The sequence below is a fragment of the Ipomoea triloba genome, chromosome 2, assembly GCF_003576645.1.
Source record: "Ipomoea triloba cultivar NCNSP0323 chromosome 2, ASM357664v1".
In the NCBI taxonomy this organism is placed as follows: Eukaryota; Viridiplantae; Streptophyta; class Magnoliopsida; order Solanales; family Convolvulaceae; genus Ipomoea; species Ipomoea triloba.
This window is the reverse complement of record NC_044917.1, coordinates 18,922,849-18,994,937: the sequence shown is the minus strand read 5'-3', so window position 1 is coordinate 18,994,937 and position 72,089 is coordinate 18,922,849. Positions and strand designations below refer to the sequence as shown.

General features: G+C 35.2%; 2 protein-coding genes and 1 long non-coding RNA gene across 3 annotated transcripts; all 3 read right to left on the bottom strand.

Moving 5' to 3' along the window:
• Positions 1-10,274: 10,274 nt before the first annotated feature.
• Positions 10,275-10,879, bottom strand: LOC116010873. Its single transcript, XM_031250370.1, has 2 exons — positions 10,660-10,879; positions 10,275-10,570 (listed from the first exon to the last, which is right to left on the bottom strand). Exons 1-2 carry the CDS (start codon positions 10,877-10,879, stop codon positions 10,275-10,277), a joined length of 516 nt encoding a protein of 171 aa, XP_031106230.1.
• Positions 10,880-49,189: 38,310 nt separating this feature from the next.
• LOC116010257 lies at positions 49,190-51,537 on the bottom strand. Its single transcript, XR_004096907.1, has 2 exons — positions 50,746-51,537; positions 49,190-50,601 (listed from the first exon to the last, which is right to left on the bottom strand). It is a non-coding gene; the product is annotated as an uncharacterized LOC116010257 (long non-coding RNA).
• Positions 51,538-68,196: 16,659 nt separating this feature from the next.
• Positions 68,197-71,108, bottom strand: LOC116010872. Its single transcript, XM_031250369.1, has 6 exons — positions 71,009-71,108; positions 69,611-70,395; positions 69,397-69,460; positions 68,761-69,355; positions 68,516-68,620; positions 68,197-68,251 (listed from the first exon to the last, which is right to left on the bottom strand). The coding sequence occupies exons 1-6, from the start codon at positions 71,106-71,108 to the stop codon at positions 68,197-68,199; spliced, it is 1,704 nt and encodes a 567-aa protein (XP_031106229.1).
• Positions 71,109-72,089: the final 981 nt, after the last annotated feature.

Genomic DNA, 72,089 nt, shown 5'->3' with positions numbered 1-72,089 from the left:
GAAGTGATACAAAAATTAAAATGTTCTTATGTTTTAATAATAATACTCTGTAATAATAATAATAGTTGGTAAATTTCATTTTTTTCCGACTGCTGAATTCGAATTCATGATGAGGGTTATGAATTCTAATTTCATTTGCAATTCCCTTTTAACTAAACAATGAAATTGGGCATGTCAAAGAATTAATTGTGCATGTCAAAGAATTAGGCTTGAATTATACTTGCAATCTACCAAGCATGCTGTTAGTTGTCAAGACTTTGTCTAGTTGTCCAGGTCGCATGCATGTTGTTAGGTGTCTAGACTTGGTCTGGTTGTCGGTTAGGTCCTGAGCGATGAGGTCGGGACCTTCTGCATGCGATTCAAAAATCAAACTCAATGAGATCTTCTATAGGCTCTTAGTATAGAACAATGAGATTTTCTCTAGGCCCCTGGTATAGAACATGTTGAGGTAAATAAAGCTTGTTAGACTTTTGCATGTGATTCAAAATATGAGATTTTCGCCAAGTCCTTAGTATAGATCATATTCAGGTAAATAAAGCTTGTCGGATGGACAATTGCTCAAGCTTAAGGTAACATTTAAAATTGAGCTTGAGTTATTGTCCTCTATACTAGGGGCCTAGGGAAAATCTCTGCATTCTTCAAGTACGAGTATATTGCTATCTATACTAGTAAATTACCCGTGCGATGCACGGATAAAATGTTTTTATCATATACTTAGATAATAAAATTAAAGATTAAATTATAAACAATTTTAATATTTGAAAGTTTACATTTATTCTATTATATATTTAGATAATAAAATTAAAAATTAAATTATAAACAATTTTAATATTTGAAAGTGTGCATTTATTCTATTAAAATATTAGTGTAAAAGTATCACTCAATTAATTGAAAAATATATTACTCGTTTGTCTGCAATTATTTTTTAAAAAATAAATATGTAATATAATTTATGTAATTATATTATTACTAAAATAAATATGGGAAAAAATAAAAAATAATTTTATTGAAATTATTATAAAAATAAATCCAACTACCCATGTTTAGTTTAATTACCATAAAGACAATTATACTAATATCTGTGCAATTATACTTTCATATCTATATTCTTTTTCACCATATCACATTTACTTATTAACATTTTCAAAAGCATATTCCTCATCATTCATGGGTATACCCTTTTAATAACCCTCAAACCGATCAGTGCTGCATATATCAGTATCAAAATTCAAAAGTCATCACAAAAAGAGAAGCAAGCTGAATTATATTTCATTGAATAGGTGTTTATTGCATATTGTTACCATTTTCTTGGTAAATGTTTTAGTTTTCAAGACTATATGCATACATTTCGTGCATAATTGGCTATTATGCCTTTATTATCATTAATTCATTATTATTATATTGGTATAACATTATGCATGTGTTTCATTATTATATAATGGTAATTGAGATTAACATTTCCTTTAATATTAAAGTTAATTATTAGTAATTGTGGTTAATTAGGAAAGTCCAATTATTTATTTAAGGTCTTTAAATATTAAAGTGAAATGACAATTTTATCTAATGCTGTTAATATGAATAAATTGTCGTTGAGTTTGGGCGGAAAAAATTAGCCAGATACTTCTGTTATTATATATGCGATGCATGAAAACAATTTTTTATTATATATTTAAATAATATAATTAATGATGAAATTATAAACAATTCTAATATTTGAAAGTGTACATTTATTTGAAATTATAAGATTTGTATATTAGTGTTTAATATATTTACTTAAAAATTATATGTTTAATTTTTTATATGGGCATGAAAATTTATAATTTTTTGAGTAAAATATCAATTATATTAAAAAAGATAAGAGCATACAAAGTTCAGAGGATCCTCAGACCTGAAAAATTATAATTAATTCCAGTATAAATAAGGTCGTTTTATTATGGTAATTAAGGAGTATATATTATTTTTAAGTAATATTATGATAATTATGACATCCATGCATGTAACTGAATCTACTATACTAATAAGAGCCAAAGAGAGTTAGACCTAAAATGGGTAGAAAAAATGGCGGTCAAATTATTTAATCAAATGGATGGTTCAGATGAATTATTTAATCAAATAGATGGTTAAAATAATTCAGATTAATATTATTAATAGAAATTACCTAATTTAACCTTACTTTTATGATTATCCGTTAAGTTTTCTGTTAAATATTCTCTTCTCCGTTCACATTCCGTTAACTTTTAACTTAACCATTAATTTCTATAAGAAAGGTCTTAGGTTCGAACCTCATCTCAATCAAATTTGACATAATTAAGTTTCTCACTCTATTTTACTCTTATTAAATTAAATAAATTAGTAGCTACAACAAAAAATGATACATATGTATTTATTTGATTTAGAATTATGTGTCTACTTTAATTGAAAAAATTATTCATTATCAAAAAATTAAATTAAATAAGAGAAATAATTTCATTAATTATATTGTCTTTATTTTCTTTCATGCAAAGATTCTTTACATTCAAATTTATCAATTGATATTCATTACATTGTCCATTATCTTATTTTTACAATATCTTGTAATTAAATATCAAAGTTATAGTACAAAATAATGTCATATATTTAGTTACCAAGTATTTTATTAATACTATGAAATTTTTTTTAAAAATAATTTGAAACTAATTATATTAACTACTTGGGGATTGGTTGACAAAGAGATTACTCAAATAATAACCCAACAAATTAAAGCGGAATCACTCTATTTTACTCTTATTGAATTAAATAAATTAGTAGTTACACCAAAAAATGATACATATTTATTTCTTTAATACCATGAAAAACCAATCATATTAACTACTTGGGGGATTTGTTGACAATGAAAATACTCAAATAATCATTACCCAGCAAATTGAAGCGAGAAACTACCTTTTAATATCTTTGAAATACATAATATTTTATATTTTCAAATTTTTATTAATTTATTTAATCTTTTTTCTTAACCTAGAGATTTCTTTATCCACAATAACTCATTCAACAATAATGGTTGAACCAAATGAACCCCAAGCAGAACACCTAAAGGAAAGTCCATAGCTCCTATATCATAATCTCATTGCATGACGTTGTCATCTATGCTACCAACAATATCTGAATTGCAAATAACACACTACCAAAAAAAAAGGAAAAGAACAAATAGTAAAGATGAAGACAATGACAATGTCACTCAAAAGAGAATTAAGAACCACTTAGAAAATTTAAATTAAAAGTAGTATTTATTTAGATTATCATTTTTAGACCAAATCTTTAGACTATCAATTTTACAAAGTTGCAAACATTTATTTTAGTAATAATTATAATGAATTTTCTATATTATCTTGGATTCATATACATACTTTGAGTTAGATATTTAAATAAAAAAATCCGACATTCAATTACCCATGTATAAACTTCTCCTATATAATCTTGTATTGATATACTTTCAAATATTTATTTAAATATAAACATTGGGCATTAACCCATTCGCGTAATGCGCGTACAAATTAATATGTATATGTTTAATTATGGACATAATATGTGTATGCTTAATTCCCTTTAATTATGTCCATATTAATATGTGTATATATATTTAATTTTTTTTAAATTATGTTCGTAATATGTGTACCATTAATTTCTTTAATTGATTAGATAAAATCTATTATAAAAAAATGTAAATAAAAGTATAATGTGTGAATTAATTTCTTAATTACCATAATTATTAAGATTTTATTCAAAAGTAAACATTAGCATAATTTTATATGTGTAATAATCTGTGACTTTGAATAATTTGCATAATTTTATGGACGTAATAATCTATGAATTGGAATAATTATAATATTTTTAAAATCTTCTTTAATTATGGACTTAATATGTGTATTATCAATTTCGTTAACTGATTATAAAGTTTATATTACAAAAAATTATTAATTCCTTAATTGCCATACTTTTTAAGATTTTATTCAAAAGCAATCAAAAAGAAGTGCACGGGTAATTGATATTATTCGAAGTAAAAAAATATAAAATCATCGGCGGGGGAGGGATTCTCGATGTTTAATTACCATAATAAATTTAGATTTAAATATGGTTGGTAATTAGCATGGGTTATTTAGATGGTAAATAGTATATGATAATTACCTATATATATAGGTTACCATAATAACTGGATTAACATATGAATTATTATTTAAAAAAAGGAAGAAGCCTTTTAGGTAAGATATATTAGGAAAAGTATTAATTAATTAAAATATGATAAGAAAATTATATTAGGAAATTGATTAGCTTGTATTAATCCTGTTAATTTTTCTTAATTCTATATTTATAATTACCTTATAAACGGATTTATTAGGAACTTTATTTTTTGAAAATATTAGGAACTTATATTAGCAGTTTTGAATTATTATTACTATTATATTGTTATTAATATTTGAAAAATTCTATTAAGAGTTTTGGATTATTATTAGGGAAAATGACACTCTTTTACTCCTAGCTGTATACTTATAACAGTTTTTCTCCCTGGGTTATTTATGTAAGTAATTTATCCCCTCAATTATTTTAAAAGTGGCTATTTATTCCCCTCCCCGTTAAATAGATGTTTAAGCTGTTAAAAATAAGAGTAAAAATAGTACTTCATTTTTTTTAGATGTGGATGGAGGAGTACGGTTCACTAGTATTTCACTTCACTTCCTTTCCTTTCCTTAGCCAACACTACGTACCCCATGCTGCCTATTCATTTTTATTCAAAAATTCAAACTGTATTAATGAAAATGTAATCCGATCCATAGTCCATTCTTTCGTACGTCTATTTTTGCATTCCCTTCTGTTAAAAATACAAATTGCACTACCGAACATAGATTTGCAGCACCAATCTTTCGAAAATGATATAGCAGAGTAGCAGACATACAAAGTGCACAATGAAACATAGGTTTGCAGCCCAAATCTTTCGGAAATGATATAGCAGAGTAGCAGACATACAAATTGCACAATGAAACATAGGGTTGCAGCCCAAATCTTTCGAAAATGATATAGCAGAGTAGTAGAGATAAAAATAAACATAAATCTTGTCATGTATATCACAGTAGAAAGCCAGAAAGTTAACCACTCCCCATTCTCCAATCACCCGTGAGCGACACATTTTCTTGTGTAGCACTCTAAATTCTGGAACAATGATAGTAAAGCAGAAAAATGAAGACAGAGAGATCAGAGAAGTCATCGCTTTAAACGGGCAGGAATAACCACCACTCAAAGCTAGATAATTCACATGAGGGGTCTTTCATCGTCAATGATAATGAAACTTCAAAATCAGATTCAGTATATGAAATTGTACTTGGAGTAACCGTAGAAATATTTGAAATAAATCGTAATGCACTCATATCAACAACTTTTGGCCGAAAAGAAGTATTAAGTTTCGAAAATATAGTCATGCAATAACGCATCTAATCCGATCAAACTACCTGGATGCTAAACCTACCGTTAATTTTGATACGCGGCTAAACTATGATCAAGGCTCAAAACCTAGTTTCTCTTCGAGGCTCTTCATCACCGAGTGCCGCAACCTCCAGCATTAAGCATGTATATAATTATTATAAGAATGATTATGATTATAAACAAAAGTTTATATAGAAATTAAGGAAGAGAGGGAGAGAGGTGAAAAAGGTAAGAAATTAAGAGGGGTGGGGATGGGGAGTGGTTTAGGAAATTTGGCTGATTAGTAGGGTGATATATTAATTATATTATTAACAAAATAATAATTATTTTAATTAATTATATTAATTATGTTATTACTAAAACGCCCTCCAGTTTGGGCAGGAAAATTTTGACAATCACTTCTATTATTATATATATATATATAGATGAATAGGAATATAGGAGCGTGTTGATGCAACTTAGTAGATGCTATGAATAAAGATCCAGGATGCATTGATGCAGCTCAATAATAGAGTAATGAAGCAGGGTTCAAGCCCTTTTCTCTTTTTCTAGAAGATGATTATAGATTTATGGCTAAAGAGTCTAAAGTGTCATCCCGCACCATGAACCATTCCTGATTATTCATGCCGCACCTTGATCTTTCAAAACATATATTTTGATCCATAAACCATTATTGTTTTTTCGCATAGAACTTTTTATAGGTTTCTCAGTTTACTTGATGACATGGTGCCAGTTCCCTGCTGATTTGTAGTCCATGTAAGCTTTATTAAAAATAAAACATATGAGATGGAGTGTACATGTAAGATTTATTAATTAATTTTTTTTTGTTTTGTAAAAACAATCTAAGTTCTGTTGCATCAGCTTCACCCACGGTAAAAACTCCACGGCCATCACCTTCGGCCTCTCCAACAACGACTCCCCTTTCACCTTTTCGGAATTTCAGCCATGCCGTCATGTTTGAAGCTTGGACTTTTCGGCCAAATTCCGGTATCAATCATTCCAATGATCACATCTTTCCTAAACTGAGATGCCGGCCAAAGCCCAGTTGTGGGATTCAGAGACAGGAACTCAAAGGTATGAGTGGTATCCATTGCGGTAGATTTATCCTTGTAAGCGTAGACAAATCCTAGAGATTTCTTGAGAGCTTAAGCTCATCCTCGGACAGGACAACACTGAAGCCATGTGATGAAAACAACACTGTATGGTTACAAACTCTTATGCATGTGAATAATATTGAGAGAAAAGGTTACTTTCATTACTGATGAAGTCCATAATATATACAGGAAACTAATGAAGGTAATGCTATACAAAAGGCTATTCAAAAGGAAAGTAAATAAAAGTGAGCTGTACAGGATAATTCTTCAAGGCTCAAGAATCACTGCAATATTCATTTTGATTTATACTGTAATATTCACTTTTGATTTATTTCCATATCATCACGCCTCCCTCAAGTTGGAGCGTGGAGATCAACAACGCCCAACTTGCCAAGCAAGAGATTAAACCTATCTTTTCCAAGCGTCTTGGTGAATAAATCAGCAAGTTGAACCTTTGTATGTATTTTTCGCAGAGTTATTTCATTGGAATGCATTCTCTCACGAACAAAATAGCAATCCATTTCCACATGCTTAGTCTGTTCATGATAAACATGATTTGCCGCAATATGTAATGCTGCTTGGTTGTCACAAAATAGAGGTGTTGCATGTTTTTGTTGAGAACCAAGTTCAGACAATAACCAACGCAACCATAGTAACTCACTTACAGTAACTGCCATCACCCTATACTCTGCTTCTGCTGATGACCGGGATACCACAGATTGTTTCTTTGTTCGCCAAGAAATCGGAGCACCTCTAAGAAAAATGTAATAACCCATGCACGAACGACGTGTAGTAAGACATCATCCCCAATCAGCATCGCAATAAGCTGTGAGAGTCAAACTACCTTCTTTAGGAAGTAATAAATCTTGTCCTGGTGCCCCTTTAAGGTAACGCAGTACTCGGGTGGCAGCATCCATGTGCTCTTGTCGTGGCATAGTAACAAATTGACTAAGAATATTAACAGCATATGTGATATCCGGACGCGTAACTGTGAGATACAAGAGGCGTCCCACCAATCTATGATAATGAGCTGCATCAACCAAGGAACCTGTACTATCTGCCCGTAGCTTATGGTTTTGTTCAATGGGGAAGTCACTGGGGCGGCAACCATGTAAGCCACTCTCACCAAGAATGTCCAACGTGTATTTTCGTTGGCTCAAAACCATACCCTGCGTAGTTCGTGCTACTTCAATCCCAAGAAAGTACTTTAGAGGTCCCAAATCCTTAATGCCAAATCCTGAGTCCTAAAAGGATTTAACCCTGTGAATCTTGTTTGGGTCATTCCCAGCCAAAATGACATCGTCCACATATATCAAGGCAACAACAAATTTTGTACCATCATTGTATAAAAACATTGAATGGTCAGATTTGGAGTGGTGAAAACCAACACTGATGAGTGCCCTAGTGAATTTTTGGTGCCAGTTGCGTGAAGCTTGCCGCAATCCATACAAAGACTTCTTTAATTTGCAGACTCTCATGTCACCAGGCTTTGCAAAACCACCAGGTAATTTCATGTAGATTTCTTCATGTAAGTCACCATGAAGAAATGCATTATTCACGTCAAGTTGATGAATTTCCCAACCTTTTTTAACTGCAACGGTGAGTAGACATCTCAAAGTCACCAGTTTAGCAACGGGGGCAAATGTTTCATGGAAGTCGATCCCTTCTATTTGTGTGAAACCCTTTGCAACAAGCCGCGCTTTGTATCGTTCTACTGTTATATCGGGTTTGAACTTCACTCTATAAACCCATTTGGAATCAATGGCTCTTTTATCTAATGGAAGTTCAACAAGGTCCCACGTTCCATTTGCTTTTAGAGCCTCAATTTCCTTTTGCATTGCATCTCGCCAATGCTTGTAATTGACTGCTTGCTTGAAGGTTTTTGGCTCATCATGGCTAGTGATGGCCGCTAAGAAAGCTTGGTGAGAAGAAGAAAATTTATTATAAGAAACATAATGCGACATAGGATGTACCGTTGAGGACGCTGAAGGAGTGGTAGGTGTCGATGGCGATATGGAGGGTGGCAATGTCGTCTCATAATTTTCCTAGTATTTTGGCATGCGTCTTTCACGTTGACTTTTCCGCTGCACCATTTCATGAACTACTCCAGAAGGTTCAATACTTCCTCGATCCTCAACATTACTCCCATCTACTATAATTTCACTTATCTCACCACAATCCATTTCTACCGCAGGCATACAAGGTTCTGTTCTTCTGTTATTATCAACTTCCTGGGCTTGTACAGTGTTCATTGTGTCTTCAGTTTCATCATCAACTGACTGTGAGTATGGTTTTTGAATTTGTGGCTCTGATTCCAGAACATAGTTTTTATAAGGGAACTTGTCTTCAAAAAAAATCAAGTCCCTCGTAGTGTGAAAACCCTGTTCATTTGGATCATAGACTTGATACCATGGGGATATCCTACAAAAATGCATGGCTTTGCTCTCTCATCAAACTTGTCACCCTTTCGGTTATGTGTACACACCAAGCAACCAAATACCCGTTAGTGATCATAATTTGGCAGTTTTTGCATTAAGATTTCATAAGGTGTTTTGTGCTTGAGAACCTTAGAAAACAATCTGTTAATTATGTAAACTGCAGTTAAGATGCATTCCCCCCAAAATTCGATTGGCAAGCCAGTTTGAAATCGCAATGCTCGTGCTATGTCTAGGACGTGCCTGTGCTTTCTTTCAACAACCCCATTCTGTTGTGGGGTGTCCGCGAAAGATCATTGTAAAAGAATACCATGCTCTTTATAATATTCCATCATATAAGTTGAAAGGAATTCTGCACCATTATCAGCTCGAATTGTCTTAACCCTTTTTCCGAATTGAGTGACAACCATGTTTCAAAAAGAAACCATGTTGCAAAAAGAAACTAAGTAGTGTCTGACTTCAGATTTGTGTTTCATTAAATATACCTAAACACCCCTACTAAAATCATCCACAATAGTGAGAAAATAGTGAGCTCCAGAAAAAGAAGGTGTTTTATAACCACCCCAAATATCACAGTGAATGAGATCAAAACATGATTGACTTTTAATAGTACTAACAGGGAAAGGTAACCTAGTTTGTTTAGCACGTATGCATGAATCACAAAAGAAATTATTCTCACAAGAAGTCACAGAATCTGACTTGATTTTTTGAATGTTCATACTAGAAGCATGACCAAGCCTCCTATGCCAAATGCTTGAAGATTTGCTCTTAACAGACATTGCCATACCCTCACGATATGTCGGCTCCATGTAATAAAGACCACCATGCATCCTACCCACTCCAATCAGTTTCCTCGAAGGTAAGTCCTGCATTATATCAAAGTCCGAAAAGAAAGTCAGATCACAATCAAAGTCTTTTGTCCGAAAAGAAATCAGGTATGTTCAAGACACGGCTTATTTGCATCCCATTAGGGAGTTTAGTTCCCCCTATGCTCCTGACTGCCACTTTGTCTCCATTTGGTATTGTAACAGGGTATTCACCATATTTGCTCTCCACATTATTTAGAAAACTGTCATCACAAACAATGTGGTTTGTGGCTCCAGAATCAATCACCCACAAATTTTTACCATTGATCTTACCAGCCATGTTGCATGATGATTTTTCCATTGCTCTACTGGCCTCAATTTGTCTTCGTCCGTGTTTAGGAGCTGGGCAAGTTTTGTCAATTGAGCTTGAGTGAGACCTTGAAGAAGATGCATGTCTGTATTAACTTGAGTAGCCTTCGGGCTACTTTCTAGTTTACATGTTGCCAACCTTTCTTGCCACGTGGACCTTTTCGCCAATCTGCAGGATAACCTATTATTTCATAGCATTGGTCTTCTGTATGCCCTGTCTTTTGGCAATGACCACATATGGGTATGTCCCTTCTTCCCTTTTGCATTTGAAATGCTGCAGCTTCAACCATTGGTTTGTGTGCTGCCGAAATTTGTCTATGTTGCTCATCTTCAGAAACCATATGATATGCACGACCCAAACTTGGTATTGGTTTTGCACTAAGAATTTGTGACTTAACAGTAGAAAATTCTTCACCTAGTCCATGAGAAAGGCATACAATTGTTCCTTTTCTTTCATATTGACAAGTTGTTTTGATATATTGAAAGTGCATCCACTGCAAACACATCTTGGCAGTGGCGAGATGTCCATCATCTCATCCCAAAGGCTCTTCAATTTTGCATAGTAAGATGATACGGAAGCCTTTTCTTGTTTCAAGAAGACAACTGATCGCCTAATTTCAAAAGCTCTAGGTGCACTCCCTTTTCCAAATCTCTCTTCAAGGTCCTCCCAAATGTCCCTGGCAGTATTGGCATACCTTATGCTGCTTCTCATGTCTTTATCCATGTTACTCTTTAACCAACCTTTGACCATAGCATTACAACGCATCCACAACTGTAAATATGGTGAATTGGGTTTTGGCATGGGTATGGATCCATCAACAAAACCGATCTTATTTTTGGCAAACAAAGCATCTCGCATATCGTTTACCCATTCTCCGTAGTTTCCATCTCGAGTTCGGTAACATAAATCTGCCCCGGAGTGTCCGAAACATGCAAAAGATAAGGTGACATACCATCTAAGTGCCCGGATTGGCCTTCTATGATGCCTCGTGTCACCTTATCTTGATGGGCTCTTTCTATTTCTTCGCTGCTCTCATCCGAAGTCTTTGGCGTAACCTTGTTGGCCTTGTCGTCACAAAACTCTGATGCCATGATGAAAACAACACTGTATGGTTACAAACTCTTATGCATGTGAAGAATATTGGGAGAAAAGGTTACTTTCATTACTGATGAAGTCCATAATATATACAGGAAACTAATGAAGGTAATACTATACAAAAGGCTATTCAAAAGGAAAGTAAATAAAAGTGAGCTGTACAGAATAATTCTCCAAGGCTCAAGAATCACTGCAATATTCATTTTGATTTATACTGCAATATTCACTTTTGATTTATTTCCATATCATCACCATGAACAACATTATCATACGTGATTTCCATATCATCACCATGAACAACATTATCATACGTGTAGCAGACCAGCCTTGCCTACAGCCTGCAGGCTACTGCTGGAAACTACAGAATCAACAATGGAAGAATACCATTGGTGGTGAGTGGAAAACGCTAGTGGCATATGTGACTTGTCCATGTGGACAATGTGGGTAGATTTCTGGGCAGAGATTGAACATGTCTGAAACAAGAACAACATCAACAAGAAGGGAAGAACCACTGTTTCTCGAACATGTCGATGATTCGATGACACTGTCTCGCTTTCTGACGACGGCGATGACCTAAACACCCCACATTTCTTTCTGGGTTTCTCTAGGTTCGTAGCCGGAGGAGGAGGACGTGCTGGAACGCTGTCATGGGGCAGCCTTTACTACTTTTTTACTCTTTCTAGCTTGATAATTCTGTTTCTCCGCCGCTGCCGGCACGTCTAAAGTTTCCTCCTACAACGATCGAAGTTTGAGATTTTCCGATGAGGTGTGGGTTTCTTGCCGTGGGATCAGATGTCGTGGCACTCCTCTTCTTTCTTCCACTAGAATTCCCAAGTAAAAGTATGGTAGATAGGAGACAACATATACAGCCTGGTAATAAAGAAGGAAATCTTTTGAACATAACTAATAAAAGATTGAAGGAGAGCATGTCTGCACTTAAGAGAAGAATGAAGAAACCTAATCCAAGAAGGCTAACATTTAAAATTAAAAGTGAGTTTTCATTGAGGCTTTGAGAGTATAGGTCCAAACCAAAACCACAAGACAAACAGCGCAAATATACTGAGAAATTGAAACTGAATCAAGTATCACCGTTAGCATGCCAATGCCGCCTAGCATCTAGCTCGTTCATCAGAGTGTTAGAAGAAAAAAAATTCCATGTTAGCACTTATTACCTGAAACCTGTAAGTAACCTGTGAAATTTGCTAGATGAAAATAAAATAATGGCTTGTAGATCGAAATATACGTTTTCAAAGATCAAGGTGTGGCATGAACAGTCAGGAATGGTTCATGGGTGCGGGATGAAACTTTAGCCTAGATTTATAGAAAAGGGTAACAAATTCTGGTAGGGTTGAAGAAAATAAAGGCGACTAAAAAAGTAAAATAACAACTTACAAGTTACAACAGACAATGGGATAGCTGTGTAGGATACTAGGATTCAACGGGCAACGACCCAAATTGACAAACAATGGTCGACCCTCGACGAAGATGCGACTAAGATGAATAGAGGATTAATCGAAATTGGGAAAAAAATGGTTAAGGTACTTAGGTGCCGATTCTAAATTATTTGATTAAGCGACGATTCACGGCTTCTTGCAGTTCCACGTCGATTAGGCTTTCATCTATTCTTAATTTTTTATTTTCTATTATAATTATAACACTATTTATTAAAAAAGAATATATATATATATATATATATATATATATAGGGTCATGTTCAGGTGTGGCCGCGCCCTTACGTGCGGTTTACAGCACTCAATGTTAAGAAATGCACCACTCAATGTTACGAAATACACCACTCAATACATTGAGTGGTGTATTTCTTAATTTAAGAAATACACGTAGGATTGAACATTTACACGGAAATAATCCACAAAGGATTAGAAGATACGAGCAAGGTGAACTGTATGGCCTTCGGGGTGGTTGGAAGCACGAGTCGTGTTGTCACTATCGCCTTCGGGGTGGTTGGAAGCACGAGTCGTGTTGTCACTATCCCCTTCGGGGTGGTTGGAAGCACGAGTCGTGTTGTCACTATCCTTTTCGGGGTGGTTGGAAGCACGAGTCGTGTTGTCACTATCCTTAAAAGGGTGGTTGGAAGCACGAGTCGTGTTGTCACTATCCTTAAAACCTTATTTGGAAGCACGAGTCGTGTTGTCACTATCCTTAAAACCTTATTTGTCGCTTCCCGAGGTGCTGGAACGTTGCGGCCTAGGCTTCCCAGGATAAAACGTGCTACGATCTGCCGTTTGAGCACACAAACTTGGACCCGGCGAACTAAACCGTGGGATGAACGCAGATGGCTTGAAGGAAATATGAGCAAATAGTGTATTCGTGTGTTCTTGGTGTGTGTCTATGAAACCTGCTGCTCACAACGAATATATAGTGAAGGATGGGATCATTGCATTAAATCTGGCATTTAATTCCCATTCATAACCTTCACCCACTAGCAACCTATTTACACCCACTACTAATCCATTTAATCAAGAAATAAACTCTGAAATAAACTCTAAAATAATGATTGGAATTAATATAAGAGTCATTTCTGAACAGATCCAGTAGGTGAACGGTCGCAATCGAGAGGTCACCAAAGTCGCTGTTCGAGACATCGTTCATATCTGCGTACCTTCGAGACATAGCCCGTGCTGCGAGACGTCGAGAAGTGCTAGCTTCGAGACATCGCACTGCAACGAGACATCAAATTGGTCCGCGAGACATCGAACGCGCGCGCCGACCCGGGCTGCGCGATATCGCCCTCATACGCGACTTGGTTCGAGATGAGAGGTCAGTTCGTTTGATGTCTCGAACGAGAGATCAGTTCGATCTCATGTGGTCTGAGATGGAAAACTCGCTCGCCAACGACATTCGTGCCCGCAGGTGCCGGCGTACACGAGTTCAAGCCTTTCGAACTCATTTTGGGATTTGATTTGCACCCCCCCTGCGCGCGAGAGAGAGCATCTATGCTATACAAGTTAATTAGTCATAAAAAGACTCTTGTATATATAGTGGTGCAAAGGTTCATTCCAAACCAATGTGGGACAAAGCTACTTAAGCTTTTCCACACTTGAATTCCATCTCAAATGGGTCTACTTTGAGAATCAATTTCTCATTCACCCATTATCCATTTTGAGCGTATAATATATCGATCTCTTCGTCTAAGAACGAAGAACCCGAATCCACTTTGATCCGACCCAAAATCGGAAGTGGACCCACTTATATTTATACCACAAAATGGCCACTTAAAATGCCATTTTAGTGCAATTTTTCCAACACTACTTTCCCCGGCATACGGAAAAAAAAAAATCCAGGATGACGTCTTTCAAAAGACGAGTAAGGGACGGGGAGAGGGAGGCTCTGGGTGGTCGCTTAGCCCACTCGTGCTCAGGACCGGGCCCTGTGTTTATTATCCTAACTTAGAGCGTCCACAACTGTGGATTTTAGGAGGGTTTTTTTAAGAAAAAAAAGAACTTAATTGGTTTTGGGTTTTTTTGACTAATTTAGATTCTTTTTCTCGTACAAATATAACAGTGTTTTGTGGGCCCCGTTGGTGAGAAAAGGTTTGAGAAAAAGTTGTGCAGGTGTGCGTGTTATATTGATATTGATTGATCTCAACGCTACATTATGCTTCCTTCTTAAGGGGTACGCTTAACCACAAAGTCCTTTAGTTATCTGATTGTCATATCTTACTTAAAACCAATTCGTGATAAATAAGTGCACATTAACCATTTAACCACATCCCTTTATGATAAGACATATCGTCACGTCTCGAATCGAGCAATTGTTGAACTCGACTAACCCGATCAACGCCCAACAGATATGTTAATATATATATATATATATATATATATATATATATATATATATATATATATATATATATATATATATATAATTCTTTTTTTCTATCTCTCTATCTTACATGACATGTAAAAAAAGAACTCCGAAAAATTCAATTGTTAGCTCTTAAAAATTTATGAACAGATATTGAAAATATGTAATTGTTGCTAATTAGGGATTGGGTAGGAGAGTTGGCAAAAAAAAAAAAAAAGGATTGGGTAGGAGAGAAGGAATGGGTAGAAGTGCTACCACATCACGTTCACATGTAAAGTGACCACTGACCAGGCTGTAAAGGTTGGCTAGGGTGTGGCCTGGGCATCTCGAGTCGAGAGAGGAGATCCCACCAGATTAGGCATGGCACCATGAAACGAGTTTTGTCAGATATTTGGTACCTTGAAGATTTGTTACGATTAAGAAAATACTGTATGGACTTTTATTTTTTACTCTTAATTTTTACTCATTGGATTAAATTGGCCGACCAACATGTCCTGCCCCACCACACCTCTAATCGGGCTGTTCACAACACCTAGGATTAAGGTTGCGCATTGCACACTGCCCAGTCACATCATTTCGCAATTTGATCGCCTTACATTGGAAACTGCTAAATTTTCCACCACTGGATCAAAATTTAGGACCTGTCTGCTGTGATCTAACTGTAAATATTTTGATCATTTTTATTGGAGTTAGTTTTATCAATTACTTTTGGTAGATAGTTAGAATTAATAACGAAAATTTTTACGAATTTTCAAAAATGGTCAAAAAATTAATTAAAAACTTGATTTTAAACCATAAATCTTTAACATGCCACTTTCAATTGGTGACCGCAAATAACGAAAAGTATATTTTTGAATCCTCAAGTAGTACAAAAGTTCATTGAAAATTAAATTTTTACCACAAACTCTAACATTTCAACCATTCTCTAATATTCAAAAATTATATATTTTCTATTCCTATAACATTGAACCCATCATCCAACAATTGTTATACCATGCATGAAAGGTTCATATTACATTATGAATCTTGGTCCAAAAATTATGTGTCTGCAGTTAACACATTCTGTATTTTTAATTAATCACTTTCGTACATGTAAAACAAATTGAAGGCACATCATGATAATTATAAACACATAACATGATAACTAAAGACACATAAACTATTAACTGCTGGTACAAAATATATTAATTGCAGTCACATAACAAGTTAATAACCAGCATCACATTTTATGTTTCTGTTGTTAACATATTATGTAACAATTTATATGTTTGTAGTTATTATGTTATGTGTCTGTAATTATCATGTTATTTGTCTTCAATTTGTTTATAGGTACATAAATTGTTAACTGTAGGTATAGAAAGTGTTAACTGTAGGCAAAGAATTTGAAGGTTATTTTTGGACCGGGGTCCACAATACAAGGTAGACCCTGGTCCATGGTATAAATTTTCATCATCCAAATAGACATGGGATTCGTATATACGGGTTCATTAACGGGTCAACGCGATAACGACAAGAACACGATAAGACTAAATACGAACAATGAGAGATCATGAGATCGAGCCTCATTAGAGGCGGTATTGACCCTTTGTGTTTCAACAGGTTGAAAAAAGAACAAAAACGTAACAATGGGTTATAATTAAACGAGTTAACACGATAATATTAACGTGTTGAGCGTGTTCTTAATATGTTTAACGGGTTGACCCGTTAAGATACGAAACATAACAGGTCCTTAAAGGATCAACCTTTTATCAATTCGAGACACGTTAAGGCTAAACACTAACCCGTTATTTTCATTCTTGTCCGATTTCGTGTCGTGTCAATATTTGTCAAGTCTACATACAAGGGGTTGGATAATGGTTCCTTGCATCCTCTTAAAAATTTATCATTTTATTCTTTTTATTTTTATTTTTTTATAATTTTTGCTAGGGGTGGACATTTTAGTTTGGGTTATCCGAGTCGAGTCAAAACTGATCTAAGCGGTTCAATTTTGGTTTATTATTATTATTATTATTTTTTCTGATAATAAATTTTTGTTTATTATTAAAAATTGAATGGTTTCGATTCAGTTAAGTTAAAAATTGAACCAAATTGGAAAATTGATCGTTTTTAAAAATATATATGTTAGATAATTTTATATTTTATTTATACCAACTGTTTTTATATGTACAAATTTACCCAAATATATATACTAAATCCCCAATTATCTAAACCAAAAATTTCACAATTATTCTTTGTTCTCAATTTTTCTCTCTGAGTAGTCGAATCTCCGATGTTGCTGTCGGACGTGGGGTGCATATGAAGAGGTTGGTTCTATTTGCATTTATTTTAGATTGAGAAATTTGAAATATAAATTGTTGACTTGTTTATACTTTGAAAATTAAATTATGAATAAAAATAAATAAATAATTGTGTGCAAGAGAATAATGGAATGCTCGTATTCTCAAATCGAACTAAATTAAAAATTGAAATCAAATGGTTTTATTTAAAAAAAAAAAAAACGAACCAAAAAAAGAAAAAAGAAAAAAAAAACCCAAAGTGAAAATCGAAACGCCTACCCCTAATTTTCGCATAAAAAATATTCTTTACCAAATTTTGCTTCTTCCAATTGCATCCAGGGGTGGAGCCAAGAATTATGTTTAGTGGAGACGAGAAATTAAAATTAAAAATAAAAAGTATAGTTACGTTAGCAATATTTGATCATTGAACTTTTTATAACAAAAATCTACTAATTACCAACTAAACTACCCCCATTGCTTTCTCTGGATTCGTCCCGATTGTTTTTTTTTTTTTTTTTGTGAATCCGTCCCTGATTGCATCCATCATATATTTAACATTGAATGTTTTTCCTCCACTCAGTGTTATCTCACTTTAATTTGCACATTATGTTAAATGTACATAATATATTGCATGGATGTATGCGGACCAGTTACAGAATATCATCATAAGGTAATACTTAGGTTAACGGAAGCAAAAATTATAAAAATACAAATACTGAACATCATATTATAGTTGATCGAGTGAAATTAATGTAATAATTAGGACAATTCATCTTTGATATGATCGAAGCCTTATCTTAAATGTCTAGTAGATATAGGGCATAGTTGCTGCGTCTGTAGCCGACACTGTCAATTTTCTTGGACAATCTCCTCTTTTATTTGTCGTCAGGTGTATAAACGCCATTCACAAATTATTTATAAGGAATTTCTATTATGCCGACAATGATGCTTTTTTGTACCATCTACTGTTAGAATATATATATATATTTTTTGAAAACCTCTACTGTTAGACATTTAATTGATGATAAATTTTGAAGATATTTGATCAATGTATTAAAAAAAATTAGAATCTCCAATAATGGGTAATTTTTTTATTTTTTTTTGAAAAAAGATTTGTAAAGACAAAAAAAGGTTAAAATCATGTTAAATTTTGCTAAGACAAAATTAGTAGGCACATACGTGTAAAGGAGTTTGTCAAAACCGACGAGGCATTTTGGAGGACTTGGTTGATAAAAGAGTAGAGTATTTTAACTCAGAAGAGTCATTTTGACTAAAAGTTTGATTGAATGGAAGTGATGTAGAAACAGAAGAAATATGAAGACTTGGCAATGAAAGAAACAAGGAGACTAATTTTAGAAGAGGAGTTGAATCTATGAATTCCTTTTGGAAGAGGTTTCTAATCGGAAGAAATTATTGCAGGAAGCAGTTATAATTTAGAAGATGTTTGTGTTTGGTAGAGTTCTATGTTCAAAAGAAGCTGACAAATAAAAGAGGTGTAATGATAATGTCAACAGAAGATCTTATTTTATACGAGATACTTCACCAAAAGATTTCAACAATTTGAAGAGTCAAGTCAAATAAAAGAGTTAAATAAACGAAAGAGATGTTTTAATAAAATACTTTACAAAACAGAAGAGCTTTCATGTTAGAAAAGTTAAATATTAGAAGAGGTAAATAAGAGGTATTAAGTTCTTTGAAAACCAAAAAGATTATGACAATGTATTACAAAGAAAAAAAAAAGAGACATATCTCATATCTTTTGAAAAAGAGCTAGCGAACACACCACACAAAGAAAATAGATATATCTTTTCAAATGGGAAGCGACTTAATTAGCATTAATAACCACGCTTTTCGATAAAGCCTCAATTTGTGTTGAAAAGTCAGAGGAAAACTTATTTTACAAGTAAATAAGGACAAAGCCTGATGTTGGTTTTTATGACTTTTGGGCACTCAACGGCTGACCAACACAACGGTTAAAATAATGAGTATATATAGAAAAAGTATGGAGAGAATAAATATGTTGTATCGCTGAATATTTCATGTGATTAGTATAAATTACTTGTCCTCTCCCTATGTATGAGAGTCTATTTATACATATTTTGCTCCTATAGCCTACAAGGAATAAGGAAACTAGACTGTCTCATGTTGGGAGTCATTGTTACATTGGAAGTAATAAATCCTAGTCCTACTACATTAGGGATAATGAGTCCAATCCTTATTACATTATAAATACTAAGCCAAATCCTTATTAAACTTTTACATTGCTCCGTACTGTGTATCCTTCTTGGGTTTGCTTGATCCAATTACTTTCTTGGGCCGATCCACGTGGCTCAAGCCCAGTATACCATCCATTATCGAGTCCCCTACTTTCTTGAGATTTCGCGAAGTCAATGTCTCAAGAAAGTAGATTAATCTTCAAATTCATCAAAGATAGAAAATTCCTAATTTAAATTGTCCATTCTATAAGTTCGTGGCTTCGATCCACCCCTTTTGAAAAGAAAAAAAGTATGTCTCCCCCCTTTTTTTTAGGTTGTTGATGACCAGTTCAGTTTGACCGGTCAGTAGCTCGACCGACGGTCAGTCTGCTGGGTTGACCAGGTGGTTGCGTGACCAGCTAGTTACGCTTAGCTTTCCTTTGGTTTTTTTTTTCACTCAACCTGTCTTACCAGTCTGTCTGACTGGTTGCTCAACCTATATGACCAGTCCACCTAATCGGTTGTTCCACCTATATAACAAGTTTACCTAAGCGGTCGCTTAGCCTATATGACCATTCCACATGACTGGTTACTGAATCTAACTAACGTCCCCCTTTTTTATTTTTAAAGAAAATCATGTCCGACATTCCATCCATTTAGTCCGTCTAACCAGTTTGAATAGTCTGCCAGTCCAATCGTCCATAGAGTGGTGGGAAGGTCAGTCGACCATCGAGTTGTGGGATGGTCATTTGACCATCGAGTGGTGGGAAGATCAGTCAACCACTGCATTGGTAAGAAGGTCAGTCGGCCACTAGTGGCGGGAAGATCAATCGACCACTGAGTGGTGGGAAGACCAGTCGATCGCCAAGTGGAGGGAAGGTCAGTCGACCATGGAGTGGTGGGAAGGTCAGTTAACCACTGAGTGGTAGGGAGGTCAATAGAGCACCGAGTGGTGAGAAGACTAGTTGATCGCCAAGTGGTGGGAAGGTCAGTCAACCTTTGCCATTTTACTCATCTCTACAACATCATGCTTAATGCCCAATCTACATTCCATCTGTTTACTTCTTTCCAAAACTCTATTTTTAAATCCTCATCAAATCACCTTTCCATCCGTTTACTCTTTTCCATAACTCAGTTCGATTTTGAGAACGTTTGATTAGCCATCCACTACTTTGTTAACAATCTGGTACTCCAGTAGCCATTCAGCACTCCATTAACCATCATGCACTTCATTAACCATCCAGTACTCCGTTAACCATCCAGTACTTCGTTAGCCATCCACTACTCTGTTAACCATTCGATACTCTATTAGTCATCCAGTACTCCATTAACCATCCAGTACTCCATTAACCATCTAGTACTCCATTACCCATCCGGTACTTCATTAGCCATCCTATACTCCATTAACCATCCAGTACTCCGTTAACTATCCAGTACTCCATTAACCATCCAGTACTCCCATTAACCATCCAGTATTCCATTAACCATTCAATACTCCTCTCTGCCAAAATTTTGAGAACGCTTTGAGTTCTCAAATTAACCATCTAGTATTCCAATTATCCATCCAGTACTTCGCCAAGATGGGATGGGGTGGGGGAGGGGGTCAGTCGACCACCGAGATGGGGTGTCAATTAACCATTGGGATGGGGGATCAGTCAACCACCGAGGGAAGAGGGATCCGTTGAAAGTTGGTTTTAGTGGTGATGAAAAGTAAGAGTATATCGTCCTCAAGGAGTGGCTTTAAGGGTAATCAAGTAGTGAGGGGTTAAGCACGGGCTCATACAGTGTTTGAGAGCTAAGCAATAGGTAGTTGAATATTGCATGTTCTAATACTAAATGTTGTTAAAAAGTAAGTGAATTAAAAGACAATAGAGAAAGGAGAGATTTGAACCAAACATTCTTGCATAGAATCCCTTGTGTGTCTAAAGTGTAAGTTATGTAATACTAGATGATAAACTTGGGGAAATGGTTTAAGTGCCAATGTTACTCTCGTGATCAACTGGACTATTAACTAATCCTAAGTCCATTCTCATGACAATTTAGCTAGATGGGGCAAATCAACAAACTTCCTATTGACTTAACACAGTGCATGTTATACAGGTGGCTAACTACCGGGGGTCGGATAGCTAGCTACCGAGGGCCGAGTGACCAACTGTTGTGGCCGAGAGGCTAGCTGTGGGGGCCAAGTGGCTAACTACCGGGCCGTGTGATCAACCATTTTCCTTCCTTCCTACTTTACTATGCAATTTTCAAGTGTATTTATTTAAAGGGTAGGCGAGATAATTCGAACTAATGGCTTCATTACAATACTAAAATAGTCAAAACTACATGGTAACTAATTATACGAGTTTGTTTTTCTATACTATCAATAGAATTTCTTAGGCCACCTTGAATTCTAGATGCACTCAATTAGGAATGCCAATCGGGCCAGCCCTATCGGTTTCGGGCTAGCCCTGTCGGGTTGTCGGGCTTATCGGATTCGGGTTGTCGGTTAATTATTATTTTAATCTCGGATTCGGGTTAGCCCTAACCCTAACCTTCGGGTTGTCGGGCTTATCGGGCGGGTTAGACTATTTGAACTAAAATCGAAAATGAATACTTACATTCGGTAAAACGGGTCAAGTCGTTAACCGGATCCGAATTCGTTAAAACGGGTAAACCGGATGAGCATTAAGCACGCATTAAAATTTAACAAATGCAATTGTAACGGTTCGATTTCGGTTCGAATTTAATTCGATTCGGTGTTCGGTTCGGTTTAAGACCCTCAAATTTTAACATTTCCTAGGCGACAAGACGGTCAAGGGGTGTCGCGACTCGCGGCTTAACGGGGCGTCGTAATAACTATGCATAAAACATCACATAACTCAAATTCAAAATCTAATATCTAAATATTAAATACCAACATAACAAATTAACAATTTATAGGTGAGTTCATCTTTAATATTTTTATTTATCACTAGGTACATTTTTAAATAAAATTTTAATAAGTATATATTATATATAATTAATAAATAATTAATATATATATATATATATATATATATATATATATATCCAAACTGGAAATTCATTCCAGTGAGGAATTTCCAGTTTGGAGTTATATATATATATATAATTTATAATATATATATTTATTTATTAATTATATGTGATATATATTTATATTTATATATTTATTAAAATTTTATTTAAAAATGTACCTAGTGATAAAAAAAAACATTAAAGATGAATTAACCTATAAATTCCAAGTATGTTATGGTTCACATCACTTCTATAATAAAGAATAGTTTTTAATTGTTCGGGCTATCGGGCTAGCCCATTTAATTTCGGGCTAACCCTATCGGGCCATCGGGCTAATCGGTTTCGGGCTCATCGGGCTAGTTTTTTTATCGGGCTAACCCCTTCGGGTTATAGCTGTAATACCCCGTATTTTATTAACACTATTATTTTATCCTAAGGTATTGACATACATGATTTATGATCTCCCGATACTTCAAAAGGATTTTTATAAGTGAGTATAGTTGTTATTAAGCTGCGAACCTACGTACCGGTCACGAACCGTAAAATTTTTAAGGACGAATTTTCAACTCGGATTTCCTAGGAAATGGATTATTAGGCACCATACTATTAAGCTTGAATTTCCTATTCAATTAAATTAGCCCGTAGCAGTGGAAATTTATTGTGATCGTAGCATCGCTATATTTCGCGGTGTACCGAACCTAGCCCAATTTTGAGGTTTAGTCTGGAATAAATTTTTGGTTTCAAAATTCTTCCTATTTAAATTATTTTCCACCGAAACTTTATCTGTTTGGACCACAACTGATAAGTTGGAAGATTTTTATTTTTGGAACCACAAGATTGTGACAAGTGTCACATTAATGACCATGTGGTAATATATGAGTTGGATAAGTCTTCCAAATGGATAAGCATCCCTATATTTTATTATTATTATTATTATTATTATTATTATTATTATTATTATATATATAGTATTACGTATATGTATATATGTTAAGATAGAAGGGAAGAAAGTTCCATTTCTTCATTTCATCTTCACGCCAATTCCATGAGAGAGAGAGAGAGAGAGAGAGAGAGAGAGTTTCAAGCTCCAATCGCAATTTGTTCGGTAAATTCTATTTTAATCGGTTCAAAAGCTTTGTTTTCCTTCCTAGATCATGAATCTAAGTTAAGATTTCTTAAATTATGTGTTATGTTGTTGGTGGAATCCTAGGGTTTTAAGGTGAAATTGGGGAAATCAACTCCAAGAGTCTTCTACAAGACTAGTAATCCGGTTGAGGTAAGGAATCCCTTAGGTCGGTTTAGTCACTTGAAATTGGATAATTGATTGTTTGGTTGAAATATGATGAGATCTAAGTAAAATTGTTATGTACATGTGGTATGTATAATATATATGTAATTGTATTTTACATAATATATATGTACAAAATGTTGTGTTGGTGAGTTCTCATTAATGGTGTTGTTAAAGTTGTTATGAATATGGATGTTGGCAAATAGATTATGAGATGGTGGTTCTTGGATGATTAATAGCTTATGAGTATATTAACGATGGATTTAAGGGGTACTTAAAGTTTAATGGTGATTTATGGGCAATAATGAATTTTGTTAATTAATGATGGTGGATTAAGGTGATGATTAAGAGTACTTAATGATTAATTATGGTGATTTGGTTCACGTTGAAGCCTAGTGATGAGGATAATGTTGGACTAAGGACTAAAGATTTATGTTAAGTATAGATGGGTAAGTTGTTGAAGGTGAGAAATTGTGGACTAAATATGAGTTATGGGCATCATAAATAAGTAAGGATTACAATATTGATGGGTTAAGACTAATGAGGGTAATTATGCATATGGGTTATGGTTTATTGATTTAAGGTGGAAATCAATTATGAATTATGGTTAAGGGTGGTGATTAGTGATTAAAATGGTGATTAGGAACTATTATTCTTATTAATAAATAAGGAAAGTTATGAAGATTATGAGCTTATAAGGATTATGATTAAAGATTGGATTAATGATGGAATTAAATGAGGATGATGGAATGATGGATAACGTTATTGATGATGGTGATGTCATTATGTTGTTGAGCTAAGATGTTGAATTATAATTATGGTGGTGATATATAATGCTATAATTATGGTACATGAGTTATGAATTGGTGATTATGAATTAATGGTTTAGATTAATGGATAATTATGGATTATGGTTAATAATGGTGTTAATGCTTTCGATGACTTAATAATGATGTTATAATGTTGTTGACTTGTTGTCGATGATGGATTACAAAGTTAGTAGTTACTAATGACAATAATTAATGCTTAAGAGTGATTAAGGTCAATTGTTGGATTATGGGTGACTAAGTATCGATTATGGATGTGCGATATTGGATTATGGGTGACTAAGTATCGATTATGGATGTGCGATATCCTCATATGGGTGACTAAGTATCGATTATGGATGTGCGATATCCTCAAGTTATGATCTAAGTATCGATTATGGATGTGCGATATCCTCAAGTTATGATCTAATGATCGATTATGGATGTGCGATATCCTCAAGTTATGATCTAATGGTGTTGATCGGATGTGCGATATCCTCAAGTTATGATCTAATGGTGTTGATCGTGGTGGAAGTTGTTGATGTCGATAGTGACAAGGATAACTATCTATTATTAGTTAATGGTGGAACCATGATTATGGATTACCGATGATGATTGGATTGTAAGATGGACTGAAGTTCATGATAAGGAATAAGTATTGGGAATGGAGATATGTAGTGTTAGTAGAATATATAAGTATCCGATGAGTGACCAGCTTGTGTTCAGCTGTGTTTTCTTCCAATTTTTGCTCGTACTTGAGCTATGCTTGAAAAGCCTTTGGGCAAGTAAAATGTTTATGAAAACTTACGTTGAAGAACGTATGCTATACAGGTTGTCAAGACCTTATTTTTTTTGAGGGAAAAATACCACTTTTAGTGAGTGGGCACTCTACGTGAGAATGATGAGAAAATGATGTTTGAAAAGCCTGCGGGCACTGAAAGTATTTTGAAAATCCTTTAGGGGTTAATGAGGTAGCCAATTTTAAGTATTGGACTCAATTGTGAAATATGTCCAAAACAAATGATTTAAGAAAGAAAAACTGAAGGAAGGATCATGTTTTCAAACCCTTAGTTTCTGGAATAAGGTGGGGACCTACGGGAAGGCTTAAATGCCACGGCCCGGGGTTGGAATAAGGGTGGACCTACGGGAGGGCTGGAGTGCCATGGCCCGAGGTTGGGATAAGGAGACCTACGGGAAGGTTGGAAATGCCACAGCCCGAGGTTTGTATGATCAATTCATACTGCAGAGCGAAGTCTATTCGCTGAGAAGAGAGGGAGTTATGAAAATACTCCAAAGGTGGGGAATTGAGAAATATTCAAAAAGAAAGCCTCGTGCTTACTCAGGGGAAACTAAGTGAATTTCTGACCATGAAAATTATAGTTACTCTGTAACTATGTCGAAAAGCGAAATGTGATGAATTCCGAGCACTGAAGTGTGCTGCTGAACTCTCTTTGAGACAAAAATGATGAAATTCCTGGAAATGAAAGTTTTGCAAACTTGTCTGAAAGGACATGAAAATGATTTGAGCGGCAGTTATGCCATTGTATTTAACTGAGAAAACTTTACATGATTTAACTTATATACGCTACTATACTATCTGTGAATCATTTGGTTGCAGGTAGGTTTTCAAATCATGGGTAAAAACTTTACGAACTTCCAAATTATTTGTGTTTTCAAACCTTTGTCTACTTTTAAGTGACAATGGATTTCCTTACTTAGCCGTCGCGCTAACTACACTTCAATGTGTTTTCTGTTAACAGATGTTGTCTAGTGTGGGCTCCAGTAGCCCGATGAGCTCTGAACAGGATGGAAGTGGATGTCGATGTTGTAAGTTTAGTCTTAACGTTTGGGTATAGGAGAGATACCTAAGCGTGGCGGTAACACCCAGTTTTTTGCTGGTTAGATGTAAGCTTCCGCGATGTATTATTAGGGATTTTGTAATAAATCCAAGATGTGAAAATTGAGGTGTTACAATTTTGTATCAGAGCTTTAGGTTGTGAGATCCTTGTTATGGGCAATAGAGTTTGGTAAGCTCTGTTACATAGTGGAAATCAGAGCTTAGGATTTGACGTCCTTGTTATCGATAATAGAATTTGGGTATATGCTCTGTTACAAAGTGAAATCAGAGCATAAGGTAATAAGGTCTTGGAAATACGCTTTGTTACAGAGTGAAATCGGAGCTTAAGGTTATAAGTTCTTGGAAACAGAGTTTGGTACGCTCTGTTATAAGTTGGTATTAAGGCGGTTCGAATCTTTGGAGGTTAGATTGGAGCCTAAGCTGTGAAATTTTTGTAAGTTGTGAAACCTTGGATAATAAGAAGGAAGTTTCGAGGACGAAACTCTTTTTAAGGGGGGTAGAGTTTAATACCCCGTATTTTATTAACATTATTATTTTATCCTAAGGTAGTGACATACATGAGTTATGATCTCCCGATACTTCAAAAGGATTTTTATAAGTGAGTATAGTTGTTATTAAGCTGCGAACCTACGTACCGATCACGAACCGTAAAATTTTTAAGGACGAATTTTCAGCTCGGATTTCCTAGGAAATGGATTATTAGGCACCATACTATTAAGCTTGAATTTCCTATTCAATTAAATTAGCCCGTAGCAGTGGAAATTTATTGTGATCGTAGCATCGCTATATTTCGCGGTGTACCGAACCTAGCCCAATTTTGAGGTTTAGTCTGGAATAAATTTTTGGTTTCAAAATTCTTCCTATTTAAATTATTTTCCACCGAAACTTTATCTGTTTGGACCACAACTGATAAGTTGGAAGATTTTTATTTTTGGAACCACAAGATTGTGACAAGTGTCACATTAATGACCATGTGGCATAGTAACTTGTGTCATTTTGTCTTTTAGTAGCAATATTCCTTTAGCCACTATCTTGAGCTTATCTTCCACTTATCTTCATCTGATTTTTTCGGTCTTTCTAAATTTCCCATAACTCATTGTTTTAGGGCACTAATCATGCTTTAGCCCATACTCTTGACCGTTATAGAATTTGATCTGAATTTTTGAATCAGGTCGGGAGGTGGTCTCATCCGAAAGATAACTTGGAAATTAGATTTCTACCTTCCGGAAAGTTACCTTTTGGAACATCCATTTTCCTTCCGTATAGACTTCTTTCTTTTGCCTTTCGGTCAAGTTACTATATATAAACGTAATGCATATAATTACACGGTAATTGTACATCGGGATACATATAAGCACATATATACAGGTCATCACTGTTGGAAATAATTCTCGAAAAACTCAAGAAAATGGACGAAATAGAAAATCCACAAAAAACAAATAATTCCAGGAATTTAAACCTACACAAAGGTTAGATAAACCTGGAATAACACGGGACGGAGATGAACGGACTTTGAGGTAGTTGTAAGCACGAGTCGAGTTGCCTCTGTCCTTAAAACCTTATTTACCGCCTCCCGTGGTGCTGGAGCGTCACGGTCTAGGTTTCCCAGAGGATGCGCTGATGTCTCGACCCTGCTGCCTGCCGACGTACACGAGTCGAGCCTTTCCAGGCTCATTTTAGGATTTGATTTTCATTCCTTGTGCGCGAGATTGAGCCTCTATGCCATACAAGTCAATTAGCCTTAAAAAGCCTCTTGTATTTATAGTCGGTGAAATCTTCCCAAACTAATGTGCGACAAAAGGCTTTACTTAAAGCTTTCCCACACGAATTTCATCTCAAATAAGTCACTTTGAGAACCAATTTTCTCATCACCCATTATCCATTTTGAATGTATAATATATCGATATCTTCGTCTCACTACGAAGAATTCGAATCCACTTTGACACGACCCAAATCGGATGTGGACCCTACATATATTTATACCACAAAATGGCCACTTAAAATGCCATTTATTGTCATTTTTCCAACAATCACAAACTTCAACACTAATTATATATGTATGATTAGTTATATACTCAATTCGAACATGCAGTCTATCCAGTTCAACGTGCAATATATTCCTAATCCACACAGAACATATCTACAATATGCAGACTACAAATCTGAACTTACAATATTTATGCAAATTCGAACATACCATACGTATACAAATATTTTATATATTAAAATCATGAGTGAAATAGCAAATAGTCACAAAGACTATGAAAAAAGATTTTGCACATAAACACTTAGGAAAATGGGTTTTGTTTTTGAGGTAAAGGGAATTTTGGTGAACATAAGCGTTACCAAAATTAATTTGGGGAAAAAGTATTTTTAGTGAACATGAATCTTACGAAAATAAATTTTGATAGTAAAATTAGATTTGTTGATCAGCAAGTTCCATGCCAACAGTGGCGGAACTATCATGGGTTGAATGGGGGCAGCTCCAACCCCCATATATGTGTGTGTGTGTGTTTAGAACAGTTTTAGATATAAATATATGAAAACATATATAAGTAATGAATTGACTAGTTAGTTGAGTTAGTTGGAGCATGTTTTCCCTTAAGGAAGGGTGATGGTTTGAATCCTGAAGGCGGCAGTTCATCCTCCTTCATAGCTTTTTCCTTTTTCGTCTATATCCAACAATGAAGCACAAAGAGTCAAATATCGCTGAGGCTCGAACCCACAACCTCCATATAAAGGAGCAACTTTTGGTGCTACCTCATTTATGTTTCGCCCCCACTAGGACATTTTTTTTGGATCCCCTGCCAAGGTGGCTATGGTGCTATTAAGTGTTGATAGGAATTTTGGCTATCATGAATATCAACGTTTTCCAAATATTGTATTCTATAAATGTTTTACAGAGTAAAATAAACCTTACTTAGCGTAATGCAAATTTGGATGCATTTTGGTTTTGGCTTCAAATGACTTTATAGGTGAACATAAATAGAAATTCAAGTCTGAAAGCGAATCAAGTCTTCCTAGATTAGATTCTTTGGAGGTTTGCTATATTTGAGGAATCTATGGTTGTATATTTATTTTCCACTAAATGTACTAAGTTGAATTTGGGTGATTTATTAGAAGTTGTATTTTAGCCTTAGCTTTTGGGTATAAGTAGATACCTGAACATGGCCGTAACACTCCATTTCGTTATGAGTTAGAGGTTTACGCTTCCGCAAGTTTAAAAAAATGCCTGAAATTTTGGATATGGAAATGGGAGTGTTACAATACACTTAGCTAGACAATGGAGCGACAGTCCTAGTTTCCGCGATTTTGTCTGGTCACACCTTAGACTGGACTTCTGCCCATGCACATGCTGTTTGCTATTGTATTTAAGAGCGACTACATCAGTGCATAATTGGTGGTTATTGGTACAATGGAGGAGGCTGATTTGGAGGAGTGAGAAGCAATGTGAGACAAAAAAAATCACCTGCAACGAAGGGTGATTGGAACAGGAAAAAGTCATTCACAGATTTAGGAGGTCACTTAGTCGTGCGTGCCCAATGGGCGCGCGCACTGCACACGCTCTCAGTCGCGCCTAACGCGCGACTGACATCTTGATTTTTATTTTATTTTATTTTTTCAAATATGATTTGTATTTTTTTTCCTCCTAGCCAATTCTCTTTTTCCTAATCACACTTACAAAAATTCTTCAAAAATCACAAAATAACTCCACTAATAAGGATGCTCTAAGCGCGAAATTAATCTTTTTTGATAGTTTTCATCTTTTGAGATTGCACCTGATTTTCTCTCTCTCGTGATGGGGTTATAGGGCATACAACCCAACTAATTAGCGTAATAACCCAAATAGTAAACCTAAGGAAATTAGGATTGGAGGCTAATTAGTTATAGTCATCCTAACCAAATGGTGGGAGTGACTGATCGGGCGAATAAGCCTATGTTTGACAGTCTGAGGGAGTAATTAGGAACTAGAATTGGCGCATTGTCTGATGGAATGTGAGCACACCATGTCATACCTACTTTGCATAAGCAATCATAGCATTGGTTGAGAGTATAAATAGCACACCTCTATCTAATCATATGATCATCTTTCTGTCACAAGTACTCATTGTAAAACAAAAAAAGATATGTAACTTGTATTCGATTAGATAGCTCTATCCTAGTCTAGAATAACTAATTACCTTATTATTTTTCAATAAATACATTATTCTCATATTCTAATTTCTTATCTCCAATCAATCTAAACTCTAGACCTGACTTTACCATCAGGTCTAATTTATGCTAATATATATATATATATATATATATATATATATATATATGTTTTGTTGGTTTTATCTTCCACAGATCGAATGGTCGAACTGCAGGCCAACACCACCGGAAAAACGACTAACTCTCAATCGGAAATTAGAGTGACTTCCCAATCCTCTTTGTATTATAAATAATTGTCTTTGAGTACAATGAATTGCATATGCCTCTCTCGAGACTTAGAACTCCTATTTATACAAGCTAAGAAAGATCTTTCCCTTAGAAACTTCTAAACTACTTTACAAATTCTTTCGTTATTACATTTAGACACTTTACTAATCTATCCCGACCTTCCTTCTACATTTTCCACCCTCGGCCGCTTGACCCTTTAGGAAACTCTTATAACTGCCTTTCTTACGCCGCATTTCTGGCACCGCCTTTTCTGCCTCGACCCGCCTCTAGGTCGGCCTGGACTGACTCATCTCCCTTCGCTCCTTTAGCTCTGTCCTTTCTCTCAAGGTAATTAGTTGTTTCAATAGCAATGTTCAATCACTCTGAACCTAAAATCTTCAGCTGCCTTGTCACCTTTTCAACGATCCCTCGATTGACCGGCTGATCATCGGCCAACCTACGCCCCATCGTTATGTCTTCCTCCGAGTCTTCTTTCCTTTTTCATCCATCGTCCCTTCTTCCCGCACCGAACTCCTGGTACCGAACCTTAGTCTATCCCATCATATATACATATATATATATATATACATGTATATATGTATATATATGTACATATATACATATATATATATGTATATGTATATATATATATGTATGTATGTATACATATATACATATATACATATATACATATATATATATGTATATGTATATATATATATGTATGTATGTATACATATATACATATATATATATACATATATATATATATATATGTACATATGTATACATATACATATATATATATGTATATATGTATGTACATATATATATATAGGGCCGGTCCAAACATTTTGAAGGCCCTAGGCGAAATAAAAAAAGTGGGCCCCTATATGAAAAACTAAAATTAGCTATACCCTCATTATTTATTACATTATCATCATCACTCAAATTAGCTATACCCTCATTATTTACTACATTATCATCACCACTCAAATTAGCTATACCCTCATTAACATGGTCTTGGTCACTTAAATTTTCTTTAGATTGAAAATTTTATTTATTGCTCCCTTTTGTGATTCTATTAGCTGCTCTACTTGTTTTTTTTTTTCTCTATTGCTTTATTCACTTGCATATAAATGCTTTTTAGCTAACATTATGTAAAGACAAAACAAAGTACAAATATAATAAAACATACATGTTATAGCGGACAATGGGCCCAAACAAAGAACAATCGTTGATCGTCGACGAAGATGCGAGGATGAATTGAATTGGGAAAAATTTTTATTTAAGAAGACAAATGGGTTAGCCGATTAGGGTGTTCATTCTAATAGATAATTAGGTGTCCCCGTGTCAATTCTATTTCTAAATTTATTTAATTAAGCGTCGATTCCAACTTCCTACAGTCCCATCTATTTTTAATTGTTTGTTTTTTAATATAATTATAACACTAATTTTTTGTTTTCTAATATAACTATAACACTAATTATAACACTATAATATAGATATGTATACATATACAAATATGTGGATGGGCCCTTCTAGCATGGGCCATGGGCGGTCGCCCATCTCGCCCGTGCTGAGGAGAGTATTCAGAGCTAGAGTTTTGGGAATGTTAGAATAGGAGAGTATTCATCTTTGTAGTGAGCTTTTTACTTCAAGTGGTTGCAGCAATCATTCACTCTGCACTTCACTATTCCACAATGAAAAACGACGAAGGGTGTGCAGTGTGCTGGTACAATTCTGATCGCGTACTACATACCACTCAACATATCATGATCTGATGATTATTGAAAAAAAAAAAAAAAAAAAACTAATGTCGTCGTTTAGTGTTAGTCAAAGGGTAGGGCAGTAATGATCGAGATGGTGACATGGAACATCATGTATCAGTGTTCAACACGAGTTGTGGTTAGCATGATAATTGAATTGGTACACAGAGAGGTAGAGGCAGAGTTAGAGATGATAAACGTACATCGTCCTTTCAATTCGGGTTGTGTCGTACAAAGTAGAGAAAGGTCCTCCAATTGAGTAGAGCTCTTGGTGCAGACTGGTCGGATAGTGGTCGGCTTCTTTTGGTCCTTTGCTGCTAGACCTAACGCTAGTTTTAATTTCCTGTATCATCGCCAACCCAACACACATAATCAATTAGTATATATTCATTCATTCTGGTTTTTTTCTTTTTTTTTTTTCATTTAAAAGATAAAACAATTTTTAACTTGATTATGATATATATATATATATATAGATTTTTATTCATTTGAGGCCTGTTGCTCTGGGGTGGTCGTGCGGCTTAATCTGCGTCGTCCGATTTCACTAATCTAATTGGAATTCACGTATGTTTAAGTGGGAGTATTATAGTAATTTTAGTATCTATATTATGTGAATTAGAATGGTGCATTTTAGTACATACTGTGGTGCGTTTTATTAATTATGTTGGTGCATTAACTGTGTTGTGGAATGATGTGTTTTAATCTATCCGCTAGTCATTTTCACACGTAGAATGGTGTGTAACTGTGTTGTGGAATGATGTGCTTTAATACGTCCTCGGGTGCATTTTAATAGGTAGAATAGTGTGTATTTTAACACATGTGTTTCTAATAAGTGCGTTGTGGAATAGTGTGTTTTAATCCGTCATCTAGTGCATTTTAATACGTTGAATGATGTGTATTTTAACAAATATTTTCTAATAAGTAGTGCATGTTTATAATCTGGGATGTGGATTTTCAACAAGTGGAATTGTGCATTTTAACACACGTTGTGGTACATTTTAATACGTAGAATGGTGCATATTTTAGCACATGTTTTCTAATATGTGCAAATAGAGTATGCTTATAATATGATGTGAGGCACGTTGTGGTACATTTTAATACGTAATGATGAATTTTATCACGTATATTGATGAATTTTAAGTGAATAGTTGCATTTGGTTATAGTGCGGAATGATGTGTTTTATCGGTTCTCTGGTGCGTTTTAGTACGTAGAATAGTGTGTTTTGTAACATATATATATTGCGCGTTGATTTGATGACTTGATCTGATCTAATGGTTGAAAATAGGTCACACGGTCACACCTAATGACCAGGCCACACCTGATGATGACTATATATATATATATATATATATATATATATATATATGGAAAGGTTCAGGTGCAGGTATATCTTCCAGTGCGGTACTCACCTTAAGCATTAAAACGACGCGCCTTAAGTACACAAACCACGCACCTTAAACACATAACCAAATTAGCACCTTAAGAACACAAATCACACACCTAAAGTTTTTAAATGGTGCACCTTTAGTACACATACGACACACCTTAAGCTCGCAAACAAAGCATCTTAAAAAAACAAACTACGCACCTAAAATTTTTAAATGGTGCACCTTCAGTACACAAACCATGCACCTTAAGCACAGAAACAAAGCATCTTAAGAACATAAACCACACACCTAAAGTTTTAAAATGACGCACCTTAAGTTTCAACGCTAGCGTACCTTAAGCATACAAATCACGCGCCTTAAGAAAGAAAACAACGCAACTTAAGAATGAAAACCATGCACCTAAAGCTTTAGATTGACGCACCTTAAGTTTTAACACTGACGCACCTTAAGTACACAAATCACGCACCTTAAGAAGGAAAACTACGTCCTAAGCAACTGCACAACCGCGTCTGAGAAGGTCAACCGCACGGGAACCCTTTATATATATATATATAATATAATATATGTACAGGGTTGCACTCCCATGCGAACTGTCGCCCAGGTAAGAAATGAAAACGCTCCACAGCCGTCCACGTGTCCAGATCAACGAATCAGATGTAATTTTAAAATAATGACTCGGTAGCATTTTCGTAAATAACTGGAACTTTGGTGCACCTAGTTTCACTTAAAAGTGCACCTAGTTTCACTTACAAGTGCACATATTTTCGCACCTATTTTAACTTACAAGTGCAAGTAATTTACTTAGTTAATATTCATGCACCTATTTTCGCAAATGCTTTCACTTACAAATGCAAGTAATTTACGTTGTTAATATTCATGCACCTGGGTGAAATCTAGGTGCACCTAGTTATAACATTAGGTGCACCTAGTTATAACATTAGGTGCACTTAGTATTGATATTCAATTTAAAATTCACTTGCACCTGTAATACATTTTACTTGCATCTGCAATACATTTTACTTGCACTTGTGCAAGTAATTTACTTTGTTAACATTCATGCACCTGGTTGCAACCTATGTGCACCTAGTTAAAGCATTAGGTGCACCTAGTTATAACATTAGATGCACTTAGTATTGATGCTCATTGTACAATTTACTTGCACTTGTAATACATTTTACATGCACGTGTGCACCTATTTTCACTTGCAGGTGCAAGTAATTTACCTTGTTAACATTTATGCACCTGAGTGCACCTAGTTATAACATGACGTGCACCTAGTTATAACGTAAGGTGCAACTACATTCCCGACACGTGGCGCGCTGTGATTCGTCCGCATTTCTCTCCTGGGCGGCCAGTACCCATTTGAACGCGATCCTATATATACACATACATATATATATATATATATATATATACATATATATGTGTGTGTGTGTGTGTGTGTGTGTGTGTGTGTGTGTGTGTGTATACATACATATACACACACACACACACGCACAATATATATATATATACACACACACACACACACACACACACACACACATACACACACACACACATATATATAGGGTAGGGTTCCAATGAGATCACGTGTTTATGTAAGATCGTGAGATCAGATCTTGTGCATCCATGTAATATTTTTTTAATGGTCTAGATTGATTAACACATACTCCGTTCGCACACATTTAATCACCGTTCGCATACACTTCACCTTGGAATCTTAATCAATCTAGAACATTAAAAAAATTTTGAGATCAAATATTGTACATCAATCTAAAAAACTTTAATGGTCTAGATTGTTTGACACACCCACTCCGTTCGCCCACATTTAATCATTGTTCTCACACACATAATCACCGTCCGCACGCATTTTAGCATCGTTCGCACACACTTCAACTTAGAATCTTAAATCAATCTAGACCATTAAATTATTACATGGATGTACAAGATCTGATCTCACAATCTTACCTAAACAAGTGATCTCATATGATCCTAACTAACTAACTAACTAACTATATGTTTGTATGAAAGAAATAAGTTTGATTTCATTTAGATTTTAATTAAATGTTTTCATAATTATATTTAGTAATTAATCATATCTAAAATTCTTGCTTTAATATATTAATCATACCATAATTATTACTCAAATTATCAACTATACTTTTTTTTTTGATATAATATGAATTCTTCAACTATAATTTTTTTTATAAAAAAATATATACTATTATCTAAACAAACAAACTATTTTAATATAATAATGATTTTAACACTGTAATATTGGAAATATTTTTTGCGCTTCGCGCATATAAAATGATAGTATGTATGCATGTGTGTATGAGTGTGTGTATTTGTATGTGTATATATAGGGGAACAACCTCTCCTATAGAAAGAAAAGGTTGATGTCAACCGTCCATCAAAATTTATCAATGGTTTATGTTTTAGTAAAACAAATTACACATGATCAATTTATTATTGAAACCTTTCAAGTGCACAATATGTATAAAACATATTGTTAGGAACACTTTGTAATTAGATTTTGATGATACCAAACTTATGAGTTTAGACGCTCCCAATTCTTTTGGTAGGTCGAGTTCTCATCTTGGTCGAATCGTTAACTAGAAGAGAATGCAACAAGTACTTGTAGACATGAACTCGTGGTAACCTCATTCAACACGAGTTGATAGCCTTCAACGATTCGTTATCAGGGATGAAGTATAGAAGAACGAAGACTCAAAGACCTGAAGTTTTTAAGACAAATGTCGAAAGGTTGCTAAAGACTGGATTGTGGAAGGTTCTACCTCTTGAGTTTATCAAGGCTGAATGATAAAGAAAGATCACTCGAGGAGTTATGGGATGAATGATAAATTCAATCATTCGTGTTTGAGCAACAAAGGCATGAGTCAATACACAACTCGATTGTACAAGCCTGAAACATTCTCTGAGCGTTTTCTGTCTGAAGCCTTGAGTGTGTAATGATTTGTCATGGACAAACCGAGTCCTAAGAACAGATACCAAAGTCAACTATCATTAAATGCCATGTCCTTTTGTGTATCATTATAGGACAAAAGTTTGCATACTTTAAGGAACAAACGGCTAAATAGTGCTTACACCCACATGTGCTCAAACCCAGCGTTCCTTACTCATTGGTCAATAGAGGTTTTAAATGTTGTGTTTCCCTCCAACGGGATAAAAGTTCACACCTATATATACCCCCTTCACGTTCAGAAGGAGGTGCTGATCATTCTAAGAACTTACAAGTTGTGCGAAAAAGCTTTTAAGCTAACAAGCAACAAGCGACCAGTGATTGAGAAGAGAGTTTAAGCTACAACGTTATTATCTAGATTCTTAGAAATCTTGAGTTGCTTCAACGAGCAAAGATCCAGACTCAAAAAGGCCAAGATTTAAGTTGGAGAAAAGAAGAAAAACAATTCTTCAAACAACATCCTCTACTTAGATAAGTAGAAAGAGGCGGAGTAAACTCTAGGAGTTAAAAAACCTATTGGTGCAAGTTTGTTGTCCGGCCTGGTGATCAAGGAGACAAACTTAGTGGTGATTTTGTACTAAGGAGTGATTAGTTCATACATTCACAAGTTGTGAAGAATAGTGGACTAGGTTTCGTTAACAGCCGAACCACTATAAAAATTTCCCTCTCTTTCTCTTTACTTAGTTGCTTTATTCTTTATTACTTGCATTTCTTTATCAAGACCAAGCCTAAGTATTTTAACTAAGCAAACCAAATGTGCAAAGATCTTCTAGAATATATCAAGCATCATTTTCCACTATGCAATCTAAACTCTGATTGATTCTTTACTCTTACCCATCGGTAAAGAGTGTCGGCACGTGAAGAAATTTTCAAACTACTAGTGAGTCTATTCACCCCCCTAGACTCACTCACCATTCTATTGGGACCAACTCATATTTGTCCATTTTTTGTTTATTTTTCAAAAACCTCAATCGTTGATCTATCCAAATGTACTAATCAGATCAATCCTCAATTGTTTTTTGGGAACCTGTTCTTACCTGAACCATTCCCTATATAATGGCGTCACTCAACACTATGCCAGCCTTTTTGTACAAACTTGTAGCATGGAGACAATATTGACTTTATACTCGATGGTTGAAACAATCGAACAAACTCAAAACTAGCCTTCACCATTCACTTTGAGATGGTACCGAGCATAAGAATCATTTGTGTCGATCTTGAAAACTAAATCCAAAAGTAAACCATCAATAATAAACTCCAAAACGTTAAAAAAATCGTAACCAAACTAAAAAATAAAATTTTAAAAAAAAAAACTAAATCAAAATTCTAAAAGGTGAATCCTAAGTGCAATGAACTTTCACATGAGTAAAATTAATGATATCGTTGGGTACACTTTATACTATTATTTGGTGTACTTTACATTGTTGTTTGGTGCAATTTAAAGCTAATCGATAACTATTAAACTTTAAAACTAACTTCTAAACACAATTTAAAATAAAAAAAAAAACTAAACTGAACTCTAAACCAAACCACAAGAAAATTAAAAATTAAAAAATTAAACTATAAGCTCTCAAAGGTGAATCATTTCATTTCACTTATACATATCACATGATACACTCTATAGTACTGCTAAGTGCGCTACATAGTGTTACTACTTGCACTCAAAGTTTGGGATATGTATAAAAATACCGCCAAATCCTTTTTATTTTTATTTTTATTTTATTTTTTATTGCTCTTTGCTGTAAAGCCATTAGATCATCCATAATTGAATACTCTAGTTTGTTCCTACTTATCTCCTACGCAACAGGTTCTTATTTGATCCAAATTCCATTATATATATATATATATATATATATATATATATATATATATACCCAGGTAAGAAATGAGAACGCTTCACAGCAGTCCACGTGTCCAGATCAACGAATCAGATGCAATTTTTAAAAAATGACGCGGTGGCATTTTCGTAAATAACTGAATCTTTGGTGCACCTAGTTTCACTTACATGTGCATCTATTTTCGTACCTATTTTCGCAAATACTTTCACTCACAAATGCAAGTAATTTACCTTGTTAATATTCATGCACCTGGGTGTAACCTAGGTGCACCTAGTTATAACATTAGGTACACCTAGTTATAACATTGGGTGCACTTAGTATTGATGCTCAGTGTACAATTCACTTGCAACTGTAATACATTTTACTTGCATCTGCAATACATTTTACTTGCATTTGTGCAAGTAATTTACTTTTTAAACATTCATGCACCTGGGTGCAACCTAGGTGCACCTAGTTATAACATTAGGTGCACTTAGTATTGATACTCAATGTACAATTTACTTGCACTTGTAATACATTATACTTGCACGTGTGCACCTATTTTCACTTACAAATGCAAGTAATTTACCTTGTTAACATTTATGCATCTGGGTCCACCTAGATGCATCTAGTTATAACATTACGTGCACCTAGTTATAACGTTAGGTGCAACTACATTCCGGACACGTGGCGCGCTGTGATTCGTCCGCAGTTCTCTCCTGGGTGGCCAGTACGCACCTGAACGTGATCCTATATATATGTGTGTGTGTGTGTGTGTGTGTATGTTTGTATGTATGTATGTATGTATGTATATATGTAGTAATAATCAAATAATACCGCATCTTCCTACACAAAGAATGATATAATTGGTCATTCTAAACAATATTAAAGCAATTCCTATAAAAAATTGACCGGAGATATGCATAATAAATTAGCACAATAGAACACAGATAAAACATTTCCACACTTTAGAACTTGTTTGTCCTCAAGAGAAGTACAACATACAAGAGCTCAAATGACATCACATTCCTCAATAGATCTTCTGAAGGTGGTTATGTACAAGGAATTCATGTTATGTTGTCTTCATCCTTATTACCTTGACTGTGAACCGGCGTATTGACATCTTTCTTAGATTAAAACACAAGGAAATAACCTCGGGATACACTAATCATAGTGCAATATAGCAAGATAATACACAAGTATATGAAAATAAATTTTTGCATTCAGTACTAGCCATAGCTTTTACATGTATATGGAAATAAAGTTGCACATTCGACACTAGCTATTGCTTCAGACACAATAGTAATCTCTTGATGCTAACAATAGTGTTTTGAGGAACCGTTGTGTGCAACATGTCAATAAAATATGATTCTTTTTCACTTTCCAAAGCAACTTTACTTGATTAGGAAAATATCCCCATTGGTCAGCATGCCAACATTTTAAATTAGTAATATAAATTCCTCATATCCTGCTTGTCAGAGAACGTTTTAGTACTTATTGAAAATGAATCTCTGTTTCTTATAATTTTCTGATCTTTTGCTTTATAAGCTCTGATCCTTATCAAACCTCTATTGCTTGGGAATCTGTTGGGCGAAGGCCAATAAAGGGCCAAGTCCAGCAATTAGTGGCTAGGAGGATTGTTGGGTGGAGATCGATGAAAGCTAAGAAGATTTTCGATAATGTGGTGGCGGTATATAAGAAAATAAAGTTGCGCCTTTATTGTAAGTTATAACTTTTAGCATAGTGGTAATCGATTAATTCTTAAAAAATGATATCTGAGTTAGGTTAAAAGTAAGACTACGAAATTCATTAGCCTTTAATTTTATTTGTTCTGTCTTTGAGATTTATGTAGTGAAATAATCTACAAAAAAGATTAACAATATGACTTTCTTTACATAAAAGTAAGACTATGAAATTCATTAGCCTTTAATTTTATTTGTTCTATCTTTGAGATTTATGTAGTGAAATAATCTACGAAAAAGATTATTTCTGAGAATACAAGCACAAGCAAAGAAAAAGGTTTCGGGTGTTAGTATGAGTCGAAAGAGATACTCTCTTCTTAAAATCTTATTTGCTACCTTCCAAAGGTGCTAGAAGCATTGTAAAATAGATTTTCCAGGATAAAACTTACTACGACTCAATATTTGAGCACTCAAACAAATGAGTACGGCGAACTAGAACACGGGATGAACACATGAGGTTTAAGGAGGAGGTTGAGTAGAGTTTCTAGAGCTAAAACGTTGGTTTTATTGTGTAAGAGATGATGAATTAATACTCCGTAGCAATTAACATGACATTCAATACTGGATTAATACCCAGATTGTAACTTTCATAATAGACAACCATTACTTTGAAAATTAATTCTATATTTTAAAATTGGAATTAATTCCGTAACATCAGAATTAAAATGTAGGACCGTACTTGATGCGTACACGGATTGCTTCCCGCAATAAGTGCACACTCAAGGAATCACTCAAGAACCTTTCATGTCCAAAAGAGGATCTTACCTTGTAGACTCTTGGATTTTGAGATCCCAACTCCACAAATGCCTCACCAAACTAACAAATAATACTCTAAACCCTTAGATTATTAAGCAAGGCTAAGAATTTGAGTATTAGGAATCTAGCACTAGAATTAAGATACAAAAATAAAATTAGCTATATAATATGAGTAGTAGTATTCTTTTTGAGTTTTTGGATATGTGTGTTGATAAGCACCTAGAATAGTACATAAAAAGGGTCTAAAATAGGATAGAATATAAAGTTCTGCCATCCGATCATAACAATCTTATGCATTTTTAGCTCGGACGTGATCAAAATCTTCTAACATTGATTCTAGGAAAAGTTTTGAAGTATTTTACAGATCGGAAAGAGATTTGAGGCAAAACAGAGCAAAAGACAAACGAAGCCGCAAAGCAGAATCTTCCCACGCAGCCCAACACGCGTGTGGAGGGGCATGGAATATTTCCAGTAGCCGTCCACGCGTGGTGGCATGCGTGGTCGGGCCACAAGGGCCATTTCGGAAAATTTGTCTTTTTTGTCACCTATATAAACCCCTTTTTCCTAAACCTAAAGGAGGAGAGCCATAGAATAGATTAGATCTGAAATTCCTTAGGGTTTTCTCCCCTCTTGGGGGAAAATTCCTTCCCTTTTAGATTAGATTAGATTCAAGAGCAAGATAGAGGATTGAAATTTCAAGAACAAGATGTAAAGGATCCATTCTTATGGGTGGTAACTCTTATCTTTAATGTCTTAATTTAATGCTTGTTTTCTTTGAGATTTTCATTTCTTCTTCTTGTTTCTTTATTATGCTAGAGTAGATTAGAAAGGGGATTGGTGGCCCCAAAGCTAAACTATGTGGTTGATTTGATATGAAATTGCTTGTAGAAATGTGAGCTCTTTGAATGTTGGATTGTAAACTTTTGTGGTTGATGTTCTTGAAGCTTTGTGCCTAAGTGTGGCCACATTAGGTAGCAAACCTAGAGAAAGTGAGTGTGTGCGCGATAGCGGCCACTCACGAGTCCAACTCACCCACATCTCCGCCCTTAGTCCAAAAGGATGAGGTCCGAGAGGAGTGTTAGACAAGGTGTTCGATGAAATGCCCAACCGAATGAGGATGTGGGAGTCCAAAGTGTGACGCCACTTGGTAAAGTGCCATGAACTCCCTAGTCATATCCACGTCATTTGCTCGCAAAACCATAAGACGGTAGACCACATGGGATAGCCTCAAGCCCCAATCTCCGCATTTCCTTTCCTTTTACACAACCACTTTCAACCTTCTACTTTTTACAAAATGAATCCTACCCTTAGCCATTCCCGTAACTCTTCCCTTTCAACTTCCTAAATGCCAACACACACATTCGTTCCAATTTGTCATCCTTGAGAGACACGACACTCGGGGAGTCTTGACTCTTCGTTTTAACACCTTCCGTACCACATTCACCTCACCCTAGACAAACAACCTTGTCATGTGTGAATATAAAGAACAAGATAAGGGGATAAACTAGCTTCTCACTAGCCTACCAAGATTGAGTGCTTCTCACAAACAACCTAAAACTTCAATGCACTTCTCATGCAAAGAAAAGAGAGAAATTTCACTCAAATTGAATTCTTACAGGGTGTGTTCCAAACCATGGGGTTTATGGGGTATTTATAGGGAAAAATAAGGTATTAAATATTCTAGGTCACTAATCCCACCCAAAATAAAAAATTACAACTTTGTAAAAGTAATTCCCACCCAAAATTAAAAATACAAAATAATTCCGATCCCCACCCAAAATTAAAATACAAAATAATTTCCCACCCAAAATTAAAAATACAACATTTTGCAAAAGTAATTTCCACCCAAAAATAAAAAATACAATTCTTGCAAAGTAGTTTCCCACCTAAAAAAATACACCTTGCAAATAATTTCACACCGGGAAATTTGATTTGATAATGAAGTCTGAATTGTCTTCAAAAGTTTTTACGTGAAGACAATTGAATAGAATTATTTTTCCAAATTGTTCTTCTTCCTCACAAAAAGATGTTGGACTCCAATCTGTTTGCACAAAATTGTTAAAAGCCTCTTGAATCTTCCTTGACTTAGATCTTGTTACCGGACCACTCGAGACTTTTAATGGATCATTTATTTGTTGCATTCCGGTCTCATCAGTACTCCAAAGAGTCGCTCGAATGGTTCAAAACGTGAGCAGTTCGAGAGGTAACTACGCTGAATGGTACTTCCGAGAGATACCTGGACGATTGCGAGAGGAGTTAAAGACTAACATTCGGTCAAGCCCATTTGACCCAATGGTAAGTCCTCCAACCAAGTAGTAGTACATGTTATCACTCAGCTCGGACAGTAGCTAAAAATGTTGGAAAATGTTTTCGAAAAGTTTGCATAACTTATACTTGCAAGTCCAAGCTCATTTTGGGATTCGATTTGCACCCCTATGCGCAAAAAAAAAAAAAAAAAAAAAAAAAAAAAGCATCTATGCTATATTTTTTAATAGGCTTTTAAAAAAGCTCTTGTATATATAGTGGTGCAAATTACTTTGTTTCTTCAATATGGGACAAATGCTACTTTAATGCTTTTCCACCTTCATTTTTCAACTCAAATGGGTCTACTTTGAGAATCAATTTCTCATTTACCCTTTATCCGTTTTGAGCATATAATATATCAATCTTTTTGTCTTACTACAAAGAACTCGAATCAACTTTGACCAGGCCCAAATCGAGAGTGAACCACACATATATTTGTACCACAAAATAGTCATTTTCAATGTCATTTTTATGTTATTTTTCCAACAATTTACATTTATGTGTTTTTTGGTAATATATACATGTTATTAATATTTATACTATTATCATCCAAAACATGTCAATGGTTCATTAGAAACAGCATTTCAAGCATGCCCATAGCTAGTCAAATATAATACACCACAGATTTTTTATCCATTGGGACACACAACAAGCTTGCTTCAGAGTTTAGGGTTATTCCCCAATCTCCATCAAACAGGTACCCACAACAATTCCATTATTCCAACCATATCAATCACTGATAGTCTTTCTGCCTCCCTTCCCTTTCAAATTTAATTTATATCCAATTCGGGTCTCTGTCCAAGCAAGAAAATTCATTTCCCCTTAGCTTTTCGTAAGATGGAATACTGGGTTTGTAAAAAATCAAAAAAAAATAAAAATGTATTTACTGCTTTTGTTTTTAGCAGATCTTTACATAAGATTCTCAGATCAACAACGTAACGATGCTGTCGAGAATAAATGATTACAGATTGTTCATCTCTCCCTTGTCGTCTTTGTTGTCTCGGGAGGCCTGCAGAATTCAAGAATCAATGAACACCACCCTTCACCCTTCGAATGTAAGACATCTGATTTTATTCCATGGCTTCCCTCTTTGAAGTTGTATGTATCTTTCCAATTTTTATTTTCCCTTTGAATTTGATTGACATACATGCATTATATTGTATATAATCTTTGTTGAGGGTAAAACGAGTTACTGTTAATTGTGGGTTGGAGTCAAAATTCTAATCTTGAAAAAGTGGGCATGGTCAAAATTTCCGGCATATATGGAGCTCAGGTTGATTGAAGTCTCTTGTCCAGTTGTCTAGGTCAGTATGGATAAGATAATGGCTCATGATATTTCTTTATTTATTTGGCCCTACTATATGTATATGTTGGATATTTATTTGTTACATAAAATTACTCATCATCTCCTTGGGTCATTCATAGAATTAAGATTACTTTTTAATCATACAATGTAGGTAGTAGAAGTTAAGTAAACTATAAATATAATTAAATTAAAGTTTTTTACCGATCAGAAAATTAATTGTTCGGTCAATTGATTAGCTGTAGGTCATCATTAAAGAGAATGAGATTTTACATCATTTAGTCAGAATCTTTTCGAGAAGACTTGGCCTTTGATCTTTATTGATATTTTTAATGATATTATTGAGACATTTGATAGATTCTTTTAGCTAGTCTTATTATTTCTCTTCTTGTTCTTTTTCTTTTATTTTCTTTTCTTTTGATATGAAAAAAAAATTCCACTACAAGTAACACTAGTAATTAATTATTAAACTATGATTTTTAAGTCAAATAAGAGGAAATTTAAATAATAAAAAAAAGAAGTATGAGATAATTATTTTTTTTTTAAGTGGGACAAGTAATAATCCCTAAATCACCATCATACACAATTGTAGGACCTATACACACTTGCGCATGCAACATATATGGATATGTCACCACGGTTGGATTCATATCTAGCAAATGAATTTTATATAGAAAAATGATAAGTGGATTCTAATGGAGTAAAATTTTCATCATATGTTTTGATTTTAGTGGGGTAAGAAAAAATAAATAAATAAAATTGTGGTCCATATTTTTGTGAATAAATAAAAGTGTGACATGTAAACACGGAGTAGAAAATGATCCCGTGAGAATAGTATCATAGGAGAGAAATAAGATCAATCACAGCCTTACATCTGTCAAAATTCGACGGATCTGATTAGATTTTTAAAAAAATGTGGTGACATTTTAGTAATTATCATCAACTTCACTATGCAAACTTGAACACTTAAATATGCAATTTTTAACAACTAAATATGCAAACTTGGTAAATTTTATAAAATCAACAGAAAAAGCTAAATATTAAATCTAAACCGCAAAATGTTAGACCTTAAGCAGTAAAAAGTGAACTACTAAACCAAATAAAAACAAAAACGAACTCAGTCATACACTCTACAATTGAAACGCTAAGTGTAATGTACTTTCGCACTTTTACAAGTGCAATCTTTTAATACTAAATATGTAAAATGGTAATACTAAATGTGCAAACCTGAAAAAGTATGCGAATTGCATATTTTAGTGTTAAAGTTCGCATAGTAAAGTTGGTGATAATTATGCAAATGTCAACGCATTTTTTTTATAAAAAAAAATTGATCTGATCCTTCTAATTTTTCAGATGTAAGGCATAGATTGGTTCGTATTTATCTCTTAAGGGGTTTGTTCTCATTCGATCCAATACATGTTCTGATCTTTTCAGATGTAAGGCAGCGATTGGTTCTTATTTATCGCCTAAGGATGTGTTCTCATTTGATCTCTCACACACACACAAAAACAAACAAACAAACACACACACACACACACACACACACACACACACACACATATATATATATATATAAACATACACACTCACTAAGAAGCAATAATATTAATATTTCAATTACATATATGATAGCGCCCAATAATTATATTTAATTTCAAATGAATTTCTAAATATATATACAAAGGAGGTTGACTTCCTTCCTATAAACATTGGTTTTAAGCCTATACAATTTTAATCATGTTATGAGATTTTGTCTTTCGTGGTTGTAGTATAGGTTTAATTAGTTTCTAAGTTATTTGCAGAGTAAATGTAGTCTCTAAATTTTTAATTGGAGTATTTGGTTTTTTACTACTGAGGTTTCTTTAAAACCCTAAGAATCAAATCAACTAGTCCACCAAAAACCTAGTACCTAAATATCTATTCCGAATAACCAGTGTTGATTCTAGCCATGTGCGACAAGGGCGATAACACTACAGGGCCTCCAATTTTTTGGGGCCTATTTTTAAATTATATATAAAGTCATTATTTTTATACTTGATAATTATGCTATTAGAATTCATATATTGGTCTTAATTGTAACTTAAAATAAACTTTTAGAAAGAATTGACATTGAAATTTTTAGTGAATAATTTCGTATGTAGTTAAATATGCACGAAAAAGTCACTTTTAAATTAAATTTTGAATTGTATTTTTTTCTTTGTTGAACTTTTATGCATTGTATTTCAACAAAATTCTTTTAACATTTTTAGTTTTGTTAAAAAATACAATAACTTGAAGTCCAAATATATACATTTTTATTTTTGTTATACAATACAATAACTTGAAGTCTAAATATATTTTAACTTAGTTACCTCAGTTATAGAAATCTTCCACACTTTTATAGTTATAGGTCTGGAATTATGCTTCTTGCCTCTATAAATAGACAAGACCCATATTTTTAATTAAACGGCCTTGCAAATAGCTAACATGTTTGATTAATGGAATAGATTTTGAGAGAATATATACATGGGAAATGGATCAGAATAGACCAATAATAGAATAAAAATTATATTCCATTATTTGGTTCATTGAATGGACATATTTCAAAACTTGTACTCAATGTACATATAATAAAATGTAAGCATGTTGGTGTAAAGAATTTATTTTTTTGGTATTACCATAAAAAACTATGATTGAGAAATTCGGAAAGACTAATATCAATGGGCCCCTTAAGAATAACTATTCCTTATGCCATCTAGGAATATAATGTTATATTTTTCTGTGAATAAAAAGCGAAAACAAATAATGAAATAGGTCAAATGTCAAGAATGTTATTCTATTTCTGGAGATTAAATATATAACAAGATTATAATTCAAAGACTAAAAATGTCTCTCCTTAAAAAATGTCATTTTTTCTCACTTTAAAAATGTCATTTTTTCTTAATTATGCCTAGTTAATTCGGGTTATTAAGAGGAGCTAAGTTTGTGGCAATCCCACAAATCTTGATCTAGAACTTACACAACTCTCATTTAAGTTATATATCTATGATAATTAGGATGCATGTGGTTTTTTACTGTGTCAATATTACATAACACAATAGCATATATCATACTTATTATATCATGTATTATGGTATTATGTTGGGGGCAACCCAAGTTACGTTGATTGAGTTGGTTGAACAATTAATTTTTTTTGTAACTATAAGGTTCCAAGTTCAACTCCTCATCGGAATTGTTTATTACCCTTTTTGTTTGAGGCCATTAGTCATGAACAACCTAAATAATTAATTTACATTATTATATATGGTCATTTGTCAATTATGATTACAATGCCATTTTCACCCAAAATGTTAATTATGTATGATATAATTAAATATACTACTGAATATTTTTATCCGAGTACTCATCCGCAGCGTAGAAAATTTATATTATTTATTTATTATTTTGAAAATAATTTACATTTATTTGATTATTAGTTATTGCTACAATGCAATGTATGGAATAATGATGGGGACTGAGCTAGGAACGGTTGACAGGAATATGTCAAATTTGTTCATTGATTTCAGAAAAAAGAGCCAATCATAATTGGAGTACTTGGTACTTTTGAATTTGTACTCACTGCTCAAATTGGATTGGATTGGAGCTGTTGGACATTAAATGACTATATATAGGAGCACATATATAGGTGATACATATTTTATGATGTCGTATACCGTAATTTTATTTAAAACTTCTATAAAATCATTCAATATAACTTTTTCAACTACATAATACCATTATGTACCGTAAAAATTCTTTGATTTAATTATGAGAAAGCTTGTAACAACTTTCTAGGTGAAGTCCACATTTGAACTCTAACCCGTAAAGGATCACAAGGAGGTAAATTTGTCTAAGTTACTTATAGTTGATTGATACAAACTAAAAAGTTTAAAAGTTAATAGACAGCTCAACGGGCAGAGAGTGTTGAATTTCGAACCTTGTGTTACTAGTTAATTGTCCAACAAATTTGGTTGGATTGCCTCATGATAAGCTGATAGCGTACAAATTATCTATATGTATGTATATAAATAACGTTTTGTTCTAAATTTTCTTTTGCCTTTAGAGTGGAAACCAAGCTATTCCACTATCAGAGAATCATTAATCATCGGTACAAGATTATTTGATCATTATCAGCGAATCATTCTGCACTATGAACCCTAAATCCATTTCGACATAATTCTCATTTAATGGAAGTAGTTGAAGGTAGGCCATAATTAATTAAGGTATATACTTAGCGCATACTGGTTGTGTTCCTTAGCACATCAAAATTGAAACAAGAAAATTACATTAAACCATTAAAAAGAAAAAAAAATCCAATTCTGGCATACATTCTAGGCAATTTAATCCTATATGTCCATATATACTTTCATCTTAAATTTGGCGTTTAGGACCAATAAGATGTTGTAAAAAACATATTAATCAAACACTTATATTAGTTGTTTAACCAAGTCAAATAGGCAATAGGGCATTATTAATAATAAAGTGCATTAGTTACACACACACACACAAAAACGCGCACACACATATATATATGTATATATACACACACACACACATATGCTTTAACACTATGCCAGACCAGTATTTGCTATCCACATCTATATATAGGGATTATATTCAACGTAGAATGAACGCACAATAGATTTGAATAGTGTAGTTTAAGGATGCATAAATATGAATTGGAATGCTATTAAGGTTATTCATGAAAACAACATAGTACCTTGCAAACATTATTGATGTATGTATATATACATGCCACTATGCAGATCAAAATGATGCATTTAAGGACTTAAAGGCCAGGTAAGTAACTGTTGTTTTCTTAATATCATGATCCCTATACTATTACATCTTTCAATTATTCTTTATAATATATAAGTTTTGAATTTAATATAATCTCCTCATAGCATAGATTTCATGACATCTGTATTATTCATATTTAAAAATTTCACTTCTAATGATTACTCAGATGACATATATAGTATTATAACAATCAAGAAAGACTTATAAAGTATCCCTGGCCAGTATTTAATTTGAATAAAATATTTTTCTAATAAAGATATATTTTTTTTGGGTACACTTTTCTATTAAAGAGATAATACAGAAATAATTGAAACTGGAAGGGTTTTAACTATATGATAGCTGAGTAGCTGACAATGGATACTAAGAATTGCTGCTAATAGTGTCTTATGATGCTGAAACCTGCCATTGAAACTAATTAACATCTTAGTTGTTTTGTTTGCTTACTAATTTATTTAAAAGTGTTGGTATACATGAAATCAAAGATAAAGGTATCAACAACTCTTGCTGCTTTCTTCTTTCATTCTTCCCAGGAATATGTTCTTCACAAACATCTCAAAATCATAATAATTCCAAAATTTTCTCCATGTATAATTAATTCAATTCATTTCTAGGAGGCATCACACATTAACAGTATATACAAAAAGCTAACAACACATATTTGATAAAAAGAATATATATATATACCTTGAGATTGAGATGTAGTTCATCAATCACCCCAATTCAAGGAGGTTGTCAACATATTGGTCCCAAGTGCATGTAAATGCAAACACTTCAAGTCCTGTAAAACTCAGTCACAAATTAAATTAGATAGTTTTTCGAACAAGCTAAGAGATCTAAATCTGAATAGCACCTGAAAATAAATATCTTTCTTTTTTTGTACGTTTGAAACGAATGGATCGGAGGTTGAACTGAGAGCTCTTACCATTAGATCTTCTTTTAAATACTGTCTACTGAACGAGTGAGCTAAACCCGCGCGGACACCTTTAGATCTTGACACTACAAGTTGCTAAGAATGATCCATAATCGTATTTGTAGGTAGTAATACTGTCATAGTGTGACTTTTCAATCTAAAATCTTCCTTTAATTTGCCCAAGAAAACCTGCAATATTGTTTAAAGGTACTGGAAAAAACAGTAGCACTGCAGCTGTATGTGCTGATACTCAGAGAGGTTCAACCACTCCTTTCCATTTGTGGAAATACCCAAAACAGAAAGAAAATCTCAAAATCCCCAAAGCAAAACAGGCTAAAAATATATTAATTAAAATGTGGCAGAACGAAAATCAAGAGATAAGACACTGACACAAAGGGAAATTAAGAAACCCAAGAATATATAGTTATAACTATATATATTTATAAAAAAAAAAATATAGTTTTAATTTCCAATAAAAGAAGTGATGAAAGATAAGAGAGGAGGAGTGGGTGTGAAGGTGATGACAGAAGCATAGAGAGCACAAATGGAGTGAGATGCTTTTCAATTTTGGCAGCAATATTTTCAGTTTAGCATTTCATCATCTGTGCTCTCTATCTTCTGTCAACAATACCACAATTGCCCCTCTCACTCTCTCTCCTCATTTCTGCTAGATCTATACTCCTTACCCTATAAACTGTACCAAATCTTGCTGCAACCACCTCTTCTTTCCAGGCCAAAATTAAAGAAAAACCAGTTTAGAATGCAGATGGGTGTATAGAGTTTAGAAAGAGAGAGAGAGAGATCTTGGGGGATGGGGGCATCAGGGCAGATATGGCCTCTATTTATAGGATGAAAAGTTAAGAGTCATAGGCCCTGTTTGGTAAATGGCTGTTAGCTGATTGGGTTGGCTGTTTAGGTTAGAAGGTATGATTTGTTGATAACATTGGTTAATTGTAGAAAGTTGTTTGATAAATTAGTTGTTAGATGATAGCTGTTTTGTATAATTTCTTTTTTCAAAAAGCTAATTGAAAAGGCTGCTTTGAGTAACCTTTTGAAGTTACAAAAATAAACAAAAATTGGCTGATAGGCTGATTATTTACCAAAATTGGCTGATAGGCATAGGCTGATAGTCTTAAAATTGATAGATAGATATTCACATTCTTTGTACAAAAAAAAAAAAAAAAAAAAAAAAAGTGCAATGACTACCAAAAATCTTGTAGTCAAGCAATCTAATTGTGCCTCTTCCCTAAATGGAAGGTTATAAGTTCGAATCGCAGTGAGACATAACTGAAAACACTAGTGCCACTACCTGTTCCAACTGTTCCAATTCAATTACTGTTACTACATTCACCATGCATGCTGCATACTCAATTCACTCTGCTTTCTTTATGCTCGGGTGAATTAAGTTTTAACATGTATTATTACGCAAGTTGCGGTTTACGGGCATCGCATGAATATATATTTTATTAAGATAATATCAAATGTAAAGGGTCGGACCAATAATATACAGTGAATATGTCAGTGTCATGACTTGACTTTTGGCATAGGAATTGAAATAATAATTGTTATTATTATTATATGCATATATGTTGTGACCAGCTAAGCTAGAAACCGAATTACCGTGATGTGTAGGGTGGAATAATACAAGAAAAATGAAATGAAGAAGATGAAAGTGACTAGTAACTGCACAGACTTACCATTATTAGAAGGGATTTCCCTTTTGGGGTGAAAGACGAACGCCCAGAGTCTTCACCCTGTGAGCCATATGATCACATGAGGGGGAGGGGAGGGCAGAGGGGATATATTATCATGTCATTCTGATCTTCAGGATACGATCTTGGGTGGTTGTGATTCTGATTGTGATCTGATCCTCAAGGAAAAACACACTGCTTTCATGTACTGGATTAATTGGAATTCAAACCATTCACTACAATATAATTAGATTTCACCGCCCACTGCACACTTGTTTTAATTTATTTTCTCCTCCTTCAAAACATCCTATTATTGTTTGTTGCAGCTTTATTTGATTTGTACTTCTCAGACTGCATCATCGTATCCTCATACCTCCTAAATTAATCTTCTTTTTTGGGTGTACCCATGGCCAATGTGTTTACATATAATATATAAACCTAAATGTACAATCTAACTATCCGCTTAGACTTTTAGTTGAGAATGAAACATGCTTAAATTTAGTATCAGAGTCAACCGCATGCCATAGGTCATAGGTTCGAAGTTCCGCCACACCAGATAAAAAAGAGACTATGGTTCATGTGTTGCTTGAACCCCATCAAAACCAAATATCGAACTTTGACCTTTGGTTAAGGATGGATGAGCCCTTTACAATCAACTACACCCCCGGTCAAGTTCTCATAAATTAATCTTGTTCGAGTCTTATGAGCAAAGTAATAACCATCATATCTATAGAGTTTTTCATATTGAGCTTCATTTTTATTTATTGAATGTTGAGTATCGCCTTAAAAAATTAAGTCCAATATTTTTTTTTTGAAAATTAAGTCCAATATTAATTAAACGAGTTAATAACCAATATAGTCCTCGACTATAGCGGTTTTACTCAATTTAGTCCTAAATGACTTTTTGTGCTCAATTTAGTGCTCAACTTTTATGGTTTTACCCAATTTAGTCATTTGTTAAAAATTCTGTTAGTGGACGATTAGAAATAGGGTTCTAATGGCAATTTATCATCCTTCATCCAATTTGGGATTATTCCTTCTTCTTTCCCTTTTTCCCTTATTAAGATTCACACAGAAATGTAAATCTTCGGAATCAAATATTTATTTACTCTGTATTTATTTATTTAGGGATGAACTTGATTTGGTACGAAAATTTGCATTTCTGCGTGAATCTTAATAAGGGGAAGAAGATGGAATCATCCCAAATGGGATGAAGGATGAGAAATTACCATTAGAACTATATTTTTAACAGTAAACTAACAGAATTTTTAACAAAGGACTAAAATGTGTAAAACCATCAAAGTCGAGGATTAAATTGAGCACAAAAAGTCATTTAAAACTAAATTGAGCAAAACCACTATAAACGAGGACTATATTGAATATTAACTCTTAATTAAACATGTATAAAGAAATAAAGTTGGATATGAAAACTTGACCACGAAAGAACATTTCTAAGGGTAGTTGAGGCATGAAGCTGAAATGATATCTAGAACATGTGGACTCAGTCATCCATGCCAACATAGTGTTGTCTGAGTGAGTCTAACCTAGTAATCTTTTGTGTTGCGCATCTTAAGTTAAGAAAAAGAATACAACAAAAGAAACTAAAGCTCAAATATCAACTATTTTATCTAGGGTTTAAATATAAAATATTATTATTTGTATTATATTTTGCACGGTCTTTCACATGACTTTATTTGTTAACTCTATATATTGAAGTCATTCACCTATAACCTAGCAATCATTTCTTTTTTTGATGCAATGAATAGAGACGTCAAGAAAAAGGTTTAATTGATGCAAAGAAAAAGGTTTAATTTAAATGAAACAACCTTCTAAATCTTTATAAGAATAATCAATGTGTGTTGTGTGTGTCTATATATATATATATGTATGTATCAAACTCAAATTTTAAAGTGAAATTTTTATACTCTACAGTTCACCTACACATTGCACTTATGCATATGATGGGCGCATACTATGGTGTTGTTAGTTGCACTAAGTAATATTATTTTTTTTTTGAAAATTCACTAAGTAATATTATTAATTGCACTTCAAATTTTAAGTTATTTATGAAAATATCATCACATTAGATATTTTCAAATTGACAATTTTGGATCTCTTAATTTTTTTTTAAGTGGTAGTATTTTACTAATTTGATCCGAGACACACACACACACACATATATATATAGACAGAGAGAGATATGTTCAAATGAGAATAACAAATCAATTAAAAAGTGATAAATGATTTTAGCAGCCCATCAAAGTTTTATCAATGGTCGAGCGATTTAGTAATAAAAAAAACGGATTGATTTTATAATTATTGAAACTTTAAAATTTGTAATATTTATAAACTAGCACAATTCTTTTTTTTTTTCTTTACTTTTTTTTTTAGCAACCCTCAACTGTGGATATATCCAAATAGATAAATCATATCAGTCCTCATTTATATGTATATATAGTGTCAAGTTTCCGTGCGAACAAGGCTTCCCGTGCGGTCACTCACTATTAGGTGTGCATAAATGTACCAAAAAGTGTTCGAGGTGCATTTTGTGGTGCATTTGTATTTTATTCTGGTGCATTTCCAAACACTGTGTGGTACATTTATGCATACCTAATGATGCAATCCACACCGACCATCCAGGAAGCCTTGTCCGCATTTGATCTAGTACACACACACACACATATATATACATATACTGATATACATATATGTATACATATATATATACATATACATACATATATGTATATGTGTGTGTATATATATATATATATGTATATATATATATATGTATATATATATATATATATATATATATATTATGTGTGGGGGAGGGGGACGAGCAAAGGCTATGGTTCCAATTAGTACCATGCCCTCCTTTTGAAAACTTAAAATAAAAAAGTTTTGAACACAAGGTTGATATTGTACATATATAGAAAAATTTTACAGTGTGAATTGACATTGCATCTTGCTTCTTATATCCGATGTAAAGTTTCAGAGTTTTGAAAAGATATTAAGTTTCTACCAAATATTATAAGGATAGTACTTAAAATAAATACAATATCTTTAAGATTCATTTAGAGTGATATCATATAAAGAATTACTCTATAGATGAACATATTAAAATATTTCCCACACATATATAACATTTACAAACATTTAACTCTATCACACTATATTCTTATAATTGCCTTTAATCCTTTAATATAACACTCTTTCGCCAAAATAAGAATCCAACCAGGCAGGCTAAGAAGATCATGAAATTGAGCAAATCAAGAAATTAAAGTTTCAAGAAAAAGCATTATCTTATTCTATAAATTAAATAATGGTGAAAAATAAAATAAATTTAAATTTCGATAAGCAAATAAAAGATGAAGGTAATGTGAGTAGTATTATCCCTGTGGGCTGTATTCTGACAATTTGTGCAATTTTTATTCTTCTCTGGGAGATGATTGGCTGGCATTCAGCCACAAAGTTAAATACTGCAACTATAAAGCAACAGACTTGATAAGGTAGTAGTCTATGCATGTGGAAATTAATAAAAAGCATATCTTCTTGGTAATGTTACGTTAAAACAACTTTATTAACATTTCTGACAAAATGTCGTCACTTCGAATTTGTGAGCTTTCACATTCTTACATTAATTCTTAAATGATTTCAACCCTGGTTAATAAAATAAAATATTGTCCAAAATAGCTCAGTAAATTTTTAAATGATAAATTATAAACGATGAGGATTGTATTAATCAACTAATAATGAAGCAATACAAAGATAATATAAAGTAGCTAGAAGTGAGAGACCTAGTGTGATACAACAACTAGAGTCCTAACACTCCCCCTCAAGCTCAGGGGTGACCAAGCACCCTGAGCTTGGAACGTAAGAAAGTAAAGCGAGAAGACGAAAGAGGCTTGGTGAAAATGTCAGCCAACTGATCTTTCGTAGAGATGAAGTGAACATGAAGCTCCTTCTTAGCCACCTTATCCCGCACGAAATGGTAGTCAATCTCCACATGTTTCGTGCGTGCATGGAATACCGGGTTCGCACACAGATACGTGGCCCCCAAGTTATCACACCATAACCGAGGAGGAGACTGAACAGGCATACCGATTTCTTTCAGGAGAGACACTAGCCAAGTCACCTCCGCAGTAACATCCGCTAAAGCCTTGTATTCAGCTTCCGTGGATGACCGAGCTACCGTGCGTTGCTTCCGGCACGACCAAGAGACAAGATTATTCCCAAAGAACACCGCAAAACCACTTGTTGACTTCCGATCATCAGGATTACCAGCCCAATCCGAATCCGAAAAGGCATGAATTTCAGTAGACGAAGATTTCGTAATATGAAGACCATAATGCAAAGTACCCTTGACATATCGAATGACCCGCTTAAGCATGCTCTAGTGAGCTGTAGTTGGCGCATGCATACGCTGACACAATAAGTTAACGGCATGAGACAAATCCGGGCGAGTCACCGTAAGATACTGAAGTGCACCTGCCAGACTACTGTACTGTGTAGGATCAGCATAGGGAACCTCCGTGTCATCCGAGTGCACAAGAGACACAGGCGTGGACACCGGCTTACAATCAACCATGCTAGAACGTTTGAGAATGTCATCTATATATCGGCGCTGTGAGAGAAACATGCCATCCGATAACGAAATCGTCTCGATGCCAAGGAAAAAGGTCGGAGCACCCATGTCACGAACTTTGAACTCCAAAGCCAACTTGTCAACCAGACCAGCAACCCGAGTCGAATCAGATCCCATGATCAAGATGTCGTCAACATACACCAGAAAATATAACTGAACAGCTCCGTGAGAGTAAACAAACAGAGAAACATTTGTCTTGGATGGCACAAAACCAACAGAGACCAGATAACCATGCAACCGGTCAAACCACGCTCGTGGGGCCTGCTTGAGCCCATATAAGGACCGTTGAAGTAAGCAGACATGTTGCGGAGCAGCCTTGTCTTCATAACCGGGAGGTTGTCGCATATAAACCGTCTCAGCCAGATTTCCATTCAGAAAAGCATTATGGATATCTAACTGACGTATAGACCAACCTCTAGACACAGCCAAGGAGAGCAGAAGACGAACCGTCGTCGGCTTGACCACCAGACTGAAAGTCTCAAAGAAGTCCTGACCAACTATTTGATTGAAACCCTTGGCCACAAGACGAGCCTTGTGTCGTTCGACTATGCCATTTGCCTTCCGCTTGGTGCGGAAGACCCACTTGCATCCAACAACATTCATACCCGGAGTAGAAGGAACCAAGCGCCACGTGTTATTCTGAATTAACGCGTTGAACTCCGAGTTCATAGCCTCACGCCATTCTGGGTGACGGACAGCCTGAGAATAGCAAGTGGGCTCCGGTGAGATCACAGCAGACAAAGCAACATGCTGAGTCAGACCCTGACTCCGAGTCGCCATAACATGAGACCGAGGAGGAGGAGGCTGCCTAGGCCGCCGACCCCTTCTAGGGCGAGACGGTTGCACCTCAGCCGTAACAGTGCGGTCATCAGAACTAGCCGGCACAGAAGCATCCACCGATCCAACAGGAACAGATGCAGATTCTAATCCAGCAGGTAGAGTAGCTACGCCCCATGGCGGAGCGGGAGACTGAATAAGTGCCTGCACAGAATTAGAAACTGCAAAGGGAAAAACAGATTCGTCAAACCGCACATGGCGACAGGTAAAAACCTTATTAGTGCTAATATCTAAACAACGATAGCCTCGGGACGAGTCAGGATAACCTAAAAACACACAAGGAGAGGACATGTACTGAAGTTTGTGACGATTATAGGGACGAAGTAATGGAAAGCAAAGACAGCTAAACACCCGAAGAAACGAGTACGAGGGTGGAGACCTATCTAAACAGAAGTGAGGAGACTGATTATTCAAGACACGAGTAGGCATTTTGTTAATAAGATAGACAGCCGTTTCAAAGGCATAATCCCAAAAACGTGAGGGAACCGAAGCCTGAGCCATTAAAGCAAGCCCAGTTTCTACGATATGCCTATGCCTACGTTCGACCCTACCATTCTGTTCATGCGTATATGCACAGGACTGCCTGTGACGTATGCCAAGAGAAGCAAAAGTAGAATGAAGCTTTTTATACTCTCCCCCTAAATCCGATTTAACAGAAATAATTTTAGTGGAGAAAGATCGTTCAACTACTGACCGAAACTGCGCAAATATAGTGTATAAATCGGTTTTTGCATGCATGGGATAGTACCAAATATAACGCGTAAAATCGTCAACAAACAGAACAAAATATTTGAAACCATTCGCAGAAAGTAATGGCGCAGGGCCCCAAATATCAGTATAGACCAATTCTAAAACACAAGAAGTAGAAGTAAGAACACGCGGTAAAGAAAAACGGGAAGATTTCCCTAACTGACAAGCAGAACAAATACTAGACAAATCACTAGAATTAAATGAACGAACAGAAGACTGCAAAATCTGACGCAAAACCTGTAAATGTGGGTGACCAAGCCGCATGTGCCAAGTGGAGGGAGATGCACGAGCAGCAACAAACGCAGTAGGAACAGACTCCGAAATCGAACTCGGCCATGTATAAAGACCCCCCGACGCACCTCCTCTAAAAAATATCTTCTTGGTGATAGAATCCTTCACAAAGAAACAGGAGGCATGAAATTCAAAAAAGACAGCATTATCTTTGGCAAATTTCTGAACAGACATTAACGAAGATGACAAACCGGGGACATGTAACACATCATTTAATTTAAATAAACGAGAGGAAGAGGCTAACGAAGCAGAACCAACACTAATTATAGGCAAACCTATCCCATTACCGACGCGGAGAGTATCCGGTCCATCATAACTGCCAGTAGAGGACATCACAGAGGCGTCGGGTGTTGCGTGATTAGTAGCCCCCGTGTCAGGAAACCACTAATGAGAGACAGCAGTGCTAGCACCATTAGACGAAACAGCCATATGAGCCTGCGGCCCCGGAGACTCGGCATAGCGGCGGTAGCACGTAACCGCGGAATGACCAGACCCATTCCAAATCTGGCAGAAAATAGCGCGAGATCTACCTCCACGGCCACGGTTGCGAGACCAGCGTCTTCCTCGACCACTGGACGAGCCACCGCGAAAACCACCGCTGCCCCCACGCTGCTGGTGACCGCCGCGATGAGCACCTCCACGACTGACAGCCATTGCCACCGGCGCACCAAGGTCTACAGCATCATCGGCGCATATATACTCTTGATGCACCAAAAAATCAGTAATCTCCTCCAAAGTCACTGGATCACCACGCGTAAGAGACGCCACCAGCGGTCGGAATTCAGGACGCAGATCGCGGAAGACATAAAGATTCTGATCGTCTAGGGATACCGGCCGGCCGGCGAGCACCAAGTCCTCAACCAGGATCTGCGCTCGATTAAGGTAGTCGGTGATGGAGCGATCACCCTGCCGCAATCCCTGTAATTCGCCGAGCAGCCGCAACGTTCGCGTCCGTGTAGCAGAACCAAGCAAGCGTTCAATAGCAAGCCACAAGTTGCGCGAGGTTGACTGGCCGACAACGAGATGCATCGTTTCTTCGGACATCGCCGAGATCAGCAACGAGAGCACAGCCTGGTCTTGCCTGAGCCAGTGCGCACGAGCAGTAGCAGCAGCAGCAACGAAACCACTCTCCGCCGTCGAGGCCTGCGCTGTAGTAGACGCCGCTGGCGGGGCTGGAACCACCGGACACGGGACCGTGCCGTCAACAAAACCGAGAAACTCCTGACCACGAAGGAATGGAAGAAGCTGAGTCCTCTAAAAGAGGTAATTACGCATGGTTAGTTTAATGGAAACTGAATGATGCGCAGAAGGAAAGGATGCGACGGGCGGCGGAAGAACCGTAGGTGCAACGGAAACAGTCCGCTCAGAATCACGAGCAGAACTGTTATTGTTTTCGGAGTCGGCCATTAGAAACGATCGAAAATAATAAAACCTGGAGACTGCTGATACCAGATGAAGATTGTATTAATCAACTAATAATGAAGCAATACAAAGATAATATAAAGTAGCTAGAAGTGAGAGACCTAGTGTGATACAACAACTAGAGTCCTAACATAGACAAGTGATGATAAAGTTTAACAATCGCAATATAAAAATTTTACTTTCTGGGCCATATGATTCCTTATAAACACCTTAGCAAACCCTCTTGAATTGTTGAGTCACCAGATTTTACATCTCTACAATTATGTCAGACAGATTATAGGAACCTTTAGGGTGAGAAATTTTGTCTTTACTGTGGACAATAAAATAAAATCTCTAAGGCCTTGTTTGGTAAAATAGTAGTTTATCAATCAATTTTGATTTATTTGACTACTAAGTTGTTTGACTTGGTTAACAAATCAATATAAGTGGTGTTTGGTTAATTAGCTTTTTGTAATTCAAAAATGCTATTCAAAACAACTTTTTCAATTAGCTTGTTGAGAAAAGAAATTATATCAAACATCTATCAGTTAATAACTAATTTACCAAACACATTTCTACAATCAACTAATATTATAAACTAGTTATATCCTCTAACCCAAACAGCTAACAACCATTTACCAAACATGGCCTAAATCATATTTAATTAAAATTCAATAATAATATAAAGATGCTTACTTTAATATAAGAAAATAAAATAGTTTATTACCTAGATTTTCCAATTTCGCTAGATTATATATTGGACCCAAGAACCCACACCCATGCCTATAAGGAGGTAAATTGCGCCAAAATCAGACCACAAAACTATGCACTTATGCACATCCTAACCAAGGTAAATTGCGCCAAAATCGGACCACCAAACTATGCATTTATGTAAATCCTAACCAAAACTTGAATTCTCAATGTCCGTGGTAAGAATTAAAATTCTACCCTGCTGTTGTTTCACCTTGTCATTAGACGGAAATCATACATGATACTTATCGTAAAATTGTCCTTTTAATTTGATACTTCTTTGATGTAAGTTTTGATTAAACTTAGTCGTATAGCTTTACTGCTAGTGCTTAGGAGCGTTAGAGTCTTCATCATCAAGATCTAATTAATTAGATTTGATTGGCAACTTCCGAATAAGTCTTTGTCGATTATTTTAAAATGCTATTAATATTGTACATGATACAAGTATGTTATTTTTATTTTACTTTATTACAAACAAATGGTGTATGTAGAAAATGGTACTCTGGATAGAAAGATGAAAAATCTTATTCTAGTGATCCACGTGTATTAATAATTAGAAAGTGAAAATTGTAACTTCTTTTTTTCTTTGGAGGACACATACAGCTATACAAGTTGATTACAACAACGCACACACAAAGAGCCAACATCTCCACTGAGGATTGAACCTGTGACCTCTCATTTAGAAGGTCTACAGCTTGATCATAAGATATTTGGCACAACAGGTTACTGTTATTGATATGATTTAAGAGAATCAATTATGAACAATTTACATTAATCTACTTCTTTTATGGTTCTTTATCATCTATAGTGACAAGGTGAGCTTGATTCCGGACTTTCTCATAAATCAAAAGATTGAGAACAATTTTCAACTAATTATAATCTATTACCCACTAAATACCCTTACTTTTATACATGAGTTTCCCAACAATGTATAAACATATGCATAAAAATACACAAAAATTTTGTTTGTTGTTTGTTTTTTTTTTCTGCATTATTAATTGTATATACATGTTTAAGTTAATAAAAATCTCCAAAAAAATCAAATTAATTAAAGTCTGCATTAAGTGTTCTACCATTATCAATCGTACATATTGACAAGTAAGCCTCTCCCTGTCATTCTCCCTCCGCCCACTAATATTATAGTCCGTCTAGTCAATACTTTTGTTTTTATACATGATTTTTCCAATAGTATATAAACATAGACATAAAAGTAAAATGTCTTTTTTTTTTTCATTATTAATTGTATGTATGCATGTTTAATTTAATAAAAATCTCCCCAAAAAATGAAATTAATTAAAGTCTACATTAAGTGCTATACCATGATCAACAATATATATTGACAAGTCTCTACCTATCCTCCCACTCCGCTCCCTCTCCCCCCTTCCCCCTCCGGCCCCCACCCCCCTCTCTCTCCCAAAATTTATTGGACCACGAAACATGATGCATGTGGAGAGGTTTCACTAAGATACAAATAAATACCATTTATGTTTCACCTAGCAAAGTTTGTCACATTGATCTTGATTGATATATAAATTTCTTGATGAGATTGAAGTGATTTGTCTTGTAGATCATAAACCAACACTATCCGTAGCCAAAAATAAAAAAATAAAAAATAAAAAATCTACTTGTAAAAATTGACCTAGATAATTAAGCTAATTTAGCCATTCAAGTAGTTAGCAATCTATGCAGTATGCATCACACAATAGTATACTAGATATATATGTGTCGATCTTGAAAATGATGAGTATGCATATAGCTAGGTAGCTTGCTAAGCTGGCTAGGCAGACATAGCAGTTGTCGCTATCAAACTGACAATATTCATAATCATTACATATGAATGCAATTTTCTACTTTTGTGGAAGAGGAGAGGATGGGGTTGTGGGTGTGGGGCAAAGAGAGAAGATTCATTTGTTTATAAAAGTCCCAATCTACCCTTAGCCTATCTCCAATAGGCATATTTTGAATTTTGAATATACTAAGGGTGTGTTTGGTTGGTGGGTTTAGGCATAAGGAATGAGTATGAAAGTGATTGCTTGTGTTTGGTTGATAGGTTTTGTGAATGCTACTATAGGTTTGGAATACCCCATTAATGACAAAATCCATACCCTTATTAAATAAGGGCTTTATCTCCCTTCCTCCTTTCTTCCCCAACTATTAATAACCATTCCCATTCCACCCAACTTCCAAACATGCTAAATACTTTCACCAAAACCCATTATCATTACCAAGTATTTGATACCCATTCCGATTCCGATTCTCATATGCGAACCAAACGCACCCTAAGCCTATCTCCTATCGACCTATTTTGAATTTCGAATATTTAGTAGGTAAATTGTGAATATTTAGTATACAAATTGTGAATATTTTATATTGTATATTTTAGATTCGAGATCACTTTTTAAAGTGAACCCGAATCCACATAATAATTTGCACTCCTCCACATAAGCATTGTCCCCTCAAAAACCACATCAAAACCACTAATGGAGATACCCTTAGGCTAAAGTTTTAGTTATAAAAAAACTATTAAATGTCTCAACAATTTGAACATTTTTCAAAATCTTTGTATACTGGTGTTGCACGTACTCTTTTTGGATGAAGAAGGAAACCTACCGTCACTATCTGAGATTGTGTACTAGATAAAATCTACTCTTATGTAATTGATTATAAGCCACACAAGAAAAGTAAATCGCAATAGGAAGATCTTGTGAAACTAGTTTGATCAAGAGCGTGTTGCCAAGAATCGAATTTGTGACTATCCAGATATATTAATGCCTAGCAAGTAAACGTTTAGAAGGAAGAGGGAGGATGGGTTTGGATATACTTTTAAAAACTTTTAACTTAATAAAAATTATCAAAGTTTGCATAGTGGAAATGTTAATCTTGCCAATATACTTTTAAAATCTTTTAACTTAATAAAAATGATCAAATTTTGCATAGTGGAAATCTTAATCTTGCGAAAATAAAAAATTCTAGCTTGTTTTGTGTTTGTGATGTAAAGAACAGAATTATGAATTTATGAGTGTGTGATTTGGATAGATTAGCAAATAAATAGAGTTTATTACCAAAATAGTCCCTCGACTATTGTGAAATTATTAATTTGGTCCTCAACAATTTTTCGTGACCAATTAAGTCCGTCGACTTTGAAAAATTTTACCAATTTGGTCCTCCGTTTATTTTTTCGTTACATCCGTTAAATCGGGACCAAATTGGTAATTTTACTATAGTCAAGGGACAAAATTAGTAATTAATTTTTTACTGAAAAGAGTACGGAAGAGAGAATAGCTCCCTACACCACTATTATCCGGAAACATCAGACCGATGAGGGTTCACTAGTACGATAACAATACAATAGATAACAATACAATTGAAATGAAATCTTCGCTCGCTTCGGGAGGCACAGGAGAGAATCGTTACTTGTAAGAATCAAACTTAGGTTCTCCCGAAATTCTTCCCATAAAGAGAGTTCACTTGCTACTTGAGCTCCCCCATTAGGTTGGTTGCATTTAAAGATGATTGAACAGAATCTAGTTAGTTCTTTAAAGCTTAGAATATTTAGATTAAAGCTTGAGAGTTTGATCAAATTAATTGCTTGTATAATAAATCACTTAGCTCAACAACTTCGCTACTTCTTCAAAGCTTCAGGAGAGCTTTATTTGTATAGTAGATCGTGGAGTGCCAAAATTTAAAATTACCTTTGAAAATTTCTATTGGCATTCTTTGATATGGTAGGCGTCCAAAAGTTTTCATCTCTTCCTTTTTCACCATAGTACTTTGACTACTTGGTATTAACCATTAACTTTTTTGAATAATACTTTACGCTATCTCCAAAAATAATTTTGCAACTTTTTAGAACTAGTCTTGAGGAATGTACCCAACAACTCATTTTCCATAAAGAGATTCTTTATTATATAATCATACATGAACTCTTCCGTATGTATTTCAGTTAATAGTCCTTGTATTTGGTACACTAAGAAGATATGTTAAACCTTGACTTAAACAATTTTGCTTACTCTAGTCGTGATTGAATGTTAAGACATCCACCAGAATACCTTAACACATGAATTAAAGGGCTACAGTTGGCTAGTCTTGCTTATGAGCCAAATTTTCAAAAAAATAGCATAAAATGACATTTTAAGTAGCTATTTTGTGGTACAAATATTAGTGGAATTCACTTCAAATTTGAATTGGGTCAAAGTGGATTTGGATTCTTCGAAGTCAGATGAAGAAATAGATATATTGTATGCTCAAAACAGATAATGTTGATTGAGAAATTGATTGTCAAATTAGACTCATCATTTCAATTGGAAAATGAGTCTGAAAAGACTTGACCCCTATCCTCCATCCCCATTTCGGTTGTAACCTTCTAGGTTTCACCTTTTCAAGTGGACCATTCTAGAAAGCATTAACTTTGATCCGAAGGAATCTATTTTGAATTAATTCAAATTTTAATCTTTAGAATTAACGTTTGTAACCACATTGTTAAATTCTAGTTTAAACATGTATGTTATGGAGGTTACAAATTTAATTTAAAATAGTATTAAGGCCATACTAAATCATATTTAACCATCCTCTCCTATATATACCATGGTTGAACAGAAGATTTTACAACATATATGTTGGTTTTATGACTACGGGGTAGTCAGTCGGCATGCCAACACAACCGTAAAATCAACTGATATCGTACAGAATATTTGAACAGTATCGTAAAGATAGAATAATAATGGTTTTATGAACAATACACCAGGAAAATAACAATTAGAAGAGAGAGGTGAGTCACAAACGGACTACTTAAATACCAAGTCTCATCCAAAGATTTTCCTAGACATGTAAGGTCACTCTACCAAGATTGATTCTTTTCTACACGATATGAACAAAATAACAGTTGATAATAGGAGAGAATAATAGAGAATAATAGAAAGCAATTGTAAGAGACAAAGATTTACGTGAAAAACCCCAAGAGGGTAAAAACCACGGGCAAGGCTAAAGGTGTTTCACTATAAGGAAATTATTACAACTCTTCTTTCGGTGTAACAAAGAGAAAACAATGGAGAATTTCTCTCTTGCTAAGGAAAGAAAGAGCAACTACTAAAGGAGAGATGTGAATGATTTTGGGATGATGAGAATGATATATTGGTAGGGTATTTATATGTGGAGTTTAGGGTTCAATCTCGTAAATAACATAAAATTTGGGGTGTGAAATGTGATTTTCTACCCAATAATTTCAATATTAAAATATGATTATCTCTTCCTTGATCAGCCATCATCTTGTCTAATTGTCTTCCACTTGCACCACTTTTTCAATAATTTGCCATCAACTTGATATATAATATATTATCACACACTGTTGGTGAAAATGGGATGTCCTTGTCTTGTCCTTCATTTTTGGCCATCATGAAGTCCGTGGATGGCTTTGTGATCTTCATGAAGTTTATAGCCCTTTGAATTATCTTTCAATCAGTTCAAGAATCTCTCAATTTGGATATTCCTACAGTGAAATATGATTTAAATACTAACAGTCGCCAAATAGGGTGAGAAATAGCATACCCCTGCCTTCTATGCTGTTTTTGGTCATCTTATCTTCAGATATACACTCTGGGGTTAACATAAGAGTCGTAGCCCTTTGAGTCTTCTTTCTAATGTCACCGGAATCGCCTGATTCGGATATTCTCACGCCGAGATATGACCAAAGTACTGGATCCCGACAAGTTGGACGGGAAATAATACTTTATGCTATTTTACCCAATTCATTCTTACATAATTGTATTTCTCCAACTTTAATTGAGCTGCTTATACGGATTGGACGACTATTTGCACTTTGGGCCTCCGCCAAGATCCTAATCAAATCGAACTAATACATCATTCTGGGCCGATTGGTTAGGCCCAAACATTCAGACCCATGTATCTCACCCAACATCCAGTCCATCATTTTCTTGTGGCTCACGAAGTTGAAGGCACAGGAAAGTAAAAGACGAACACTAGGCCCAAAACCTCCATGATGTTGTCAAGAAAAACATATGAAATATTATTGAGCATCAGCATTATATACAAAGAGTGCAAAGAATGCAAGAACTTATCGATATGCCGGTGGAATAGCCCTGGAGCTGAGGCCAGATGAAAGTAACATCAAGGCCAAATCATCACATGAATTTGAAATAGCTGAAATTTCTGCTCATCCAAGGCACAAGAAACAAAATGAAAACCCCACCAAGTTGAGGGGCTACATTTTAAACCACTTGGTGACAGATAATCCAGGGGCTTTATAATAGCCCATATTTTTCGGATCATAAAGACTTTTATGATTACCAATTTCTTGCAAAGTTTCATGGCTAAGTATCCATGTGCCTGACCTCTGATAGGAATTTGTCTTGCCAGGTTCCGAACGACTAGAGTATATATATATATATATATATATATATATATATATATATATATATATAGTTGAAGGGTATGATGATTCTTACTCCACAATATCGAAGAAGACATATATATACTTGAGCTTTTGCACCCTCTGGGATTAGGTCGAGTATCTGCTAAGCTTTGGTCCATTTTCTCGATGGGGTTCTGAATCGGCAGCTTGTAATGCAAGAGAGTAATTATTTGACATCGGGAAACGTAACGTCAGTTGTCGACAAGATCCTGTTTACTTTTAGAAAAATCTGAAGAAAACAAATTAGGTTACTATAGTCTTTACGACTAAAAGAGAGTAACTGTTCGTCTGCTTTCGAACATGTCTTGTTCACTTTTAGAAAATTTGAAGAAAACAAATTAGGTTATTGTAGTCTTTACGACTTTTGTAAAAATCAGAATACCGAAGTTGCCCCTAGAACTCACTATATAAAGGCATCTTCCAAGTCCAATTCAATCAAGAACCTTCCCCCTCTCTCTCTTTCTCCATTTTATTTTATTTTTTTTTGTAAATATAATAATAATAATAATAATTTTTTTTCAAAGAAACGATATGCAGGCATCTAAAAAAAAACTAAACTTACTGGAGAAAAATATTCAATTGATAGGAATTTCTTGAAATACGAACTAAATTGAAATGAACGTATATAAGCTAACCTTTCTCAGGGGGATACATGAAATGTTATGCTTTCACCAGGCCATATTCTGAAAGGCTAATTTGTCAACCACATAATGGTTAAGCATCCTGCAAAACTTAAAGTATTGACTTAATCATCAACTTGAGTTTATACTTATTCTAACCGTTTTTATCCATCCTTGGTCCTTAACCGATTACCAAGTTACCATCCATCTTCCTTTCCATCCTTATTCTCAAACCAATTAACGAACTAATTTTTTGTTTTTCTATCATCCATTTAAGCACTCCGCTTGAATTTTGTAAAAAAATTTATTATAAAACTTGTTCAACCAGTTGAGTTATCTGGTTAGCTTGTTCTTTATACATTCATACCTTCCACCTTTCTTTTTAAAAATGATCGCCTGATATTTGTACCAGGACACCTTTTGATCTTCCTTTTGTTTTGACCGTGTTGGTCTGTATTCCATCCCATGACTCCTTTAAATTTATATGCAAGGAAATAAGTTTATTAAATAAAATACGAGATAACATTGACAAGGAAATGTAAATGGTAAAATCTTTTGAGACTATAAGAGTTCCAGGTACGCTCAATCAATTCACCCTCCAACGTTTCTAACTTGTAGGTACCAGGTCTGACAATGGCGGACACCCTATAGGGTCCTTCCCATTTCTTCGCCATTTTTCCTCCACTGGTTGGTTGACTGGCTTCTCGATCTCGTAGGACCAAGTCACCGATATCAAAGTACTTAGGGTTAGTGCGGGCATCTTGGTACCTTTTGACTGAGCGTTGGTACTCAGCCACTCTTCTTTCCGCTACATCTCTTCGTTCCTCCAGAAAGTTTTTCTCTATTTGCATGGTCTCCTCGTTGGTTTGATCATCATATAGTTGGACCCTTCTAGTCGGGTTAAGGATTTCCACAGGTACCTTGGCCTCGAACCCATAGGTCAAACTGAAGGGTGTTTCTCTAGTTGCTCGGCGTGGCGTGGTCCGGTAAGCCCAAAGGATGTAATCCAACTGGTCGACCCAAGCACCGCCTTCTTCTTCAATTCTCTTTTTGAGGCCTTCCATAATGGTTCGGTTGGCATTTTCCACTTGTCCATTACCCTGAGGATAAGCTACCGAGACTTTGGTGTGTCGGATGGCATATGTTGAGCAGAACTCGGTGAATGCTTGATTGTCAAATTGCCGACCATTATCAGTAATCAGATGTTCTGGAAAACCAAAGCGATAGATGACTTTTCTCCATAAGAACCTTCTACATTGGTAATCAGTGATGGTGACCAGTGGTTCAGCTTCGATCCATTTGGTGAAATAATCTATAGCCACTATGCAGAACTTGTGTCGTCTAGGGGCCACAGGTAATGGTCCGAGGAGGTCCACCCCCCATCGAGAAAGGGAAGTGCAGTGGTGATAGGGGTGTAAAAAGTAGCCGGTCGAGTTTTCTTCTGTGCGAACTTTTGACATACCTCACAACGTAAAACTTTTTGGATGCAGTCGTGAATCATGCTAGGCCAGTAATATCCCTGAATGATCAACTTCCTGGTCAGAGTGTTAGCACCCTGGTGAACAGCACAAACCCCTTGATGAACTTCTTCTATCACTTCCTGAGCTTGCTGGGGCAGTAGACACTTAAGCAGCGGTCCGCCAAAAAACTTTTTGTACAACTGTCCATCTAATATCACATATGTTGGCGCTCTTCTTTTTATCTTAGCTGCTTTTTTGGGATCATTAGGGAGTTCAGCTTGAGTAATATACTTAACTAACTCTTCAATCCAATCATCCGGGGTCCGCACTTCTAGGGGGAACACTGCGGCGATTACCAAGGTTTCCGTACTTGGCATATCAACTATCTCCGTCTTGCATATTCGCTTTAGGTGGTCGGGTATCCCTCCCAAGAATAACTTGGATAGGATGTCGGCCTCCTGATTCTCCAATCGCAGCACATGATGGATTTCATAAGTTTCCAATTTGGTGAGCAGTCCTTCGACAACATCCTTGTACAACCTCATGTTTTCTCCTTTGGCCTCGAAAGTTCCTTTAATTTGTCCGACTACCAGCCTGGAATCCGTGCGAATCCGAACTTTTCGAGCACCTAAAGCAATTGCCAGTCGCACACTCCCAATCATGGCTTCATATTCGGCCTCATTATTAGAAGCCTTGAACTTGTATATTAAGGCATAATATACCTTGAAGCCTTCTGGGGATGTCAGCATAACTCCTCCTCCACAGTGCTTTGAATTGGCTGCTCTATCTGCGTTCAATACCCACCAATCAGTATGGTCATTGATTAAGGATCGATCGCCCGCAGACACCTTAGCTGAACATTCCACTATGAAATCTGCCAAGGCTTCGAGCTTTTATCGAGGGACGCGGTTTGTATTCCAAGCCATATTGTGTTAACTCTATCGCCCATTTTACCATTCGTCCAGAGGAAGTTAGATTCCTTAACACACTGGCCAATGGCTGGTCGGTAAGCACTTCCACAAGATGCGCTTGAAAATAAGGGATTAATCGTCGCACGGTAACCACTAAGGCATAGACAATTTTTTCCAATGGAGTGTACCTTATTTCCGCATCCTTCAATAGTTTTCCCACATAATATACAGGGTATTGCACCTTGTTCTCTTCACGCACAAGGACTGAACTGAGTGCTTGGTCAGAAACCGCGAGATATAAATACAAGGTCTCTCCTTCCTTAGGTTTAACCAGCAAGGGAGGGGACAACAAGTGCCTTTTCAATTCTTAGAAGGATGTCTGGCACACGACGGTCCACTCGAAGCTATCCCTTTTTCTTATTACTTCGAAGAACGGCAAGGCTCTCTCGGCTGATTTTGAGAGGAATCGGCTGAGAGCCGCTAAGCAACCAGTCAATCTTTGGACTTCTTTCAAGGTAGTTGGTGGCTTCATGTCCAATATTGCTTTTACCTTCTCAGGATTGGGTTCGATTCCTCGTTGTATGACCATATATCATAGAAATTTTCCTCATTTCACAGCGAAGGCACACTTTTTCGGATTCAGCCGCATATTATATTTCTTCATGAGCTCAAAACTGGTTTTCAAATCCGAAGAATGCTCGACCGCTTCCTTACTTTTGACCAGCAAGTCATCGACATAAGCTTCCATTCCCTTACCGAGTTGTTCTCCAAATATTCGAGCTATCATTCGAGTGAAGGTCGCACCAGAGTTCTTGAGGCCGAACGGCATCACCTTATAACAGTAAACTCCATCTGCGGTAATGAAAGCGGTTTTCTCCTCGTCCTCATTCTCCATGAAAATTTGGTGATAGCCACGAAAAGCATCCATAAAACTGAGTAGGGCACACCCGGCGGTCTGGTCAACCAACAAATCTATCCTCGGAAGGGGAAAGGGGTCCTTGGGACACGCCTTATTTAGGTCGGTGTAGTCCACGCACATTCTCCATGTTGGAGGCTTTGGAACCAACACCACATTGGCTAACCATGTTGGATATTTAACCTCCCGGATATGGCCGATCTTGAGTAGGGTTGCTACTTCTTTCTTCACAAATTCACGTCTTTCTGTGGCTAGAAACCTTTTCTTCTGAACCACAGGTCGGGCTGCTGGGCTAACTGCTAATCGGTGTGTAATCACTGATCGGTCAATCCCGGGCATGTCTTTCGGCCACCACGCGAATATCATCTTGTACTCCCTTAATACTTGCAAAATGGATTCTCTAACCTCCTTTGTTAGCCCGAGGCCTAACCTCACTGTCCTGTCTGGGTGGGCAATCTCCAAGACGACTTCTTCTAACTCAACGGCAGGCTCCGGCCGTTCTACTAATTCCTTCTGCTTGGCTTTTCCTGCGATGGTATGGACTCGCATGTCTTTTTCCCCAATCGAACGACAGGCTTTAAGATAGCAAGACCGAGCTATCCGCTGATCGCATCTTGCAACTCCAACTCCTTCAGGTGTTCTGAACTTCAAGCA

What these genes read in the sequence shown, in the direction of transcription:
- LOC116010873 (XM_031250370.1), bottom strand. Translation starts at nt 10,879, where the DNA reads ATGGATAAAGACATGAGAAGCAGCATAAGGTATGCCAATACTGCCAGG. An exon ending in CATCTCGCCACTGCCAAGAT is followed by an intron (nt 10,571 to 10,659) that starts GTGTTTGCAGTG and finishes CTCATGGACTAG; the next exon opens with GTGAAGAATTTTCTACTGTT.
- LOC116010872 (XM_031250369.1), bottom strand. Translation starts at nt 71,108, where the DNA reads ATGGTCATACAACGAGGAATCGAACCCAATCCTGAGAAGGTAAAAGCA. An exon ending in AGAAGTCCAAAGATTGACTG is followed by an intron (nt 70,396 to 71,008) that starts GTTGCTTAGCGG and finishes TATTGAACGCAG; the next exon opens with ATAGAGCAGCCAATTCAAAG. An exon ending in GTCAGACCTGGTACCTACAA is followed by an intron (nt 68,621 to 68,760) that starts GTTAGAAACGTT and finishes ATAAATTTAAAG; the next exon opens with GAGTCATGGGATGGAATACA.